Source organism: Amphibalanus amphitrite, unplaced genomic scaffold (genome assembly GCF_019059575.1).
Source record: "Amphibalanus amphitrite isolate SeventyFive unplaced genomic scaffold, NRLGWU_Aamphi_draft 001372F_arrow, whole genome shotgun sequence".
Taxonomy (NCBI): Eukaryota; Metazoa; Arthropoda; class Thecostraca; order Balanomorpha; family Balanidae; genus Amphibalanus; species Amphibalanus amphitrite.
The window spans coordinates 35471-106561 of NW_024882865.1; the positions used below are offsets into that span (position 1 = coordinate 35471).

At 50.8% G+C, this 71091-nt stretch overlaps 3 protein-coding genes across 12 annotated transcripts; all 3 read right to left on the bottom strand.

Annotated features, from left to right (window-relative positions):
* Nucleotides 1-4868: 4868 nt before the first annotated feature.
* LOC122372555 (tubulin alpha-1 chain-like) lies at nt 4869-8318 on the bottom strand. Its single transcript, XM_043349858.1, has 6 exons — nt 8201-8318; nt 7493-7712; nt 7016-7120; nt 6595-6791; nt 5909-6436; nt 4869-5695 (listed from the first exon to the last, which is right to left on the bottom strand). The coding sequence occupies exons 1-6, from the start codon at nt 8201-8203 to the stop codon at nt 5402-5404; spliced, it is 1347 nt and encodes a 448-aa protein (XP_043205793.1). The 5' UTR covers nt 8204-8318; the 3' UTR covers nt 4869-5401.
* A 7240-nt stretch (nt 8319-15558) lies between these two features.
* Nucleotides 15559-53916, bottom strand: LOC122372553 (mucin-19-like). 7 transcript variants are annotated; one of them, XR_006254889.1, is made up of 13 exons: nt 53831-53849; nt 52447-52488; nt 51991-52103; nt 51544-51720; nt 50419-50562; nt 50031-50124; nt 48064-48228; nt 47236-47667; nt 46889-46954; nt 21335-21474; nt 18067-19992; nt 17070-17996; nt 15559-16766 (listed from the first exon to the last, which is right to left on the bottom strand). XR_006254889.1 is itself a non-coding variant. In XM_043349852.1 (12 exons), exons 2-12 carry the CDS (start codon nt 52475-52477, stop codon nt 16408-16410), a joined length of 4644 nt encoding a protein of 1547 aa, XP_043205787.1. In that variant the 5' UTR covers nt 52478-52488; nt 53831-53916; the 3' UTR covers nt 15559-16407. The 7 variants fall into 7 exon arrangements, 6 of the variants coding, with proteins under 6 accessions (XP_043205787.1, XP_043205789.1, XP_043205788.1 ...); XM_043349852.1 differs by having other exon boundaries at nt 17070-19992; nt 53831-53916; XM_043349854.1 differs by having other exon boundaries at nt 17070-19992; nt 53791-53839.
* Nucleotides 53917-56830: 2914 nt separating this feature from the next.
* Nucleotides 56831-66349, bottom strand: LOC122372558 (post-GPI attachment to proteins factor 3-like). 4 transcript variants are annotated; one of them, XM_043349866.1, is made up of 7 exons: nt 66308-66349; nt 60167-60276; nt 59286-59438; nt 58933-59057; nt 58592-58728; nt 57989-58193; nt 56831-57850 (listed from the first exon to the last, which is right to left on the bottom strand). In XM_043349866.1, exons 2-7 carry the CDS (start codon nt 60227-60229, stop codon nt 57790-57792), a joined length of 744 nt encoding a protein of 247 aa, XP_043205801.1. In that variant the 5' UTR covers nt 60230-60276; nt 66308-66349; the 3' UTR covers nt 56831-57789. The 4 variants fall into 4 exon arrangements, with proteins under 4 accessions (XP_043205801.1, XP_043205800.1, XP_043205798.1 ...); XM_043349865.1 differs by lacking the exon at nt 66308-66349 and adding an exon at nt 66024-66280; XM_043349863.1 differs by lacking the exon at nt 66308-66349 and adding an exon at nt 66207-66239.
* Between the last annotated feature and the right edge of the window lie 4742 nt (nt 66350-71091).

A 71091-nucleotide genomic window follows, 5' to 3' on the forward strand; every position in this document is an offset into this window, starting at 1 on the left:
GTCTGCTGGTACCGATTGTCTGGTGATGAATAGTGTGCCTCTGACGCCACTGCTGTTAGCGTGAGCTGCGCGGTGTTCACAAGGTGCTTGAGCGTGGGTGATACGGCAGCTGGTGCCGTGCCTTTTCCGGGGTGGCTGCTAATTATTAGCGGCAACACAATCCCCATAATTTTCTTTCAATGCTTTTGATTGAATGGAGACATCATCACCAAACTTTTAGCATTTTTTCCTCAGCAATTTGACTTAAGGTGACAAAATGATGCTTCAAAATCGTGAAAGATCGAAAGCCAAAAAGAAAGAGAAAGAGGGCTACCCGGTAAAAGGGGATTTTGCAACACGTTCTGTCGAGTCTACAATTTTAGGAACGAGACATTATCTTGTACCAAACGCCGCCGTAAAATGAGCAGTGCTTGGAAACTTTCTCTTATCATTTTCGCCACTGTTCGGTAGATTGCCAGCGCGTGAGTAAAGTGGATCGAAAGCTAGTCTCCACTCGCTATAGTCTGTGAAGCCTCCACGCTAAACCATGGGTGGAGAATTGTGCTGGACTGGGGGTGCTCGAGCTCTCCCAATTCCACGCCGGCCACGCCGGCTTGGCTTTGGAGCCGCGGCCGGGCGGCGCGGGTCAAGGTCACCGCTAGGCGGCGGCGGATTTGCTGCGCCCGAGCACCCCCAGCTGGTCACAATTCTCCACCTATGCGCTAAACTGAGATCTAAGAAGGTAAATATTAGTCTGAGAGAGCTCAGTCCCAACCACAGTTCTGGTACCCATGGTAAGCAAATGGCCCGGATGCTGGTGTGGTGTTGCACGGAACGTTTTATTCAGCAAAAGGCCCAATTCGTGACCAAAATGACATGAGATGGGGGTTGAGTTGTCAATTTGTTGAAGGTTCACTTACCCTGTTGAGAAGTAGGGTGATTGACGTTGTTTGAAACCACACCAAGCTGGTTAAAAGGGGCCTTTTGGCGTCCAGAAGTGACCCTACTTATTAAAGTGTCTCAACCATCAACCCAGCGGGCCCAAATGTCAGCCATAGCCATACAGGCGTATGTGTGCCCATTCTCCTCACCCAAAGTATATACCTACTTTATACGTTTTATTTTGGCATAACGAGGCTTGGTTTATAAGCCTGGCGCCGCTTGCTACCTTCTCAATCACCCATTTCACATAAAAGCATGCATACCATCTAACCTTGCGTGCGCCCGCGGGGTAAAGGTCGTGACCCGCTTGGGGCGGCGTTACTGAGCCCTCACTGCCACTGCGGGTCGATCGGGTGGCCGCTTGTTGCCCAGCGCACGGCATAACAAGCAGCGAACAAAGCGAGCGTTCGCTGTGGCCACTGCCCCTGTGCGATGATCTTTAGCGGCGCTGAGGAGGTCAGTCTCATGGAACAGGCCGCGGCCATGGACACGCTCCCAACAGAATCACGTCATTCTGTAGGGGGGGGGGGGGTGTCAACGCCGCTGGCCTGGAGCTTTTTGATGGAGTCAGTCTCGCGTGCGTGTGGTGGTTTTGTGGGTTGTTATGTGTGCTTGCTGCAGAGGTTAGTAAATTTAAATTAATTAAGTGGGTACATGCAGGCGACACGTTCAGAACACCATAAACGTCTTTGTTATTTGTGCTTGTCGTAGTAAGAGTTCGCGGCCCGTCCCAGCTCCCTGATGCATCGGATAAATTCAACATTGCCTTTGCTAACTGGAAACTCACCCTTCAAATGTGACTAAAACGTAGGCTTAGCCGCTGCAAATATCTAATATATGTATAGTTTTATATGCTCCTACTATTCGCGGAAAGTTTCAAAGCAATCGAGATCGGTAAAGCTATGGACGAGTACCTAATCCCATATGATATGCTTAGATGGCTTAGATTATGTCTTGACATACGACCGTCTTATGTAACTCGAAGTTATTATGTGAGCCTGGTCTCGCATTTGCATATCATATTCCTGGACATATGTGCAACAAAATGTACGGAAGCAGCAGGACATTGTTCTCGTGTCATTTTAGACAATAGTGAAAACTCAAGACACGTTGGAAAACCATCCCCGCCAAGAATCATATAACCATAACCGCGGTTCTTCATCAACGTCATTTCCGTTCCGTTCCGTTCCGTTTATTGATTATAATTTGGGATCACACATTGAACAATTCATAATTTATGGCACTGTCAAACGGGATTGGTCGGAAAGGATTCACATGTTAGTTTTGTTAGAATACGGACAGTTAGTGTTAAAGGTTATATTGGGGAGTTTGACAGTGCCTAACCAGACGGTAACACAAAGACGAGATCAAAAAGACGAGTCAGCGGCCGTTCCAGAGAGCGGCGACCCAGCACCGCCGCCGAGCGCAGCGGCCATCCGGCACCCGGCGCCAAGCACCAGCCGGGCCTTGGTCGATGGGGATGGTGCCCGGAGAGCGGCGACTCAGTATCGCCGTCCAGCACACAGTCATCGGGCGTTCGACGCCGCCATCCCGCCGGTCCGAGGTCGGCAGTAGCGCCACAGAGGTGGCGCCTGCTCCACCAGTGGCGCTCGTCCCACCAGTGGCGCCACCCCATGGCAGCACGAAGATGTAGTCCGTTGTCAAGTCAGGAGAGGGGGCACCGCTGCCGGTCACCGCAGCGGTCGCAAGGTGCCGGTCGTCGCACATCCAACGGGCCGCGTCCCGAGAATGAAGCCATCGGGCTGCAACCGTGGGTAGCCGCCCTGTGCGCCACAAGGACGGCACCTCCTCAGGGAGCGGAAGCAACAGCCGCCATCCGTCGCAGGCCGCAGCAGCCCCCAGCAGCATGGCACCGCGGTGCCATGCTGAAGCCCGCGCCATCGAAGCCCGCGGGCTTCGACCGGACCCTGTCCAGCCGTGTAGCTCAGCTGTAGGGGCAGATGGTCGGAGAGGAACGTTAGGCCGGGGTCAATCACATTATCGTTCAGGGGTCGGGAACGTAGGCAGGTACAAACTGGTACGATGCTGGGGTATTTAAAGAATTGGAAAGAAAACTTGAGTAGCGTAGTGTTGAATGGCCATTGTAAATCTGTATATGAATTCATGTATGAATAAATATGAATAAATATTCATTCCCACCTATAAGTTCAATATTTGCTCACCAGCTTATATCATCAAATGATGTTGCCTTTTACAGATTCCTTTAAGGCTAATTACCAACCCGTGTCACTATGGCTGATCAAAAACAGGCGTTCAATACGCACATTCCAAGAATGTTTTGACCTGCTGTTTGTCCAACGGTAGCGACGGGAAGGCAGGCACCGCCTGTCTGCTCCTCGATCCACACAATGTTTTTACTGCTAGTTATTATCCAGCGCCTATAAACGGCTGTCTGAATTCGGTCTGGGGGTAAAGTGGGTCCGATCCGTTCTGCAGAAATGATGATTTTCTACTGACATCACACAAATGTTTCGTTGCACGAGCAATTAGTTTAACCTTTTGATGAATAAGACCTTCTCTATCGGTTCAGAACATTTCCCAGAACCGAAATTAACACGTTTCTGCCGTGCGATGCCATTACTGCCTATTTTAGCCATTCCGTAACTGGAGGAAACGTCCATTTCCTCGATAGTCGATATAATGCCGTCGGTCGGTGTGGCTATCGGTGTGGTCGGTCGGTGTGCACTATGCAGTTGCACATTCATTGCACATTGCACAACTGTGATTAGTGATCGGAGCGTCCTCTGTAGAAGGTATCTGCCACCTAGCGGCCAACGTCGCAAATGTCAGGGCCCAGGTGCGAAACGACAAAGATAAAGGCTGATGATGTTGGTATCGAGGAGGGACGAAGGGGATATCAAGAGAGACTACTTGAATACCTATAAGAAGCAGAAGTATGCCTTAGGTATTCAAATTGTGATTGGGGTCGATTTTGTGACCTCTAGATATTAACTATTAAGTCACCTAGAAATAGCCAAACTGCATCGTCTTCTGACGGAACCGTAAGAAGCACTCCTAAATAGATTTGGAAAATAGCTACAGTGCATATTTAATGAATGGGTCTTTTGAAAATAAATTTGAATGTCGTATCCACAATCTCATGTTTTGACAACTTCTACAGGGACATATTCAAACGATTTAAAAAAGAGACTTCTTATGTTCAGCTCAACAGTATTTATTAATTAATCGACTGAAATGCAACGTGATCATCTCTGGTCAGGTCATGGGCTGACCTAAGGTCAACTTTCAAAGTGGACCAATTAAGATCAGATTTTAATAAAGTACATTTAATGTGTCCGGCGAGAGAAACGCAGCATAAGTAAAAAAGCGTTGTTGTCGAAGCAAGCGTTGGGTGAATTAAAGTTTAAATTTACCCGAAACAAATTAATTTATTTTCTGTCATCTCGATTTCACAGCATTCAACATGGTTCAAATATAAGTAGATATCAGCCGATAAGCGAAAAAAGCAGATAACATTCGAATGTTTTCATTGATTTATAGCTTTGTAGCAGTTTACTGATTAGGAACAAACTTGTCGAAAAACGTTGAGATCGTCGAGCTTCGACCTTTGATGACATCTGAACTTTGATGGCATTACCGAAAAACACCGAAACATTCACTTGTGACTTTTTCATTTTTGACTACCCATCCTACCTCCCCTACCCTTGTCTCTTCATGGCCCATGAGCCGTGTAGAAAAGGGAGAAGACGCAGCATATGTGTCGTGATCGGACCATCGTTCTAGAATGGAGATTTGACCGATGATCACATTGTTCAATCCGAATCCCGCCGAGTTGCGTCATTATCGAGCGAAGTCTGTGCAGTATGCAATCTACATTCTACAACGGTTAGAAAGCAGGTAGTCATCACTTGCTCCTAAGATGGTAGGTTTCTAAGCACCTAACTAATTGCTGAGAAAAGGCCAGCTGCAGGGTACATAATGTGTATTCGTCACTGCCACACTTAGCATACACGTAGTGACGATTGGTAAGGTAATCGTCGAACTTGCGATCATTTGCATTATGGTGCATGTAGAATTAGATGATACGTCAGCCATCGCAGAGAAAAGCATCACACAAACCTTCGAGAAAACTACTCATCTACGAAATCCTACCTGAGATATGGCAAGTGGAGCATTGTCCTAATTAGCTATGCAAGTGAGATCGCTAGTATAATACTGATTATAGTATATTCAACAAAAATAATGACGCCATGAATATTACGAATGAAATGAATGAAACAACGTTATGAACCATACGAAAACACAAGCGACATCTGTTTCTGTACAGCTAGTACAAATAGAGCTGCAATGCCTCAGACTTTCAGAAATACGGCTTGTTAAGAGTGCACTTTGTGTGACGAAGACTTCAAATATCCTCTCTTCTAATACCCGTCGTTCGTTGATTTCATTCCGTTTCCCGTCATCATGATGCCGACGCTTTTGACGTCATTTCCTCCAGCTAATATTCATCGTCTCCCTCCTCATACTCATCACCCCCAGCCTCCACCTCTTCGTAATCCTTCTCCAGCGCGGCCAGGTCCTCACGGGCCTCAGCGAACTCGCCCTCCTCCATGCCCTCGCCGACGTACCAGTGCACGAAGGCGCGCTTGGCGAACATCAAGTCGAACTTGTGGTTGAGCCGAGCCCAAGCGGCGCGAATGGCAGTCGTGTTGGCCAGCATGCAGATGGCGCGCTGCACCTTGGCCAGGTCTCCGCCGGGCACCACGGTCGGCGGCTGATAGTTGACGCCCACCTGGAGAAAAGTTTGGTCAAGTCAGCACACCGCTGATATGATGCTATGCTAATATATATGCTGGCACTGGACAGCGTTTCAGGTAAGGAATGATTGAAGGTGAACGATGGCAAGCCCTTTACGTACAGAGCCTTTACGATGCTTAATTAGCAGAAAAAGGTGGATGGCAACGAGAAAATAAGAACGGTCAGCAGCAAACGTCAAAGCACTTACCTTGAATCCCGTCGGGCACCATTCCACGAACTCGATGCTCCTCTTTGCCTTCATGGCTGCGATGGCGGCGTTGACGTCCTTGGGGACAACGTCACCGCGGTAGAGCAGGCAGCAGGCCATGTACTTGCCCTCGCGCGGATCACACTTGACCATCTGGTTGGACGGCTCGAAACAGGCCTGAGTGATCTCCGAGACGGAAAGGCTCTCGTGCTGCGCCTTTTCGGCCGAGATGACCGGAGCGTAGGTGACCAGCGGGAAGTGGATGCGAGGGTACGGCACCAGGTTGGTCTGGAACTCGGTCAGGTCAACATTCAACGCTCCCTCGAAGCGCAGCGAGGCCGTGATGGAGGAGACGATCTGGCCTATCAGACGGTTCAGGTTGGTGTAGGTCGGACGCTCGATGTCCAGGTTCTTCTGGCAGAGCTGGTAGATGGCCTGGTTGTCGACCATGAACTCGACGTCAGTATGCTCCAGAGTGGTGTGGGTAAACAGGTCTGCGTTGTAAGGCTCCACGACGGCAGTGGCAACCTGAAAAAGACAGACGTTTCAGGTATCGTTGAAGCTTGGTAAGGGCCAGTGATGGCGAAAGAATCGATCGATGATAGGACGATAGCATATTTAATTCAGCACGTCCTTTGGCAGAATTACCTGTCATGTTCCTTCGAAAAAGTCGGCCAAATAGTTACCTCCGGTGCAGGGTAGATGGAGAAGCTCAGTTTTGACTTCTTGCCGTAGTCGATGGAAAGTCTCTCCATCAGCAGCGAGGTGAAGCCGGAGCCGGTGCCGCCGCCGAACGAGTGGAAGATCAGGAATCCCTGCAGACCGGTACACTGGTCGGCCAGCTTTCTGATGCGGTCCAGTGACTGATCAATAACCTCCTTACCTGTGTGGAAATCAGGCCAAGTTAGGCATTACAAAATTGTCAATTTAAATGAGATTCGTCAAGGCGTAAACATAACCAGAGTGAGACAATGTGTTCGGATAGATGAGCGACTTTGTTTCTATCCCTATATACGGCCTTAGTTTCTATAAAACAAAAATCCAGCTCCTCTGCATGTTCGACTAGATATAACGGCTTGCAAGAGTTGTATGTAGGTATGTACCCACCAATAGTGTAATGCCCCCTCGCGTAGTTGTTGGCAGCATCCTCTTTGCCCGAGAGCAGTTGAGATGGATGGAAAAGCTGCCGGTAAGTTCCCGTGCGGACTTCGTCTGAAAAGAAGATAACAATTTTGATTGAGGATACACTCGAAGGAACCCATTATAGCTGCAGACGGCTATATCGGTTAAACCAATATCACTCTAGCATCTCGGCATTTATGAAACGCAACGAAACGATTGTAGCTCGGGAAACATTTCGAAAAAAAGAAATATTGTGATTGGTGTATGTACATACCTACTCGTAAAGCCAACATGCTATCGGATGGTAATCCCTGACGCTCCACAGAAAGCTGAACTTGCTGTGAGTAACTATTACTGACTCATACAGACGGATTTAATTCGATAGGTATACTCATAAACTACGCAAACAGCTGCCTGTAACTCACACGGCTCATCAGCATATGATTCAGACGGTATCCTCACCAACAACAGTGGGTTCCAGATCGACAAAGATAGCTCGCGGCACGTGCTTCCCGGAGCCGGTCTCGGAGAAGAACGTGTTGAAGCTGTCGTCATTGGCAGCGTTGGTGTCGGATGGCATCTGTCCGTCGGGCTGGACGCCGTGCTCGAGGCAGTAGAGCTCCCAGCAGGCGTTGCCCATCTGGACGCCGGCCTGGCCCACGTGCACACTGATCACCTCCCTCTGGAAAGAGACGTTTGAAGTGATCGATCAGATGGTCCGTTGAATAAGGGTGAATCTACTGGAATGAAGTCTCATAAGAAGAAATCGGTGATTTGCTTTTTGGCCTATTGACCTATTTATTGTATCAACATACTGATTGCAGCTGGCTGCAGCTGCATCATACGATAGAGAAATGAGGATAGACGGAACATTTTCAAGCCTTTGCAACGTATTCATCGTTCAGAAAGGATAATGCGAGGAGAGCAAAAGAACACCAAACGTAAGCCTCATCAGGCATCGGTATTCGGTTGTGTCTTGTTATGGTAATATTTTGGAACAGCAAGCAATAATTAAATAATCCGCACTTTTTAGATAGGTGGATGAGCATTAATTATCACAGTAAAAAAAGCTATTGTAATGCCTAATTACATCATGCATGTAATTTACATCAATGCTTAGTTAAAAGTAATTTAAAGCAGCACCTTATGCATACGTATTACGCAACTTACCATGTTTTCAAGCAGGGCGAAAGTACGATCAAAGCTAAATCACGGCCGTGCCGTCACTCTTGATGAAGCGGTCCGCCCAAACACATGGACTTGTATGAACCTCCTACGGGCGTGTCTTGAGTCGGGGGGATTCGGTCCCACCTCCGACATGTATCGCACACGCCTTCCCACCCATCAACCTCGATCGGGCGGTCCGGGTATCGATTTCAGAGAGTGTACATCCGCCCCGGGCCTGTGTTTTGGAATGTCGTTGCCAGGTTACCCGATTGCTATCGGCTGCCACTGGGGTTCCTGGCACCCCAAATTGCTCGCCGACGGGGCAGGTCGTCGGCAGCTCCATGCATGATTCATGGTGGTCGCCTGTGCTCGGAGGGTGTCAGACACCACGGGGTCACTCATGAGTCAAGTGCCAGACGCTTAACAGACCCTGAAACAACAAAAGGAATGCTAATAATCGTGATATTAAATGTGTCTGAAATATGGCAGCTGTGACATGACATGCATTCTCAAAAAAGCAACAAATGAGTACCTAAAACAGCATGGTATTTAGGCTTGTGCGTCATCTGATAGTGCTTTGTTGAAGCCTTTATTTTTAGTAATTTTAGTAGGTATGTACTTGATCCGATTACGACGGGACTTTATTAGTCCACGGACGTTAGCCTTCCAAGCGGTGGGGGGGGGGGCATTTTTTGCAATCCCCCTTTAGTTTTTTCGATGTATCTCCAGAACCGCTGCGCCGGTCGTCACCAAACTCTCAGTACCCTCCCGGCAAAAGCTTTTACACGTTGTGACCAAAAATTTTTCCAAAGGCTATGATAGGTTGGCCGCTGTGACGTCGGAGTGACGTCATTTCTGCCATTTTCGACCCAAAAAAGGGTTTCGCGGGAAGAGCTGTTAGGCCTACAGCTTTACAGATACAGACAAATGTTGGGAACGTGATAAGGTTGAATCGATTCAATGCTTGGATGCACCGCCTACATCACACAAAGACGATCGTTGATCGATCGTAGCTTCGTAGATCGTAAATCGTTCATCGTAGATCGTAGATCGATCGTTCATCGATTGATAGATCGTATAAATGATAGATATACTGGTGCTTTTGTGTTTGCTCTGTCTTAATTAGATCAAAAGTTATAAGCGAAAAACTTTTCTCCTGTGTAGCGAAATTTTTACATTTAGGTACACACCCCCCCCCCCCAAAAAAAAACTTAACCCGCGCCCCAGTGGCGGTCTCAGCCAACTTCGCCCTAGTGGGGGGGGGGCATATGTTACCACCCACCTCTAACTTAAAAACTAAGAGGGCTAGAAAGACGCGGTAAAAAGCAGTCAATAGCTCTCAATGCGTACTTTTGAAAGTATTTCAGTCATTTTTCATCTTAGAGCAATATTGGGGTCACCAGAGGTCATCAAAGGTCAAAATTTGCCAATTGTCATTATATTTTTCAGAAAACATGCCGTTATCTCAGGAATTATGGTAGCTAGAAAAACGCATGGAACAGCAATCGATAGCTGTTGAACTCTTCTTTTGATAAGGTCATTATCAAAATTGACCTCAGGTCAACGGTTTAGCCTCCAGAGGGCAAAAACTCCAAAAATAGCTGTTTTTACGAAGTGTTTTTTGACAATAACTTTCGACTACAAAAAGCCACGACATTTCTATAGCCAGAATCGTGTTCCTCTTGCCGAGACGCGTCGAATGAACTATAATTTTGACTTTGAAAGGTCAACTTGAAAATTTGAACTCAGGTCAAGGTCCTGACCGGAAAAGGTCGTGTTGCATATCAGTCGATGCGTCACAACAAGACAAACACAATGAGACCATCCCCAGCGTTCTATCTCTTTCCAATCGCGAGTTATTGGCAAAAATCTGTTAGTAGCCTCAAATGACCTCGGATGACCTTTCTAGAGGCTATCAGCAAAAATGACACCTAGGTCATCATGGTTGGTCCAAATCATTGTGATTCTGAAATATTTGGACTGTTCCTATGCGTACATACACACGGGTCTAGAGGCATTTTCATTTTTCTCCATTGACTTGTAATGGAAAGGTCACGCCACTGACCTGACCTTAGGTCACCGATATAAAAAAATCCGAGATATAAAAATTGTAGGCGCCCATAACAGCATGCAATCCACCAAGTTTAAAACCTTTCTGATAAACACTGCAGGCTGGGCATGATTGCAAACTTTTTTAGGCTTGGTCAGTTAACTTGACCTGGTGACCTGACCTGACATGACCTGGGTCAAAAATTTCACACATTGTCCAAAATTGATGAACCAAAAGCTACCGCAAGCGGCGCGGCGCTACGCGCCGCGGTTTTTTATTCACACGCAAAAAACGCGACAGGGTGGTAACATATGCCCCCCCCCCCCCACTGGGGCGAAGGTTAAATATTGACCTAGAGTAACCAAATTTGCACAGGGGCGAGACCTCCAGGGGGGGGCCACCTACCCACCAAATTTGGTATTTCTAAGTGCCATAGGAGCCAATCGCGAGGGGGGTCGCATCGCCCCCCCCCCCCCCCCCAGGCTGCGTTATGAAAAATGCCCTGCCAGGGTGAGGGTTAACCCTCGCCGGACCTATTGGTTTTCTACATACGCGCCGGCCGAGGGGGGGGGGGCGGGTACGACCAGAGGTCGATAAAATGCTTGGAGTTGCTCCAACGAACATCTTAGTCCCACCACTGTCTCCAACTTAGCCCTCGCCTGGCGGGGGGGGGGAGCAGCCTCCCTAAGTTTTTTTCGCGAATAGCGTAAAAGTTGGTGTCGCGTAGCGCCGCAAAATTTGGCACAACGTCTGGGAATGAGCCTTTTGCTACCTATCCTGAAAATTCACTGCCATCCGCCGCGTCGGCACACCGGTATCTCCTCACCTTCTCCCCACACGGCCTCGACTCCCCAACTCACACCATCACACTGATCACACTACTGCATACGGTGACCGGTCGCACGGTGGATCTGAATGCCTACGTTTGCGCGCCAAAGTCTGAAACAACTAACGATTATCATCAGCTTAGAGATGTTGAAATTTAGCATTTTAAAGCTTCTATATTGTATTTGTATTTGACAATAGCAGACACTCTACAGCAACGCGTAGCTTTTACGTGTCCTTAGTCAGAGATGAATAAAAGAGCAAGGCAATGATGTCGCATAAACACACACACAATGACACACACGCACACACAGTACACACAGTCACGCATACAAGTCATCGCCGAGTAAAAATACGTTTCACAGCTCGTTTAAATGCCGCGGGGTCTAGATTTCTCGCGTCTCCCGGCATGGAGTTGAGGAGACTAGCAGCGCGGTACTGAAAACAGCGCTGCCCCGTCGCTGTGCGCACGGCTGAGAGGCGCAAACAGTTGTCCTGTCTAGTCGAACGCTCATCATTCCTAGTGTCAGCATGGGTATGTAAAAGCATGGCAAGCTCGGCGGGTTCTTGATATAAAATGGCTTTGTGAGCAGCAATCGCTGTCTGCATATCACACATTTGCCGAGGCGTGTGCAGGTGCAGGTCATCCCGCGCGCGAGACACATGGTCGAACTTCTTTAGCCCCGTTACCACTCTCGCGGCAAAATTGACTACTTTAAGCAGTCTAGTATCGTTTTTAGACGAGCCGTTGCCATACACCGAGATACAATATCTCACGCGCGAGATGACCAGCCCCTGCACAATGGTTAACATCACATGCCGCGGGAGGAAGTGTCTCAGGTGGCGGAGACCTATCAGGAGGCCGACGCACTTTTGAACCACGTCACTGACGTGAACGTCCCAGCTGAGGTGACGGTCAAACGTCACACCGAGGTTTTTAACGCTAGGGCTCTCCTGAATGGTCTCGCCACCGACCCGTACGCTGACAGGTGGTAGGTTACGGGTGTTCTGGCGGGTGCCAAGGAGAAGGATTTCCGTTTTGGATTCGTTGAGCTTAAGGCCGTGGGCATGGAACCACGATGCTAAAGAAGACAGGGTGGACTCCATGCGCAGGATGAGATCAGGAAGGTTGCGTTTGACATCGGATAGGAGGATTTGGGTGTCGTCAGCGTACTGGGTCACATGAGCGTCCGGCGCGTGCAAGCTGAGATCATTGGAGAAGATTGTGAACAACAAAGGACCAAGGGCGGATCCCTGGAAGACTCCCATGGTGTTGGGAAGAGGCTTGGAAACTACTCTGTCACCGGTAGAGGAAGAGATGCAGACAGACTGAGTATGACCACTGAGATAAGATGAAAACCATGAAGGATCGATACCATAAAGCTGAAGTTTGGTTAGGAGTTGGTCGTGAGGGATAACATCGAAACATTTACTGAGGTCGAGGAGGCACAACAGTGAGACATGACCGTGGTCCATGTTCGAAAAGATACGGTTCGTGACGGAAAGGAGTGCGGTTTCAGTGGAATGGTGGCGGCGGAAACCATGCTGGGACGGGGAGAGGAGATGGTTATCGGACATGAAGGCAAACAGCTGCCGCTGTACCAGCCGTTCAACTGTTTTTGCCATGATGGGAACAATGGATATAGGACGGTAGTTTGAGACAAGGGTAGGATCACCGGATTTGTAGATAGGATGAACCAGGGAGTGCTTCCAGGAATCGGGAAAGTCACAGGAGGTAAGGCAGGTATTGACAATATGGAGTAGGATGGGACCTATGGCATCAAAACAAAGGAGAAGGATGCGAATACATATACCATCAGGCCCGCACGCACCAGAACGCTTCATGGAGAACACTACCTCCCGCAGCTCGGCCAGCGTGACAGCAGCGACACGAAAGCCGCAGGCACCAACTCGCGGTAGGCGACAAGGTACATCGGGAGGCACCCCGCGGCTAGAAAGATCGGCAGCAAATTCAATTCAAAAGTTTATATCTGTGCTTTAACGCACTTGTCCGTATTGATTGAGAAAAGAGCGGACTTTTTATCGTATTACCTAATGCGAAGTAACGCAATCGAAGTGTGATTTCGGTCCACTGTGCGTTTTCAGGCGCGCTCGATAAAACGCCCAGGCCTGGAGAAAGTTGGAAGGGTGATTTTCTGATCCTCCTTACCACAAAATGACCCTAAGCGAAAAAATGCCCGCAGGGCGCTGCCAACGCGTGCCAGCGGCCCTGCTAGTAAGGGCGAAAATCAATGTATGTGTATGCGGAGCACACCCTTAGCGCTATGATGGCTCCTTGGAGACACCTGGAGAAACCTGTCCCGGCAGAAGGGTCAGGTCCCTCGCAGACGGCGCGGCACGGCGAGAGCTCAGCGGGTGGCCTAGCCGGAAAGAGGATAAAAATAGCCGACTGGCCCGACCCAGCGAGGGGTGACCGAAGGGTGACCAGGAGTGAATGAGGGAACATACACGCGGTACTTACCGAGCAGCCGATAACAGCACCGGACGATTAGAAAGTCATAAGTCAATGCTGTATTTTAGGCGTAAGGAAGCATCCATGTAGACGGGCGGACTGTCTCCAGCTCTTCGAAGCATTGCTAATATCTTGCTCCAACGGGCGTTGGCACGTTGGAAGTTTTATCGACCACTGGGTACGACCCCCCCCTCGCCGTTTCGCCCCTGGTGGAGCTAGCGCGTCGCGGAAAAAACGAGCGTGTGCGCCGTTACGAGACGCAGAGATTGGTACCCGATTTTAAGGTCCTAGGTCAACCGGTGACCTCTGAGGTCAGGTCAAGTGCCCCAAGGTACGGTTCAGTTTTTGGTGAATAACTTCGCAAAAAACGGCCGCAAAGCGCCGATTTTGGCAGCATCGTGTTCGCCTCGACCAGGCGCGTCGAATGATATACTTTTTGTCCGGGTCAGGTCAACTTGGGGTGTTGGCCTCAGGTCAAGGTCAGGTCAGCACCCCCAGGTCACGAAGTTGGTCGAAAGAGGTCATGTCGCATGTCATTCGATTCGGCAGGCCTTCCTGAGTCCATTGGTGCCTTCCCCGACTCGCTAGCTCAATTTGATCAAGAGTTATTGACGAAAAACTAATTTGACCTTGATGACGTCATAAATGACGTCACGCAAGGTCAACATTGCAAAAGTGACGCATCTAACCTTGCAAGGAGTGCATCAAATCACGATTCTGTGTGCTTGAGATAGTTGGAGATCGTTCCCGGCGCCAGAATAGCAGTTTTCATTTTTCCCCATTGACTTATAATGGTGAGGTCACGAAAATGACCTGACCTCATATGACCTTTAGGAAAAATCCGAGATATACAAGTTGTGGGACTCATAATGGATACTAGATCCTGCAAGTTTCATTTCCCTGTGACATCTCCTCTGGCAGTGAGGGCGTTGCGAAGTTGCGACATCTGAAGACCGTGCAGAGGTTCACTTATGACGTCATAGGTCAGTGACCTGACCTGACCCAAAAATGCGGTTGGTGTCAAAAGATGCGGCTTGGATCAAAGGTCAGGTATGCCAAGTTTCAGCTCTCTATCGCCAGCGTGTTCGGAGCTATCGCGAAAAAAACCCTATGGGGGGGGGGCGGCACCCGCCCCCCCCCCCCTCGGCCGGCGAGGGTTAAGAGGTAGTGGCAAAATTCTGTATCTTACGATCTTACTGACGGTGATGGCCAACGCCTTTGTCGAATGTGTCCCTGGTGCGGTCGTGCATCTGCTCCAGCTAAATTTCTCTCGCTAGATGTCACTACAAACGAACGCCTGAAAGATGCTGTGCCGCAAGACAGTGATAGTTTAGCTCCTCAAAAGATGGCGCTAGCTGTACCACTACGCTGTGTAATAGCCTTTCCCCGCACTGGCGTATTTCCTGTTTCTTCACTTGGATCTCTGAAATCTGAATCGATTTCAGATTTGAACTAATCGATGTGCATGTCTGATGCCGGGAGGATCTGCATTGACTGTTACAACCCAGCACCAAACTATTCACGTCATAGCCTGGGCGGTTTCGGTAAGTACTTACTTGTTGTACATACAGGTTCCTTTATTTTTAAGTCCACAGAGACGTTTCAGTGACGTAACCAGCGCATTTCATAAGGCATTATTCATCATTGGCTTTAATTCAAACTTCCCAAACTTTTGATTCTTTTCACCGCCCGAGTTGATTGAAGCTTAGCAATCATGGGGGGGGGGGGGATACATACCAAGCTATCAGTTTGAGTATTTGCATTCTGTGTTGCTCTATTGTAACACTGTCTTTAAAGTGGCCTAATTTATTTGATGCCCCTTCCCCATCCAGCACTTATTCCGAAAAGAAGTTATTCGCTCAATGTCCTCCCGAAACGTCATCAACGTAGCTCAAATACCAAACCAGTCATTGTTGGAACATGAGATATCGGCAACAGTCTTGCTTGGAGCCATGCATGTCAAAATGCATCACCAGAAAACAGACGTTTTCTTCGAATGCAGCAGAAAACAGCTCAAAAACTAGTTCTGTATATTGGGCTTTGCTGAAATATAATAGTAGTAAAACACATAACACGATTTGTGGGGCGGCGTCGGGCCGCGAGCAGCCTTCATTGCGGACGGTTCCTTGCCGATGGAAGACCGAACGAAGCGAAAAATCTAGCCGACGCGACACGACAGACTGTGTGACCAGCAGAGGCGGTTGAAAACGGTGCGGACGCGGCACAGAAGGCACAAGCCCCACGTGAGACGCCCGGACGGAAACAGCGAACAGTAGCGTGCACACAGCGCCAGAGCGCGCAAAGACCGCGCCGGTGACGATAAAACGGGCGTGCGGCGGTCCAGCGGACGCTGCAGACGCTTCACACCTGGCGAGCACAGCATGAACTAGAGCTTCTTCACCTCGCCGCTGGCGCGCAAGCCGACACATCCAGACGCCAACATTGCAGCAGACTTCAGTAAAATACGTTTTACAACACATGTGAAAATAGCGGGCTTCCAACGGCAGCGCCCCAAAGCGGCGCACCTGCCCGACAGCCGCCTCCGCGCTCCGCAGAGCGGCCGGCAGCGCAGGCACAACACTCATAGGAACTCGCATTCATTCTTTCACAATCACGCTTCGATTCACGCACTCATCGCACAATCACTCACGCACTATTCGCACACTTCCTTGGGCGCACGCGCACCACAGTGCAGGGCCAGCGCCCGAGCCCAGCAGTTCTTCGCAGCAATTCACTGCTTCGATGCGACCACGTATCACAAGCGTTTGTGTGTTGACGCGCCTTGCAGGCCATTGTTCGTCACTAGCGCAAATTCGGTGTCAGCGAGCACCAAACGGGGTTCGTGTTTTTCTCCTCGGGAGCTCATATGGCCTCGGAGGCAGCCGCTGGCTCGAGGCCCGACCCCAGCAGGTCTCCCGTTTCCACGTGCGCCGCGGGCTCGTCCACGTGGTCGCCGTTCTCGTGCGGGGCCCCGTTCTCGGTCGGTGAGCCGTTCACGTTGGCCGGTGCGTCTCCAGCGCCATCGGACGGCAGTTTGTCGGACTCCGACACACAGTCGGCCACGGGTGGCAGCTCCGACTCCGCGGCCTTTGCAGGCTCCTTGGTGGGTGATTTGGCCTTGCCTGTTTTGCTGGCGGCGGCGCCCGGCTTGGTGCGGCCGATCGAGAGTCGGTGGCCGGCCGGTTTCGCCGCCGTGGTGGTTGGCTTCTTGGCTCCGGCGGCTGCGAAAACATAGATGATAGAGTCAGCTAAACGGATTTAGACATTACCAATTTGCCACACCAATGACAATATTTTTTTTTCATTTCTAGCCATTCGGAATGCCTCACGATCGTAACAAGCAAACGTAAATAGCACCTCAACGGTTGATGGATATGTTCTGGTAGTGACTGACATGCAGCTGAAGTATTAACACATTTTACAGGAATATATATTTCGATAAAGTGTGCGAATGAAGCAAAACGAAACAAGAAATCAAGGGACTAGCACCGCTCACTCCCAAAACTACCAGCCGTATCACTCACCGTTCGCCGGCGCCGCTGTCGAAGCCGCAGCCGCCCGGGCCGCCGCGCGGGACGCCATGGTTCCCGTCACCTTGCTGGCCGCCGCAGTCATCTTCACCTCCGCCGGCTTCTTCGGGCCCGCCCCGTTAGTAGTGGCTGCGCGCGGGGTCGGCGCCACTCGTCCCGGGGTGGTCTTAGTGGCCGCGCCCGGCGCTGGGCGAGCGGGCTTTGGTGCAGCGGTCCTCGCCGAGGTGGGTTTCGGCGCGGCGGGTTTGGCTGCGGCCGGTTTGGTGGGGGATTTGTGTGCAGTGGTGGCCGTGGTGCGTGCCGCGGTGGTAGCGGGACGGGTGGTGCCCGAGGCTGACCGGGCAGTGGGGGCCTTGGGAGCGCCGCTGGCGGCAGGGCGGGCGGCCGTCGTCCGCGCCGTGGAGGGAGCCGCGCCCACCCGACTGGCAGCCGTCTTTGTAGGAGAGGTGGTCGCCCTCGCAGCACCCACTACCGGCTTGGCGGCGGCTGTGGTCGTTTTGGTCCCCGTGCCAGAGGCCGTTTTCGACAAAGCCGGTCGGGCGGCGGTCGTCTTGGCCGCGGCCGGTCGCGGAGCTGCGGTCGAAGCAGCCGGCTTGGGCGCAGGTTTCGAAGCGGCGGTGCGAGCCGCCGTTGTCGCCGTCGGCTTGGGACTCGCCTTGGCAGCAGCCGGAGCCTTCGCCGCCAGCGTCTTTGTAGGAGAGGTCCGCGCGGCCGCTCCCACCTTAGCGGCAGTGCGAGCAGTGGCAGGAGACGCGGGTTTCGCCGCCGTGCCAGTCGTCGGCCGGGTAGACTTGGTCGCAGTCGGCTTGGCCTTGCTGGCGGTGGCACCGGGTTTGGTTTTGGTCGCAGCGGCGGCAGATTTGGGCTTGTCGGCGGGTTTCTTCTCCGCAGTGTCTCCTGTTGAGCCGGTGACTGTGGCAGCCACAGCAGCAGCGGCGCCGGCGGCGGAGGCCAGGACGGCGCCCACAGTAGCGGCGGCCGCCTCACGCAGACCGGCTGTTTCCTCGGCTGCCGTCTCCGCGGCACTCTCTAGCTGCTCGGACCCGGACTGAGCCGTCTCCTCCGCCTTCTTAACCGCCTGTTCAGCCATATCCTCAGCCTTCCCAGTCGCCTGCTCCGTCATGTCCTCGGCCTTCTCAACAGCGTTTTCAACCTTCTCCGCCGCTTGTTCGGACAAGGTGTCTGCCTTCTCAGCCACCTGTTCTGCCTTCTCCGCCGCCTGTTCCGCTACGTCCTCCGCCTGGCCAGACGACTGTTCCAGCAGGTTCTCCGCCTTTCCTGCAGCCTGTTCCAAGAAGTCCTCCGCCTTCCCTGCAGTCTGCTCCGCAGATTCCGCTGCCTGCTCTGCCATGTCGTTTGCCTGCCCCGCCGCCTGTTCCAAGAAGTCCTCCGCCTTCCCTGCAGCCTGTTTCGCAGATTCCGCTGCCTGCTCTGCCATGACGTTCGCCTGTCCCGCCGCCTGTTCCAAGAAGTTATCCGCCTTCCCTGCAGCCTGTTCCGCAGATTCCGCTGCCTGTTCCGTCATATCGTTTGCCTGCCCCGCCGCCTGTTCCAAGAAGGTCTCCGCCTTCCCCGCCGCTTCTTCCACAGTGTCGTTTGCCTCCCCCGCCGCCTGCTGCAAGAAGTCCTCCGCCTGTCCAGCAGAGTGCTCCGCAGAGTCTGCGGCTGAAGAAGTGACGCGCTCCGCCTGATCAGCGGCTGACTGTAGCGTCTCCTCCAGTCCTCGCGCGGCGGAGTCTGCCGCACCCTCCACCTTCGCCAGTCCAGCGTTGGCCGCATCGCCAGCCGCATTGAGCGCATCATTTGTCGCCTCCTGCGCCTCCTCAGCGCCTTCCTGCACTGCCGAGTCGGCTTCGGCCGCTTTGGCGGCGGCCGCCTCCTGCGCGGATGTCAGACTTTCCTCGATCTGGTGGACCAGCGCAGACGCTCCCTCGCTCAGCTGGGAGAGGAGGCCGGGCTGTTCAGACGGCGGCTGGGGTGCTGCGTCTCCAGCCTTCTCCTCTCCAGCGTCCGCCGAGGGCTCAGCCGCGGAGACGCGCGCCATGCCCTCCTGGATGCCCTCCTGAATGCCCTCCTGGATCTGATGCGCCAGAGAAGACACACCGCCAGACAGCTGTGAGAAAAAGTCGCCGCCCTCTCCGGCAGATGGCTCCTTTGTAGGCTCCGCCACCGCGTCCGTCGCTGCGTCCCCGGCCTTCTCAGGCTCGCCAGACGTGTACGCAGCAGTGACCGAGTCCTGAACCTGGTGGACAAAGTCCGTGACGCCGGCGCTGAACTGAGACAGCAGGTCCACGCCCTGGTCCTGCTTCCCCTCGGTGTTCTCGGAAGTCTGCTCGGACACCGGCGCCGCGTCCTGAGTCTCACCGGTAGGTTGTTCGGCAGCCGGATTGGCGGCGTGGTCCATACCCTCCTGAATGCCCTCCTGAATGCCCCTCTGGATTTGTTGTGTCAGTGACGAGACGCCTTCTCCGAGCTGGGAGAAGAAGTCGGTATCCTGGCCCTCAGCCGGTTGCTCCGTCGCCTCTCCTGCGGGTGGCTTAGACGACTCCTCAGTCCGCAGCTCAGCCTGCTGTTCAGCCATCTTCTCCGCCGACCTCTCGGCGACAGCAGCGATACTCTCCTCCAGCTGCTCCGCGAACGCAGAGATCCCGCCACTCAGACGAGCCAGGATCTCATCCGTCGACGACGTCCCGCCAGCCTCGGCCACGCCCTCCTGGCCGTACTCGTACTCCTCTGCCGGGACGGCAGCGGCGGCGGGCGGCTGGCCGGGCACGAACTCTGCCGCGCCGGGGTTCAGGTCGTGTCCGGCGGGCGTGAACTCGGCAGCAGCGGGGTTCAGGGGCGAGCCGGGCTCGGCACCTCCTCCGGACTCCATGGCGCAGGCTCCGGAGGCCACAGGCGTCACCGACACGGGCGTCTGTGGACAGAGAGACAGAGATCAGTACCGACTCCAGAGGTTTCTGTCATCGTCACAGGCGTCTAGCGAAGGGTCAGCGGGGAACGGATAGTTATGTGTTTGACAGTCAGCCACACACATCAGTCTGTAATCCACTCAATATCATGGACTTCACAGAAGCATATATCACCGCTGAGACTCAGCGATAAAGGGAACATCTATCTCGATTGGCGATACTGTTCGACAGGGGATTACCATTTAAATTGGGTGGTCTCAAGGCCATTGACATCGAAGTTGTAAATGACCTGATACAATCAGATTATCTGACAATGACTGTTTCACTGGGCCACCAATATCGAACAAAAATACTTTATTTGAAGAGCCCATTATCGATTTTCACACTTCACATAACTACAAACAATACAATACCCTATAACACAAATCACCACACCCTTCATATCACCGCCCCTACCAAAAAAGCCCCGTCACCCACTCCCCCCTCTCTCACACACACAACAGAACATCTGTGACCAATCACAAAAAAAGCGACACCGTCCACCGCAAAAACCACCCTCCTATGTTCACAGGCAGGGTGCAGGCCTGCAGAGAGAAGCGGGTCGACCCCACCCGGGCCCGAGCGGGGGCGGGCGCGCTCTAGCTAGACACGGACAAAGCAGCGACATGTCTGACCGAGCCGCGGCGCACCGCGGGGGTGGCGAATGCGGCGCACGAGCGCCAAAAAAGGCGCGTCTCTCGGGACGAGCAGCGCGATAGAATACGGAGAGCGTGATGCCGGGATGGGGAGCGACCGAGAGACGTAAACGGAGCGAAGCCATAGACCGGCCACCAAAACGGGTGGAGATTTATCGTGACAGGGTGACTCAGAGGTAGACAGGTTACCAGCAGAATAGACAGGTTACTTGCAGAATTAGATGCGGGCAAGCGTGGCGGTTACCTGTGGTAGGGGTCGGTGTTTTGTTGTAAGCCAACTAGATAGCACAACAGCAACAAGTAGGTAGGAAATGAGCATTACCCTTTCACTTGACATCTTTCTCTGACTGACCCCTTCTGCAGCTCGAACATCTCTGACCCAAACTGTCCTCTCTTACCCACACACCCTCTCTGACCCCACAGCCTCCCTCCCTGGCCCCACAGCCTCCCTCCCTGACCCCACGGCCGCCCTCACTGATCCCACACCCGCCCTCCCTGACCCCACAGCCACCCCCCTCTGACCCCACAGCCAATCTCCCTGTCCAACAGCCGACCTCCCTGACCCCACAGCCCACAGGAGACCTCCCTAACCCAACACCCTCCTTGCCTCCACACACCCGCCCTCCCTGACCCCACGGCCGCCCTCTCTGACCTTGGTCACCGCTCCGCTGGGACTGACGTCGACGTAGCTCCACTGGGCGTCCTCCTCGCTGCTCGAGTCGTCGTCGTCGTCTTCCACTACGTCACTGTCCACCTCCTGGAGACCGTCGATCTCGGATAGCACGTTATCCACTGAAACACAAAAGAAAAAGTCAGCTCATGGTGCGACAGGGAAGAAGCTTTTAAGCGAGTGACGACCAGCGTCTGGAATCCATGACACACAGTGTTAGGATACGTCAATGTATATGGGTCAGGGAACATCATTCAAGCCGTAGTCCCTCTTGTTGCGGAGCATTTTAAATAAGAGGGTTCATGAGCTGCGCGAATACATCAGGCCGCTCATACGTGATACAGAAGTCAAACATGCTCAATAATTAACGTGGGTGGGGTTAGGGGGGGGGGGGAAGCAATCCTTTTCCAGGGCATAAACGCTCGACGACAACAGTGAACAGTGGCCTTGCTGTGATATGAAGCGACGCTGTTCCTCGCCAGCCAAGATCTGGTCCCTGTTGCTCGATATGACAGCACCTGGTTATTCCACCTCATCCTACTTGCTACATACATAATTCCACAGACGCATTGTGCAAACGTCAGGTCCTATTCTGCGCAGCACTGCAGTTTAATATATTCACCACACGATTCCCAAACCTGACCGAAACCGCAAAGGATCCACAATCCAATCCTCCATCTCTCCAAGCGCACTTACTTTTTGATTAAATTTGCCTCCCCACATCAACCAAAAGCAGCGAGAAAGGTCCAGCCTCCTTCCACTACAAATCTGCATTGTCCTACCATCATTTCCAACTCCCACGTCAAAATATCTGCGTTCTGAGGTCAGCCTCCGTCCTGCCCCACTAGCTGAGCTCCGACATCAAACGGCGACCGACGGGCCGGTAACGTACCGACATTCACCCCACATCCGCCGGGGAGGGGGAGGGGAGGGGGGCGGAGAGGTGACCTTCACAACTCGGCTCACCTGTGGTCAGCACGGGGGCGTGGGGAGGGGGAGGGAGAGGGGGAGCGGCGGAGAGATGGGGCTGCACGACCGCTGCACACTGGGCCGGGGGTCCGGAAAAGTGCTAGAAATTATTTGTGATTGAGTTGTTGATCTCAGTGACAAGCAAACATGCTAAAAACGAAGTGGGGCTGCTCAACCCTCGCCGGACCTATTGTCGGACCCCCCACCCCCTCGGCCGGCCGAGGGGGGAGGGTTGGTACGACCCCTTTTTGCCGTTTCGCCCCTAATGGAGTTAGAGCCTCGCGGAAAAAACAAGCGTGTGCGCCGTTTCAAGGCGGAACGATTGATACCCGATTTTAAGGTCCCAGGTCAACCGGTAACCTCTGAGGTGAAGTCAAAAAGCCCAAGGTAGGGTTTGGTTTTTGGCAAATAATTTCGCATGACCGGTGTGACGTCATAAATGACGTCACGGAAGGTCAAAAATGCAAAAGTAAAGCATCGGATCTTGCAAGGAATGCACGAAATCACGATTCCGTGTGCTTGAGATAGTTTGAAATCATTCCATGCGCAAAAACAACAGTTTCCTTATTTCCCCATCCACTTTTAATGGTGAGGTCACGTGACCTCGAAGAGTAGCAGGCATTAGCAAAAATTGCGAGTAGGGCATGACAGAAAGATGATTGGTGGTTTGTATGGCATGGCCATTTTTAACGGCTCGAAATAACATTTCTCAAAAAGTCTAACTAAAGAGCAAGTTGTTGTTGATTATCACTGACTTGTGTTTAGGGGTTAATAATGACTGAATTTTTTAGTTTGGCCCAGAAATGTTGACAGCATTGTGTGCGTTGATCAATTCTGAGCTCAGGGACATATATTTCATTTAGATCAAAAGCGTTTGTTTTTCACAACTTCCAGCGTTTTAAAGAGCGCCGGGCCTTCAGTAGAGCGGCGAGGTGACAATTGCCCCTACATCATGTGGTTTACTGGCGCATATCTCGAAAAGTAGCAGCGAAAAGCAGCAAAGCACCTATATGGAACAAAAGATGAGTAATCATAGGCTAGTATGAAATGTTCATTTTTAGCCGCTCGAAATAACGTTTTTATAAAAGTCTAATAAAAAAATTGGATATGATTTTAAATTGCGTCTTGCAGCTGCTTGCAAACAGCTAGCTTATCTTGCAGAAAAGCGATGCAATATGTCAGAATGATGTTGGCACAGTGAACAACAGTGCCCTGAACTAGTCTGACAGGAAATTTCGTTCAAAACGACGATTGGTCAACTAATAAATTACCACTAAAGTTCATCATTAAAATCGGTAAATGTGGTGGCCTATAGAGAGTCTAAATTGTCTTGTGTTTGGTGACAACTGACAACCTCAATTTTGACCTTAGGGCAAAACTAGCATCGGAATCGTATTCTTCGATCAATTTGGGATTAAATGATACCTATTTTGTTCATATTGCGGACAGTCAGTTTGGGGGGAATTTCTAGCGCTTTTTCAGGCTGCCGGCCTACAGTGCGCTGCTTGCCGTACAATACCGTATAGAAGGCAGCCGCGCAGGCGGCAAGCGAAGGCATAAAATAGAATCAGGCTTGGCCGAGAAACGCCAAAATAATGACCATAGATAAGACGGAAGTCGAATGGTGGTCGGGTTGACATATGTAAATAAGCACTGAGACGAGAAGCGATGATAAATTTCCCAGCCATTGATGATAAAAGAGGAAACGCATCACAATACACATGACTTGGAACTTACTTAGAACAAACTCGCCTTCCTTTTGCCCTAGTCTAAGATCAGAGCAGACCCTACTCCCTCAGTACAGTCCCGTTCACGTCTCATCAAATCCGATCACACGCTCCCCTAGCTCAGCAGGAGCACCAATAATTCAAACCCCAACCGTTCTGGTCCCCTCCCTAGTCCATCTACCCAGTGAACCGGAAGCCTCGCCGAGACGCCGAGAGGGCACCGGGCCGCCGGGTTCGCTCCTCGGCTGTCCCCAGCACAATCCAACCATCCATCGTGCTGCTAACGTGCCCCGTCGCTAGTCGGCAAAATCCGAGACAAAAACGACACGCGTGGTGGGCAAAACCGGCGCAAGGCGCACGACTGGGCTGTGTAGAGAGTGGAGGGAGGGGAGAGAGGGATTAACGGGAGCAGGCCGAGGCATGGAGGGGATTATAAGACGCTGAGAGGGGTTTGGCGGTGCTGAGTAGGTTCAGCCCGCGGCTGAGCTGAACTTGCTAGCGGTACACAGTGGGTGAAACAGTTACCTTGACAACAGACGGAAAACATTACAGGAACAATGTCGCTCGCCGTCACGCAGGCATTGACGTGCATAGCATGGCGAGGAGCGTACAAAACAAAACAGAGGGCCTGTCTAGACGGCATTCCGTTGGCGGTTCGCAGTTCATTCGCCCTTACAGACACTGACCTGTGACCTTTACCCCGCCTCCAGACCAGACCGTGACCCGTGCCACATTTGGCGGAGGGTCACAGAGGCCAGACCGCCCACGCTATTCGCTGTCTGGATGCTCCGACACCGCACCCGAGCGGTGCACACTGGTCGGAAACGCCCTCACGAGAGGCCACGGGCGATTCCGGAGTTTCGGATTATTTTTATATAGATCGATTTGAAATTGATCAAATTATTATACTTAGGCCAAAAAAACTAATCCGGGTGACCAAAAATAACTGTAATCAGCCCCCGAAGATGGGGTATCCCAGAACTCGGAAACTGACGCGGAGCAAGAGGTTTCTTGAGCCGGATATTCAGAGTCTTATTGCTGATAGACACCATATTGAAATCCCACATATTATGCATCAAAATGTTCGTTATGAAGTTGCCGACTGGTCAGTGCAAAATTTTTGGCATACTAAATCCCTAACTAAGATGCACTATAGCTTTTTATGAAGGCTCTCCTACAGTGATTCTGGAATATAACTGCAAAGTTTAGGTAAGGAAACAACAGGTAGTCCCATCTAGTTCCACTCTGATTTTTTGTGAGATGAAGTAGGATTTAAATTTACACCAGGGCAACATAAAAGCTAACTGCGCATATTTGCGCAAAATTTGCAGGAGCCGCTCTTCCTACCCAACTACCGCCCGCCCCGCCCCAGTTTCGGCTCGGCCGCCGCGCCCGGCTTACGCTGACCTGTGTGGCCTGCACGCATCCATGCGTAGTTGACTGGTCATTAAAAACAGATGCGCTTGAGTTTATGAATTTTGTGAAAAGCGCGTGTTATGTATGCATTTATGTATGTATTGACATCAAAAGCCTTCCACACATTGCGTGGCGATTACGGCTTGCATTTAGAGAGCCTTGCTATTGACAACCATCACTCGGCTGAAGAAAGTGGAAATTGAAACTTTCGTGAATATAAGACGCTGCAAATATAGGACACCTGTCACTGACGTCGGGTTACCTTGGGCCGTCTTTTGACATTAGATCACAATTCCGGTATTCAACCCTGGCCGGACCGATTGGTTTTCTATATTGACCGGGGAGGGTCGGTACAACTCCCTCGCCGTTTCGCCTCTAATTGAGCTAGAGCCTCGCGGAAAAAAACAAGCTTGTGTGCCGTTATAAGACGCAAAAATTAGGTAGGGTGAATAGGTCAAAAACGCCCCCATTAAGCGCGAAACCTTCTGACACTCAACCCAACACAGATTACTCAAACCTTTGGGCACCATCATGTAGCTCATTCTTTTTACTACGCTTTGAGACCAAGAAAAGACACCTGCGTGTGGTATTTAACCCCCCAAAAAGGTTTTCGCATACCCTTACAAAAGGGCGTTTTGCCCCACACCCTGGGTAATACGCCCACACCCATGTGCAAAGCGCCCCCACCCCATCCAGCAACAGAAAATGATGAACATGGCAGAACTTGACGTCATTCTGAAGTCATTTGTGATCAACCTATCAGTATCATAGCCTTTGGAATACAATTTTGTTGCAATGTGTAAAATAGATGCCCAGAGGAGTCCTGAAAGTTTGGTGACGATATCTGCAGTCGTTTAGGATATATCAACAAAAAAGGAAGGGGAGGCCTTTTCGGCACCCACCTACAGGGCGCTACCCTGCACTCTCACCACCGTGCAAAACGCCCCCCTTTCAGAAAACTGGGGGCGTCTTGCCCCATGCATCGAGTAGGCGTCTTTCCCCATCCACTCCATTTCCGGTCAACAAAATATTGACAAAAAACGCGCCACTAACGCCGTAGCATAATAAATTCAACAGAATGGCAATAAAGCGCAGTTTTTAGTGATGTGCACAATAGCAAATTTTGTGATATAAAGAGGGCATCAAAATCTTAGGAATCTTCTGTAAAAACAACAAAAACAACACCCAAAACCAACATCAGCACCTACCCACGCTGCTCCTCAAGACGCAGAACCGGAAATAGAGACCTACGTAAACAAGCAGCTGACTGTTCTGAAAGACAGGATAAAACACCTATCCGTCGATAAGAAATACGATTTTTTTAGGGGAGGCGTTTAACCCAGGGGTGCGTTTTCCCCACAGTTACCCTACTACCCGATTTTAAGGTCTTAGGTCAGCCAGTGACCTCTTAGGTCAGGTAAGTGCCACAAGGCACGGGCTCGGTTTTAGGTTAATTACTTTGCCAAAAATGGTCGCACTGCCGCGATTTTGGCATCATCGTGTTTGTCTAGCTCAGGCGCATTGAATGCTATACTTGGTGTTCGGGTGAAGTCAACTTAAGGTGTTAACCTCGGGTCAAGGTCAGGTCGGAGCCCCTCAGGTCACGAAAATGGTTGAAGGAGGTCATATTGCATATCATTCTATTCGGCAGGTCTTCCTGAGTCCAATGGTGGCTTTCCCGACTCTCTAGCTCCATCTGATCAGGAGTTATTGACGAAAAACTTATATGGTCTTAGTGACGTCATAAATGACGTCACGCAAAGTCAACAATGCTAAAGTCAAGCATTGGACCTTGCAAGGAGTGCATTAACCCTTCCCGGTGCCCGAATAGCAGCTCCCAATTTCCCTTGTTGACTTAAAGTGGTGCTAGATCCTGTATTATACTCAATTATGACGTCATAACTTAACAGATTCACGTCATATATTTAGTGCTTGACATCCAAATGATAGCTTACATATGACAGAGAAGGTATGCAAAGTTTTATGAAGTTTGCTTCACTAGTTGTGGAATAGCAAGCAAAAAACTTTTGCGGAAAGGCCGCTGGCCTCTCGCTGGAGCGTTTCCGACCAGTGTGCGGTGGAGCGGTGGAACGCCAAAGGAATCCGAATGTAACCAGCACCGTTTGAGCAGAAGACTTTTAATAAAAGCTCGCCAGCCACAGTAAAACAACAAGGAGCCCAATAACTGCTAGCTGCATCAATTCATAGAAAGCACTTGGACACTGCATTCCGCCTAGCCGTAACCACATACCACCAAGGAAGCAACACACAGACCGCCGCCGTCAGGGAAGCGGCGCCACCGTCGCCACTGCCACGTCCGCTCCGCCTGGGGGTCACCCGGGTCATGTGACATTCCGTGACCCCAGCGACCCCGCCCAGCTGACCTGACCGAGCCCACCACAGGAACGGCCGGACCGATAACCCGTCCGGGTCATATGCCAACATGGCCAGCCCGTCGAAGACCACGTCATAGCGGTCGTGGTGATGGAAGCGGGAGGGGGCGCATCTGCACGCGTTTAAAAGTCCGCTCAGCAACGCGACGGTACCAGAGGTCAGCGTCTCGGCAGGCCGGTCATGGTATTCATGAGGGGCTCGGCCGGCACAGGCGCGGCGGGGACGGTATGGGGCGCTCCACCGCCACGCCGCCGCGGCAGAAAAGAGTGCATTGTCTGTCGCCCGTCTGGGTGCGTGTCCTTGGAGCCCGTGAATGGCGGACCGCCGCGACACGGTCGGGCAGCGGTACGGCGCAGGTTTGTCCTCGGCCATTGGAGGAACGCCGAACGTCTCTTCCTCAGAACCGGCCGCCTTTTTAACGGCGGTCCCCGCCACGGGCTGGGATTTCCTGGCGCTGATATCACGGCGCATGGTGGCTGATGGAGTTTGAGAACGACAGAGACATGTCTTCTGCAGCAAGCTGTGTTCAGTGGACCCCAGAGGGTGCCTACCCCAGAGGGTGCCTGTGACGAGTCTGAGGGCGATTTGTGAGATCGTCATAACAGTGTCCTTTTCGTGTGCTTTACTGAGTAACGCTCTCGATATGAATACGATGAGCCTCACCGCCAAACTTTCCCGATGGTTTCGCCATCGTCCGTTGCAGGACTCGAATAATCTACCGCGGAAAGGATAACACTGACAATATCCGCTATAACTCGATCCGACAACTCCTTCATAGAATAAAAACCTACAACCGAGCGACCCCGATCGAGGAAGATTAGCACCTAATCCTTTCACTCGGAGTGGACTGGAAACACGGTCGAGTGTCCACAATGTCTGCTGACGCGTCATTCCATGTTGGACAATGTACGACATGGATCATTCCGCCACTAACCGTGGCTGAACCCGTGTCCCGGGACAGTGCAGCTCGGGGCCCGTCTGGTGCCATCAGCGCGTCCCACCGACCACCAGAGTCAACACCAGAATCACCAGGTCACCAGAACCTACAGCAATAACCCAGACTGTTTGCGCGACTAACACGTGGAATGCGGGCTATCGGGTGTCCTGCCGACATTCTGTGATGCCTCCCCAACGCGATATTCCAGAAAGAATGCAATTATCGTCCGAAGAATGGTATGCCAGATTACAAAAGTGGCGTTCCAGGCTACAGGCCGCATATTACGGACCCCATGCTGGACAGAAGACATTCCAACTGGCAGTGCTACAGTCCAGAGTCATATGATGACCAGCTGTAATTGTCGCACAATCCTGGGCCCTGTTTCACTGCACGGCGCTATCAAGCATCAATACCGGTGGCGCCATGTAGCGGCATCCACTGAAACAGGGTCCTGGATGTCCCGGACGCAGGTCAGTCCTGGTACGGCACACAGTGCGCTGTGAGGTCAGACCGCGCCCCGGTACGTACCGCCTGCGGTCACTCACCCCGATCACCTGGGCAGGGCAGGACCGGTCTGACCAGCCGGTCGGCTGGCTGGCCGCTCCACCCACGCGGCGCGGCGGGGTGGACTCGCCTACTCTGCCCAAACGCACGGCGGGGGTGAGCTTGGTTACACTAGGCCAGTCGGACCTTCCACCCACACAGCGGAGCGACTTCTGCCGTCTGGCCAGTAATAGCCAGCTTAAAACGCCGGTGGGACACGGCAGTCTCCTATCCTTCGAACAGTTACAAAGTATCCCGTCAACACCCACACCGCATAAAATGCGGTGGCCGCATAAAATGCGGTGGCCACTCCTGTCTGACCAATAGACAATCTATCAGAACTTAGCCCACCCTTCAACACCCAAGGTCAGGAATAGCCCACCCTTCAACACCCAAGGTCAGGAAACTTTCGTCCATTTACGCAATAACATAACCATTGTTTCCTTCAAACAGAATGGTCTCCTTTCCTACCCATACATAACCACCATCAACAACCTCTCAATCAACACGCACCAGACAACGCACAGCTTTGCCACCCCGCCCGGCCAGTCATGATTAGGCCAGCAAAGGCACGGGCCACACAAATGTTAGGATATCAGATTCCTTTCTCTGTGGTCGTGGCCGACGAATCCACAAACAGCGCCGTCAATTATATAAGAGATCTACTATCGTGTGCCTCCAAGTTGATGCAGTCACTTTTCATTCATGAACTACGCGAGATACGTAATTCGTGTGCGCACTAATAAACGTGTCCTTCAATTGAAGAATATATGACCACGATAGCAATGCAAAACACTGCCATTTTGTTGACGAGAGGACCGCTTTCCCTTGAGCTAAACCAAACCCGTAGATAAGTATTGTACTGTAACCTCGCACCGACACATGATTCCTGCGAGGCTGAGTTCCACGTGTCTTCCTCCCTCCTCCTCAAACCTGACGAACCTCAAACAGACCTCAGCGAGCCGCGGAAGGCAAACAGTCCGCTCACACAGCTCCGTCTAGGTAAACGTGCGAACAGCGTACACCAGCGGTCAGGGTGGGAGCTCCCTGCATTCCACCGGCCCTGCCACCACCGCCGACCGCCACCACCGCCGCCCCCAGCCGGGCGAGCATCAGTGCGGGCTTCCGATCCATCATCGGAGCCCACTTGGGCGGGGGCGTATAGGCGAGAGCGGCGAGCGTTCGGACGCCACTCCGCGGAGGTCAGAGAACTTCGAAATTCAAATTCAGAAGGGCAGCTGGACGATGCTACGGTATGTTCGAAACAATACTCAACTAGCAGGTCTTTAACCAAGAGCCAAACAGGCAGAAGTCAGGAGCGCTCATCCTCACGGACCGTACCAGTTATCTCGTGATCTAGGAGGAACCTACAAAACAAACCAAACACATCGCCTGCACCGCTCTCAATTTACCAGTCTCTGCTGTCTGTCAGCATTCCGCTCGAATCTCACTACATCCGACCCAACATCCGACTCAACGATGTCACCGCTAAAACACACGCCGCTTTCCTGTTCCGCACTGTAGCTTTACACCAGTCAGCGCGGGACCGGGTCGGAAGCGTCGTCGGTATCCGAGGCGGCTATGGTATGTCGTCTAACCACTAACCGGTCCACATGTCATCGATGTCACAGCCCGACACACTACTCTACGGTGGTGCAAAATTGCAGGAACGCTGTAACGTCAATGTGGGTTTTGCAGCGTACAGCATCGCCGCTCGCATTGCAATGGTAAGGTGAGGACGACCACAGTGATAGATGTGAAATGCATGAATCAAAAACGAGGAATGAAACAGATGTGGACACCGATCATGACATTTTCAGAATTCACGTAACCGATATGGTTGAGAAACACGGGACTTCATAATTCGTAACTTCATAATTCATAATTCGGGACTTCATAAAACAACTAGATGAACAAAAGCTAGTCTCGGGAAGGACGAAAAAAGAAGTGTAAGAGGGTAATATCTTCCAGATCCGAGTTCCGATTCCCAAAAGATATTGGACAATAGTGTAGTGCTTGCTAAAACTACATGATATCTGCAATCTGCATATACTCGTCCCATTTCTTTGCAGTTTCGCAACTCTTCAAACACAAGGAGTATAGACCTTCAAACCAAAGGATCAATGATGTTCTTTAGCCACAGCTGATCCCAAATATAATGAGCCTCGCCCGATCGCCAGACCCCCTGACGGTGCGCACTGCGCATTGTGAGAGCAGCAGGGGCCGGGTGGGCGTTACACCTGGGCGGCCCAAACAATACCACCTGCAAACAGGAGTCACAGGTGGGGAACGATAGTGGGGGCGGCCGCGGGAACACTTGGCAGTGGTGAACAGAGGACCACCCGACGTCGCTCGATGCAGTGAACCGCACGCAGATGCCGCCTAGCCCTGCCTCCGCCCTCGCGTGACATACTAAAATTAGCCGAGCCGATAGCGTGTAAGGCCCTCTCCATTGTCCGCATGGTAAACTGAATTTTCCCTTTTCGCCCCAGTTGTCGGACACAATATACAGGTTTGAGCGGAATCCAGAGCGGCATAATCTTCTGGCGAATACAATGCATAAATGCATAATCCCAAAGTGAGGAATAACATCCGGACTCAGGTCAATACATCTCCACTGTCCACAAACGCCTGAATACATCCACGTGAGTATATACGGTCCACACTGTGTCCCCAGGTGTATGGGAAGAACGTTAAACGGTCAGTAGGTCCGCGAGGATGTGCTTAACGTAACATAGATACCAGAACCGGTATCAGACTCACTCAAGGGAACAAGAACACATGTCGCGTTCCGCATGATCGGCCACACAGGGTAGATAATTAAGGCGTATCCCGGTTGGTTAATTAATTCCGACCCCCACCACAGAGCCGTGTGACCCTAGCCCGTGTCGGACAAATCACGACCCAGCCCATCTCATTAAACCAGCTGTCAGTTCCGGTTCGGCAGTCATCAGTCGCCCGGGCGGGTATCAGTCAATTCAGTGCAGTCGCCCGGCAGATCCACGATACCCCACGCTGGGTAAAGGCGAAAAGGTGAAGGTTGCCGGTATGGGTACGCCATGTTGAGATGGATGGACGGGCACGATATCCAGGTACGGACTCACCGGCCGTGACTACACCAGCTCTGGATTGTGTTGCGTGACAACGAGGTGGACAGATAGCGTGGTAAAGAAGACATGCACGAATGGACGAACCCTCACGAAACGAAATAGCACGAAATCACGACAGAGACTTACGGCAAACATCCGAAATTCGAGCAAACGAACGCATACCGAACAAGATGGGTGATTTAGCATTACTCCCCAGTACGAGCCAACCAGAAACAACAGAAATTAAACAACGTCACAATGCACGCCGCCGTAACAACATATTTCGAAATACGTCCAACAGACCACGCGCGTAATTTCTGAACCATGCTACTGCGAAACCGACATATCCACGAGCTTTAGCTACTACAATAGATAGCGTGCATGCAGCTAGCATCAAAACACAGCGCAATGCTGATGATGATGCAAACGGGTTGAGAGCCACGCGAATGTGGAAACGACGAATCCATTTGCAGCGGACTCGCGCAGACAAGGCTGGCATGGAACTGTTTTACTGAAACCCGTTTAAGCCACTTCAGCAGCAACATTCCTACTACTTACGTCAATTCTCTCCCTTCTCCACACATACCAAGCGTGCAAGCATAACAGCGAGACCAGACAGATCCTCTCAGCCTACCAGAGTGGATCGACCACCATCCAGTTATACCGAACGCGGCCTTGGCGGGGCGATATATCACTTCTGTAGGTAGTTTCAGCCGCCCATCCAACAGTTCAGCCAATGGATTTGACCGTCCGAACCGTCGGACCTTCTACTCTCTCGCTGCTAGATCCTCTGGTAATAAGGGTAGGCGCGGCCGAATTGCCCCTCAACCCAGTTCGAGACGCAGCATGTTGTGGGCTCGATAATCAGTGCAGAAAACATTTTGTGCTATGAAGTATGAGAGGAAGTGTTTCTAGACTCATTTAGTGACAAAAATAACAGCTGAAGTTAAAGCATTTTAAACTCTTCACAAAACGTAAGAATCCAATATTTGCAGCATGCATTTTTGATATACAAAGCAATGGCTCAAACTTTGATAAGATGTCCGTTGAAAGACGGAGATAATATCACGAGTAGGTACACTCCTCCCCACAAGTTCCATCTCCCTCACCAGGTCACGTCAGGCGGCTGTCTACGACTCCACCGTCATCCGGACCTGACGTTAGGCCAGAGACTCGGGACATCGCGTCACCTGGCATTCAATCTAACAAGCAAGATAAGCGAGCTGTCCCCTGACCTAAGCTCAGCTGCAGCCAGTGGTAGAGCGAGTTAATGCCAGCGCTGGTAAAACATACACTAGGGGTGACATGAAACATAGCTCCAGGCGGTGCAATGCAAGCACGTTGCCAGCTCTACACAGCAACAGCCAAGTGCACAGTGCGCCTACCCCTCCCCGTCTGCTCTCAAACATTTCCAACGGAGAGCAGACAGCCCAGCAGCCAGCACAAATGACGTCACCGCTGTCGGCGGGGCGCGGTGCTTTACGACCACTTCAAATTGGGTGTGGAGCTCGGCCGGGCGGTCATAATTTGCCGACTGGCGGGCAACACAGGCAGCCGCTCCTGATACACTCAGCAGCCAGGTCGTTCAGCGTTAGCGAGAATCGACGCCTGAGGCAAGATCTGATTGAATCGCCATACCCTGAGGGAGTCGTAACCATAGATCAATGCAGAACTTCCCCGGAAGGGGAGTAGCAGCGATGCGAGACATCAAGGCGGTTAAGGAGCGGCTTAACGGCATTAATTTCCATGCTGCTTTGTGGAGCGTGTCTGGAGGCACGTGCGCCTTCCGCTGTATTATGCGGGTTCGGGTGGAGACGGATCAGATAGCCGAGGGAGCGTTCCACACCGGTGGAGAGGAGACCTTTCAAAGACGGAACGAGACGCTCCACCCGCCCCGCCCCGTTCAATCAACTAACAACGCCCCAGTCCCGTTTTTGTTAGATCTGATCCGACCGTAAAAACAGAAGCCGCTTCAGAAAGTTGGGGAGTTGACGGGCATGCGTCGGCATTCTTCGGTAGCTTCAAAGACGAAGCGCGAAAGTAAAGTGTGCGTTGTACAAAAACAACACTTTAATCCAACACCACTCGCAAAACAGTCCGATCAATACCAACTGCATTGAATTCGGACCACACAACCGCGAACCCTGCCAGGCCCATACGAGTAACGGCTAATCCATCTAGCTCACGCCCACTCCTCTGACATGCATAACACGCCGTGTGGCCTGTCGCAAAGGGTGGTCGCATCAGCCGTCCGATCTGGGGACGGGGGCGGGACGGGACGGGGAGGACCGACCACACCACACGGCACCCGCCCTACTCAGCGTGACAGAAAGCCGTGTAGAACAGCCCCTAAGGCGTCCCCATTACAGCAAGGCAGCCCAGACGACTCAGGACAGAGAGCGGGACAGAGCGAGGACCAGGTGGCCAGGTCAGGACAGAGGGCCAGGTGGCGGATAACCGGACACGCTCGCGCGCGTGAGCTGCGACCCCGCCCCCTCTCCCTGGTAGTGGAGAAAAAGGTGAACGGGGAGGGAAGGAGGGATTGGGAAGGGGAGAGAGAGAACGTAGGTAGACAGTGGGGTCAGTTGCGGTGCAATGCCTGTAATCGTAGGACCATTACTGGTAATACATTGTGACTTTACCAAAGATATCGGAAACAATATAGCAAATCTACCAGACCGGAGTGACATTCGTCTAAAAATGTCAGAGTAAACCAAACTGCGCTACATTTCATTTCAACTGGCTAGCTGGAATTTAATCAAGCGCAACCCAAAAATCACCGGTCACTGTCACACTGAGTCGGCGCAGCAGTCAGCCGAGAGACACAGGACCGTCGACGGCACCGACCTGACGCCGTCGCCACCGACACTTGACAGACCAACGCCGTCGCCACCGACATACCAAGTAATTCGCCGCCGACGAGCACATTCCTTCACCGCCGGACCGACGCCGCCCCAACACAACGGCGTGCAGTGTCGCCCGGTCAACGGGCGCAAAAACCGCCCAGTGCCGCGTCCCACGGCCCGGCTAAAGCGGCCGCTCGATACGGCCGGGCACGCCACGCCCGCGCACGGCGACCGGCCGGGCGTGGCGGCCGAACCACCGCCGGGCGTGGCCGGGCTGACCCGCCACTGATGGCCTGAGTTCCGGACCCGCCCGTCAGGGGACACGGTGATAACGGGTGGTTTTCATGGCCCATAAAATGGTTATCCAAAGTCAGCAAGCTATTAGTTGAAGAGGCTCGAATGTTTTAACACCTGGAATAGCTAAGGCGTCAATCCCCTTCAGGCTTAATTGCTCTAATACGACGAAAACGGGCTTCCGAGTGACCTTCAAACTAGGGGTCCAGCCGCATCAGAAGCCCCACATTTTCCCCGGTCACCTGGCGATGGCGGTCGGCGGCGGGGCGTCGCTAAGAGCTCCCGTACACCAGTGACCACGGGTAACAAACAACCCATTACTATCGACAGATCGGCACGCTCCACGGGCCGCGCGGTAGGCGCTCCTAGAAACCGACCGACACAACGCCCCGGGGCGGAGAGCTACAATAACACCGCCAACCGCTGGGCACCCTTGGTGCTCCATTGCCCCAGACGCTTCCCTGGGCCTGCAATCATCAGTTGATCGGAGCTGAAGCTTTACATCCATGGGGATTTTGCATGAATCCCCAACTCCAGGGCTATTCATAACTGCAACTGAACCGGTTGGGGCATGTGTGGCACTATAGTGCTAGTTCCGACAGACGAGAAACGAGGCCCCGTGCGTCACGTCACGGAGTATTATCTCGCCTGCGCAAAGCGCCCTTTCAAGAGTCACCAACAAAGCCCATTTGTCAACAACGGTTCGCTGCAACGCCAGCGAACGGGCTGAATTAATGCAACGATGCAAATGGGCAGCCGGGTGAGGGAGAACCGCAAAGTCGCCGACTGTTTGTCACTGAACAATGCCCCGGTCACGGGCAGCGGTACAGTGCCGGTTGGTGCCGGAACTGCGGGGCACCAAGCGTAGCTGAAAACGACCTTAGCCATGACCCCGAAGGGTACGAAGAGCTGAGAAACAGAAGGAGTATGCTGCCAGCATAAGACTCGTTCCACTCGTTTAACGCGCAGTCTAAAAGACGGGCTCCAGGATCGACGAACAAGAAATCACCAGCATTGAGACATGCACGAGTCAAGTCCTCCGCTCAGGTGTGTGCGGTTTATAAATCCCTCCACAACTGGACGCAAGTTCTTCACACTCGCGCGAATGATTCAGTCACACTTCAGTGACCAACACTGAGCGATACTGCCCAGTGTTTCTCATTAGCATATGGCAGTCCCAGACCAGTCGGGAGACCGGTACAGCCGCCGCCCCTCCCTCCTCGGCCGGGGCCGCTCCCCCTCACCGGCCGCACCTCCATCTGTCCTCCTGCCCACTCCCAAGGCAGCCCTCTGTCCTCCGCCACTTCCAAAACATCCCTCTCTCCTCAAGCCGCCCATAGACATCGCTCTGTCCTCATAACTGTCCAAGACACCACTCTGCCCTTCCAGACACCTCCATATAGCTTTATCCTCCCTGATCCACCCACAGACAAACCTCTCCCCTCCCTACCGCTCCCCAGACATCCCTCTGTCCTATACCTGTCTAGACATCCCCTAATAAACGTTATCCAGATCCACCCCGTTGCTAGGCAGAAATCGCACGCCCGTCGACCGCCCCTCACCCACCGCGACCTACCCTTTCTGGAGGACCCCTCCCACCACCCTCTGAGCCTACCTCAGTCTCCTTACGACAGTCACTCCCCTCGAGTCTCCGCTCGCCGACCTCAGGGCTCAAGGCACCACGTCCTCCGGCCGTCCGTCCCTGTCCGATCCCCGGGTCTGGAGACCTCCGACACCAGCGCGGTCGAACACACACCGTCGCGCGCCGATCCCTCGCAACACTGGCGCGCGCCGCCGCGGCGTGGCGCGATGGGCGGCGCTCGCCAGTCGCGACGCACCGGCAGCGAGCGACCGGCCGGTGCCGTCAGCTGGCGCACGGACAGCTGACTGGGCGCGGCCGACGCCAGCGCCGCCCTGGTGGCCGCCAGGGGCAGCACGAGCCGCGCCCGGCAGAGCGGCACGGGAGGACCTCGGCTGGGCAGACTGAACCGGAGAGATCAGGAAACCTGGGGCGAGGGAATGGTCCTCGGCGGGCTTTCCGACATCCTGAGAACAGATAGGAGCGTGAGGACTCGGCGTTTACAAGGACGCCATGCGAAGTGGGATGGGTAACTCTTGCGTCATTGTTCTCCGTTTACGTTTCGATGATTGCCTGGGCAGAGATGGCACAGCTGGACTTCCGGGGGATCGATGACAGAGACAAATCGATTCAAAACAAGTTGAATGGCCCTCGATCGGGCGAAATCGGGGCGGCATGCGCGACCTCAATGCGCCCCACTGATATCTCGATCTAAGCATGCCGCTCTTGTGGAATGGAAATGTGACTCCATGAACGCGAGCGCGTATAGAATGACCACCAGCGTGCACAGCACAGATGTCAATTAGTTAGGTAGCAGAGTGCAAATTTCCTTTTAAAAAAATCGCCGACCAGCAAGAGCAGACACTACTCGAAACCATTCACCACCAACTTTGTCGGGTTCTCTCTGATTGACAGTGCGCTTGCGCTAGCATTTAGCACTCGCAAGCAGTTAGTGCGTAAAGTTAGCGTTCCCCGAGATATTCCTCAGATAAGAGCTACTTCCGTCACAGGAGCTCAATTTGGGACTCAGCCTGGTAGCTTACCATAGTGGTAGCTCACCAGTTACCACTATCGTTAACCAGCCGGTTACCAACTCAGCTATGAAAGCGGGGCGTCAATCATGTTTCGGTACCGCTGACTGAAGGGGCGTGTGGATCAGATGTTTTGCGGAGAATGCACACACGTTTCTGTATCGTGTTTTGTGGAGCCGATAGGCTGACGGTTGAATGGGCGATAATTCTTCGACGGGAGGTGGAGGAGCTTGATATTGATAGCATCCTGGGTTCCCAGCGATTCCGAGAGTTTTTATTCGACCTCCATCGTCTGCTAACTTTCTCAGCCTGGCTTCAATCACTCTGTCCAGGACCAGCCCTAGGTCCTGCTTGCCGTGAAAGCACATTAACATTTATCTTAATACCACACCTGACGTTTTGGCTTCCTGACAAGGGTATGTAACAACCAAGACTGATTCAAATTCACTATGTCCATTGTCCAAAGCAGCCAGAGTCGCTTTTTCAGACTTCCTAATTTCAATGCCTCTCAATACCTAATGCACCACTTTCGTCTCCAACCACCTCTCCTCCGCCCGGTTCACGTCCGGCCGTCCGCCCGCTCCGCACCGCCCCAGGGCCGTGCACGCGTCTCGGCCGTCGCCGGTCGTGTTGTGTTTACGTTTCGCTGCAGTGAGCAGCCGTCCGAACGCACGGGCGCCGATTTCCGCTCCTCAGCGCCCCTCCTCCTCCCTTCCTCCCCTCCCCCGGGTACGATCTGCACCTGACGTCCGATTACCGGCCTCGGGCACGAGCGCTGACAGGCCGGCCGCCGCTTCCGGTGAGCCCCGCAGGCGGGATCGGTGTCCCTGGAAACGGGATCGGTGATCCTGGAAACAGGATTTGCGTCCGTGGAAACGGAATATGGGTCGCTAGGAACGAGGAAAAGGGTCAGTGAGCAGCGTCCGTGGTGGACACATGAAAAGTTATGATGTTTCTGGAAATGGAACAGATACTCCTTGGGGTCGGATAGGGGCACTTAAAACAAAATCAAACGAATAATTATAACAAAACTTTCTTATTAATGAGTCTTTAAAGGAATCATCCATGGCCGGGCCAGTGAAAACACAGTAGGCTCAGGGGGGCGACACGGCTATTCGCGCAATGTATTCAGTTATGGGCCGCGCGGGGCCTCGGGATGACGCGGCTGGAGGCAACTGCTCAGCGCTAGGACACACCGTTCAGCGCCCTGGCGGGGCCGGGCGCTGAACGGTGTGCAATGAATGGGTTATGGGCGGGCAGACAGAGATGAGGTATTGAATTTTAATTGACATCAGCAATCGGGTGGGGAAGGAGAACGTTTCTAATCGAGCTTGGGCCGGGAAAGCCGAAAATGTCACGATCGGCTCAAAGCTGCGTCAGGGCCGAGTGCCGTACCATGTGTAGTATATTTAGGCTGGCAGACAAAGATGAGTTATTGGATTTGAATTCACCTTACCATCGGTTTCTGGTGGGGTTTGAAGACGTTTTTAGTTAAGCTCGGGGTGTGGCAACCCACTGGCGGATCCAGGGGAAGGCATTTGGGGCAAATGTCTTCCCCCACAACCGGGGCAGTGCCCGAAATCGCTTTTCGAAAATTAAAGAAAACTTCACAGCTTTTCTTAGGAAATGTTGGTTATTCACAGTACGCAAGCAGTACGGAAGGAATCGAAATCCGAATTTTTAAATTAATTCGGAGAAACCTTTTTGGGGTAAGCCTCCGCAGTGTCCAAGACCGCTTCCTGGATCCGCCAGTTATGAATAAGTCACGGTCGATACCGAGCTTCGGCGGGACCAGGCGCTGCATTACGTTGTACCTAAAAGGAAGAGGTGGACAGACACCTAACCCCACATCCTACTGCTATACCCGTGCTTCTGTGGGTGAAGCACTGAAGCATCACGGAATCCCACAGGACCTGCGAGTCGACGAGGTGGCCGCTTTGGCCGCCGGGTACTGCAGCTCCCTGGAGTTGCCTGGGACCGATGGTAAAACAACAGCTCCGGCGGTGCCCCTATGGGCCGTAGTAATTAGTGAATTCCCGTAATGCAGAGATCATATCCTCAATAATCGCCATTAAGATTTTATATTCCTAAGCAATATGACAGACCAATTATGCTTACCTACGTTCAGGCATTACCTCTGATGGTTATACGCCCATGAGTACCTACAACATGTGTTCGGACGGGGTGATCTTTCTACAATGTGCGCACCATCCATGGGCCTAGGATGCATCGAGGTTTAAAAGAATGCAGTCTGTAGATCAATCAACATAACAATGGTGGTATGCAACCACATTATTAAAATATCTCCCCCGCTCCCGCCGCGTTCCAACGCCCCTCCGTTATGCATTCGCCCTATGTGTCCGCCGAGCCGGCTTGCCTCCAATGACGTCATCGGCCGGCCGGCGGCGTTCAAGGTCAAACGGCTGGTGTCCTTGCCTGGAGTTCTATAGCCTTGAGTAGGCTATAGAAACGGAGGCGGTGACCTGTGGCGACCAATCAGCAATCAGAATTGGCAACATCCTTGGAAACAGATCTTCCCATCCATCAGATCCAAGATAATAGGACTGGAGCTTCTGACACGATCAAGCTGACGTTTATGACATCTCGATCGGCGTTCCTAACCTGATAACCAGTGGCGCGGGAACCGGGGGGGCTAGTGGGGGCTGAGCCCCCCAGCTTTTCGGCTGGGGGGGCTCGTAATGTATTTGAGCCCCCCAGCTGGAGGAATCGAAATCGGAAATCTACCAACATAATTTCATAGATTCATACATAGGCGCGGGAACTGGGGGAGGGGGCAGTGGGGGAAGCTTGTCCCCACAACTCTGCGGCCGTGGGGGCGGTGCCCCACAACGTTTCATGAGGCCAGGAACCGTTGGGCAGCTTGTCCTCCCCAAATTAGGGGTTGTGGGTCGCAATGGAAAAAAGCATGTAAGTGAAAAATCCACCTATTTCACTGGCTCGGCAACTCATTTGGCAGATTAAAACCTTTACTCCAGGTTGCCAAAACGGTAGTTTCTTCACTCAGCTGAGACGGAATACCTCACTTTTTGAAAATATTTTCGTGTTTTTTTTTTTGTTGAAAAGGCCAAGGCCTGAAAAATAAGTGGCCTAAACCGGTGAGAAAACTAGATTTGGGGGTACCCTAGGTTGATTTCTATTATGGTTCAGCCCCCCCCCCCCCCAGTCTGGAAGAAGTTCCCGCGCCACTGCTGATAACCTCTCGTGGCAGTCGCCCTATCGACGACTCAGTGTCGCCAGGACACCCTCGTCGCAGAGCGTAGGACTGTTGGAAGGGAGCCAAGTTCAACTTCGCGTCATTGTCTGCAGAGAGGACAACAACAGGGAGCTTATAATAGAATGAGTGAATACTATCTACAAATATCTTATTCATACAATCAATATGAAGGACGTGGTTCTAGAGCTAGAAACAGACCAAAAAGTATCAACATGGACGAGATCAAGCCACAGCTATGCGTGGGTGAAGGACAATGTTTGTTCGTCAGTTGCCAAGTTGCCTTATCGCATGCGGACACAAGTCCTTTGCAGACCGTACGAGAACAGCAACGCCCGCCGCTTCCGTTATGCCTAACGAGCGCCTAACGAGCTCAAGCTGTCACAGTGGCGGATCCAGGGGGGGGGGGGCAAAATGGGCATTTCCCCCCCCCCCCCAAACGGCATAATTTTAACATTCCGCCTATGGACGATGCATGGAAAGAATCGATAAATTTTTATGGTTTGCCCCCCCCCCCCCAAAAAAAAACTCTGAGCTGGATCCGCCTCTGAGCTGTCAATGAGCATAGTCCCAGCAGTCTGCATAGCTGTCTATATGCCCGCGTGCCATGCAATGCATTCAACAAAAGTGGGCGAAAGAGATGTCCCAACTGCCAGCTAACCACACCGGCACGACTGAGACCCATCAAAAAGACTGCCCGTTCCGGACGGTGACGCAGTCCACTAGGAATAATGCAGCCATTTCCAGTGAAGAGTTGGAACTCCTCACTCGCTTGCATCATTCAAAAACACGGCGAGTGGAGCTGAAGGTCACAGCCGTCACGAGCCCGGCGCGTGACGACAGAGTCACGAACCGTCACGGAGGAGGAGCGGTGACGTGAACAGTCACGAACTCGTTACGGTCAGAAAGCGTGACACGTGCGAGCGTCGCCTGGTCCGCCGCTTTAGTCAGTCTGAAGAGTAGTGTTGTTGTTTTGTTTAGACCAAGGGCCAGCGTATAGCTGACAAATAAAGGTTGCAGAAAGCAAAGTACGCTCCCACGTTTGACATGTTGTCTGCAGAAGGCGCAGTTTTTGGCCACGGCATCATCAAATAGATCGTCCAAACCAATCCTTAACGCCAGAGGCCAATCAGCCCATGACTATGAAATCGGCCTCACCCTAAGCCGTCGCCTCAGGTATGAAAATATCGCGTCTTTGAAGACATCGCGCCACTCGTCTGCAGCCAGACAACAGATACACTGCTATTACAGGGCTGATTAGGGTGTGGTTAGTCAATAAAGACCGACTTTCTCACGGCCGTGGGATAATCTATGCGAGCTGGGACCGGGTTGCATGCATTAGCTGCATGAGCCGACGGGGCGTGTACCCTGAAATATTCAGTGACCACAGCGCACAGACCTCCACCTGAAGACGTGGCATGCGGACGATGGGCTAGACGTCTCTCCAGCTGTATAAATACTTCATAGTTCGCATAATGTGACAAGGTTTACACAAATGGCACAAATTAATGCCTTTCCTAAGCAGCGTGACGCGGCTGTGCGAGACGCCTAAAAACGAATATTCAATGTCAGTCATATAAGTTCACCAGAGTGTCAAAAAAAGTCACTGTCAAGTGTCATCCCAGAGTGCGAATGCCATCTCACGAAACCGCGACGTCTCGAAATGAACACCAAACCTGCAAGCAAGCACCCAACGTGACCACGACCACCACACTAACCCCAGTTGCAGCCACTCAAGCGGAGAGATCACTCTCACAGAGAAGCCTAAACTCCTCCCAACCGCTGCCGACTTCCATAGCAACACCAAGCAGACTCAGCCGCATGGCCAAGCGACGGTGCCGCCGCTTTGTGAAATCCATAGCCATGTAGCCTGACACCCGGGTGGTGTGTGGCGTGGGTGTTTAGCGCCGTGTAGACATGCGGAGAAGCGTGGGCGGGTGACTGAGAGACTAAGGAAGAGACCGGAGAAGAGACAGAGACACCGCTAGCTCCGACCGGCAGACGGACGAGGTGTGGGCGGGAGTGGCGGGAGAGAGACGGGGAGGGAGGGAGGGAGGGGGAGGGAGAGGGAGAGGGAGAGGGAGAGGGAGAGGGAGAGGGAGAGGGAGAGGGAGAGGGAGAGGGAGAGGGAGAGGGAGAGGGAGAGGGAGAGGGAGAGGGAGAGGGAGAGGGAGAGGGAGAGGGAGAGGGAGAGGGAGAGGGAGAGGGAGAGGGAGAGAGGGAGAGGCGGGAGGGGAGGGAAAGGGAGAGAGAGAGAGAGAGAGAGAAAGAGAGAGGGAGGGAGAGAGAGGGAGAGAGAGAGTGGAAGATCAACAGACACAGAGGAAGAGAGAGAGAGAGAGAGAGAGAGAGAGAGAGAGAGAGGGAGGGGGAGAGAGAGAGAGAGAGAGAGAGAGAGAGAGAGAGAGAGAGAGAGAGAGAAAGAGAGAGAGAGAGTGAGAGAGAGAGAGAGGATAGGGTGACTCGACCGACATCTGGGTCAGTGTTGGCAAAAACGGGGGTGTGGGCGGGTGATTTAGCACCTCAGACATCACACACCCATCACTGGAAGGTATCATAGGCGGACACTGGCTATCAGTCTCCGTTATCACAAACGAGCCTTTATTGATCGACAGGAAATCAATCAACTGTCCGGGAGGCATCAACGATTTATAAAATGACCTATGGCGGATCTGTCATGTGATTAAAGCAAATACTGGCATTTAATATTTGAACGTCTATGCGAACAGCACACAACAAGCAAATCTAAATATACACTGAGACGTCAGCAGAAGAAAGTCGAGCGAAATGTCAGCAAGCAGTGTTCACCTGCGTCCTGCAACACCCACTGTCTGGAATTCAGCACAAGAGGTCTAGGAGACCAATACAGTTGGACACTCATGTCAACCATAGTTAGCCTGATCAAAGCCTCGAGGCCCAGCTTCTACTCCGGCATGCCGACAGCCGCCGCCATAACAATAGGCTGAAATGCAGTCGCCTCCACAGCAGCTGGCCTCGTCACTGATTGAGAAGGACAGCGTCTGCAAGTCACACCACACGACCGGGGCTGCCCAGCCTGAGCATCACTCATATCTGCTGGACAGACAGGGCTAGTTGAGAAGGTAATGGCCAGACGGCGCTAGTTTAGGCAGTATGGGGAAGGGAGGGAGCCGACAGCGTCGTCGTAAGTCCTATAGAGACCGCCAAGAATAGCGTGGAAAAGGTTGTTTGAAAAGATAACAATGACTTTCAAAATGCGCGTGGTGAAGATGTCGCATGAATGGAACGGACTTTCGACGCGGTTAGCTCAAGTTTTTTGCTGAACATGCGAGACACCCATTATGCGCTGTTTTTGAAGCTTAAATCCAAACACTGTAATCGCTTACCGGTTGGATATGACAAATGGTATGGTAAACCATGTAACAACAGAGCACCGGCTCGCTTCGTCACCACTACGGCAGTCCTCCAGGCTAAGGTAGTGCGCCCCCGTCTGGGTTACCATAGCAACAAGATGACGCAGTGCTATGCCCGGCAGTAACCAAGGAGGTGGCTATTCGCTGCACCAAACAACGGAGGGTGCAAGGGGCGAGCCTCTGTGAGCTTTTAACACGAACAAACACAATACTTCAGCATGGCGCCACACATAGCTTGTAGCTGGAATGGCTCTGGCCTTGAACCTCAATCGTTTGTGTTGTTAGGGGGCAGACGGTTTGTTCGGCGCCACGACAGGGGAATAGGTATGTGTCGTCTAGGGAAGGTGACAAGTGAAACATTCCAAGTGAGATATGTCAACGGTGTACAGAAATAATGGCTATTTAACGCCAAAAAAATGTGAATAACAGAACAGCCATTGTAAAAGGTTCATGTAAATCAACGTCAGGGAGAGGATTTATCCGATATGTTTAATTCCTCACTTTCACTGGACCCGCGACACCACCCTACCGAAGCGTAGCTCAACACCGGCATACTTTCAGGCGCCTGGCCGGCGCCGGCAGAACCTTGACAAACTTTTTTTCGGCCAGTCCGGAGACGCATCTCCCGTTGGTATGGCCACCGACCGCTCAATACTTACCGAGCTGAGATACGCTTTATTGCCTCTGACCGCTCAATACTGAGCTGAAATAGGCTATGGTCACCAACGGTTCAATCAGAGCCGAGACACCGTATCGATCTGGTGAATCAGCAGCTGACAGGCATCTGACCGGGCGGGCCCGCTGACCGGGGACCAGACGCCAGCGGGGGTGCCAGGTCACCAGCTTAGGCCACCAGGGGGCGGGCGGCGCAGTCGCTGGCCAGGCATGACATCATAGACCGACCATTGTTAGTATGGGTGAAAGCTTTTAGCTAAATACTCTCGGGAAGAAACGATATAAACCCCTGGTTAAAAGTACGGGGCAACAGCATCCCACACATCACTAAGGACATTTTCTCTAATCACGCCATCAGAACACGTGGGCGGGATATCTGGCAGTCCGGAGTGGTTATCTCTAGATTGAGGCTATCACGGGCCAAAACAAACGAGTTGTGTTGCAAACATGCGGCTGGCGGAGAGCGGTGGACATCACCGGATCTGGGGTCGGTGTGGCCCCGCCATGAAGGGGACCGTCTGGTTTACAATGGTAATGAATAACAAACAGCACAATGACTGTCTAACATTAATTGTCTGCGAGGCATAAATGGAGAATATAAGAGCAATTGTGCCAACAGCAACGATATTATGAGGAAATCCCGGCATTCGTATACATACAGGCAAAGCTATCGAGAGTTACGTTCAAATGAGTGAGACAGCGCCATCCGAATTACAATTAGAACGAAACTGTTCCCAAATGTCGATTTGTCCCATACATCAATTAGAAGTTGTAAAAATTAGCTGCACGGGCAGGCTCCAAGCTGTAAAAACCAGCCATCCGCAGTTCGTTATCACCCAATAGCCACAAAAAGCATAGAAACTGCTAATAAATATGCCACTACAAACAAAGTTATACAATCTAAGACCTTTACTCGATGGCTCAAACAGCTGCGCCAAGTGCAAGCTGGCCTGAAGTTTGCTAGGCCAATGCGCTTTTAGCTGTGACAGCGACCCGGCGAAAAATAATGTAACAAAACAAACAACGATACACCTGTCATCTTCCCTGAAGAGTGGGATTGTGGAATAGATATACTCCTTGAGCAAGCGACTAAGCGGCCAAAGCGCCGTCAAAATGTCTATGACGGGCACTTTGCTAGTGGCAGATAGTAGCGGATCAACATACGCTGACAACTAGGTAGGACAACCGGACAAATAATTTTCTAGCTCTTCGAAATGAAAGGAGTGGTCATAAACGTAACCAAGAGTTCTATCAACCGATCAATGGTTCCCATCGACCGCCAATGTCCTGGGACACCAACCACATGCAATAAGTCTTCCACCATAGCCCAGTCAGGGAAAGCAGCTTCTCAGTACCATCTGAGGCGACAACTATGGGAAGCATTGCTAGTACAAGCCCGAGAAGTCGCTCACCATTTTGAGGAGCTTCCGCAGGCTCGCCTGAACCTCCAGGCGCCACATGGGGCGGCTCAGTGTTCGCTGAAGAGTACGCCGTGGACCATGGCGCTTGTCAGTTGTGATGAAATTTCCAAATGTCACCAAATTCGTTATTCATACTTTAACTTTTCCTCAATAGATAGCAGGTATCTTTCCCAAAGCGACTTTACGAAGTCCCGATATGAGGTCTGTACCTGTTTCTGTGACCAACACAGTACAAGCACAGACACTGGACCTCACTCCCCTCACGTGAGTCCCCACCCCACCCATCACCTCCACCACCAGCCCGCAACCCTCTCTCCACATGCAGCGTCTGTACTCACATGTCTGTGTCGTCGGCGACGGCGTGTCTCTCTCCACGCGTCCTCCTCCCGTCAGCATCCGGTTCACCTCTCGCTCAATGTCGAACCCGGAGTCCGACGGCTCGACGGCGCCTCCAGACGCCGCCGAGACGTTGAACATGTCCGGTGTTATCTGACCCTGACTCGGACTGTCAAAGTCCACCCGCGGCACGTCTCCTCCCAGACTCTCGTCCACGAGCAGCGAGGCGCTGGCGCTGGCACAGCCACCGCCGGCCGCGATGGAAGGGTCCGTGCTACGGATGGAGCCCGGCGCGCGGCCGCTGGGGGTGGCCGCCGCAGCGTCTGTGGTGTCGACTGGACCTCCCAGACGCAGCACTACCACAGAGATGTTGTCGGAGGAGCGCAGGTCGACGGCCGTGCGCACCAGACGCTCGGCCAGACCGGCGAAATCGTCTGACGGGGAGGGAGCAATAAGGTCAGAAGAATGGTGTAGCGTGTCTAACTAAGCAGGCATGGAGAGTTGACAGGCTGACTGTAAGGTATGGCAAGAAGTGTGAAGTGGCGAGTGTGGCGTGGCGTAAAGATGACTCCTAAGCTTAATTTATGTTACTCAGCTGATTGCGCCATTAGCCATCCGATAAAAAAGTGAAACGCAATAATTTTCTTCTCGTTATGTTCTCACCACATGCACTCAGTTCTTCCCCTCCCTAACCTTACACCTCGTCCCATTACGCCCGCGCCCTTTTCTTCCTTCCCCCATCCCTCTCATTCTCCATCCTCCTCTTCCTCAGCAACCCCCTCCTTCCCCCATCCATCCCTCTTTTTCTCCCCTCCTCTCCCCGTTCGTACTTGGGTTCTCCTCCATGTCGTTCATGACCATCCGCACCGTCTGCTCAGCATCGATCACGTCGAAGAAACCGTCGCAGGCCAGCAATAGGAAGTCCTCGGTGCCATCCAGCTCCACAGTCGTTACGTCCGGCCGGTCGCTCACGAACGGACGAAAGTTTTCGTCACCTGACGACGGATAGAAGAGATGATTATGGAGATGACGAACACTGAATACGATGTCGAACGGCAGGTGAGAAGCGAATGGCAGGGACGGAATGGAACGCGAATATGTAAAGGAGGCAAGAGAGAAAGAGAGAAAGACAAAGATTGCTGGAAAAGAGAGTGATGAGAGGGAGAAGAAAAGGGAGAGTGAGAGAAAGAGGGAGAGACAAAAGGAGCGGGAGAGGAAATGAGGAAAAGAGACAAAACAAGATGGAAGACACGAAATTATTTCCACTGATGAAAAAACAATGAACGGAACGCATTCATAACATTGGGTTGGTCGCAAGGCAGGAGGAAGGATTAACCGCCCAACAAAAAGGTCCGCACGTAAAATACATGCCGCTCAAAGTACTTTTTAATCACCAGACGTCAATCGATAATGGCATGATGTTGACACCCCCAACACGCCGCCACATCGCATTCCTGTCCATCACGTCTGGCACCCGCGGGCCGGATCTCCCGCGACAGACAGAGGCGGTAGCAGCCGCCCGGTGACCGCATATAAACAAACAAAACGCCTACTAATGCCGGCGCGGCCGCCGCAGCTATCCGCCACTGAACTCATGTGTGCTGACGGGGATGATTGCAACTCGGCCGGCCGCAAAGGCGGCGAATACCGTGCCAGTCATGAGCTGAGGCTGGAGTCAATGGATGATGTGGCATGGTGGTGTAACCGAGTGGCTGTTGAGGGGACCTTGGAAGAAGATTGATGAATATAATCGTCAGGGGCTGTTTGCACTATCTCCGGTGTGCCGGAGGTGAAGGAATGTCCACCCCCTTCCCATTCCCACACTTGGAGTTCGGTAGCAGACCGTTCATTCCTTTATCAATGAACTATCAAACGTAAGACATCCGACCTTATCCAGTGAGCGGCAAAGCCAAAACTCTCGACATGGCCGTTTGAATAGCAGCCGCGGAGCCATGACCAGAACCAAAGCTGACTAAAATTCCAGCACTGGTTTACATCAGCAAACAGTTCATTTCTACTACCTCACAGACGCGTCCCAAGCCGGTAAATTACGTAATGCCACGCTCAGTTGATTTTCCGGCGTGATTCACTTGCCCACTTCACGGAGGACTGCCAGCGTGGCCACGGGAGCCGTGCAGCCTTCGGCGCCGCTTGCATCGACGCCGGTCACCGCCCTTTGTGTCGCAACACTCCAACGAGGCATTCGTTCTTATATGGGGCGTATGCTCCAAATTGCATCCGTAAGCTATGTCTTTGCCGTAGTGTGGTATTCGCCATTACGGTAAAATGGAAATGGAAACGGAAGTGGAGGAAAAAGCAACATAAAGTGACGTAAAAAATTGTTGTGAATCGTTACTGCATGCTGTCCCCAATAAGGTATAACGCATCTTTTCCGTCACACAAGTTGTTTATTAGGACTTTAGGGCGCGTCGACTGCGGTGGTCATTTTGCGCCCATTGTTGAACATGTGGCACAACATCCGTAAGAGTTGAGCGCGACATCACGACACTATAAAGCCGTTACAATCGATAAGTGCAATAATTGAACTAACTTAATTTATCATTCGCCAAAGTAAGCCATTGTCAGTTATTAACGACATATAACTGGAAAATGCATTAGGCATCACCAATAATTGACAAAACCGAGAAAAAAATGAACAGAGCAACCAACACACATCAAGCCGAAATGTTGCGTATCAACTACCTACGATATGTTATATTATGTCAGATACATACGGCTATACATCTTTAGCAGCAAAGCGTCGACTACCGACATGAATTACAGATGTTAAACTCACCGAGGGCTCGTGACACCGACAGAACGCCGTTGACCCGATAGGAACCGTAAAAATTGACAAAGCCGCCCAGCTGCTCAATGCGCGCCTTTTCGTCCTGAAAAAGGGAAAGCAGTTGTAGATGGACTGTCAGAGAGAAACAGGGAACGCATGGGTGGAAAACTACCTATAACTGATCAAAGTGCAGGCAAGAAGAAAGTCAAAAATTCAAATACACGCAATAAAAAATCCTAGCAAAGAAAAAAAATGTCTTCACAATTAAAAAAGACGCAAAAAGAACAGCCTAGCATGAGAATGAAGTCAAACAGTGATACCTACGAGACTTCTTAGTGAACACACGTCTGCCCGCATCCCCCAGCTCCAGCCCTACTCCCGGCCCCATCCCACTCACCGGCCGCTCGGGTTTGTGCGGGTTGACGACGCGCACGGGCAGACCGGCCCTGCTGAGTACCGCCTGGCAGTCACCGATCCATGCCACGTGCAGGTGTGTACTGGAGATGAGCGCGGCCACAACCGCAGCGCCCGCGTTACTGCCCTGCACGCCGGCACACAGCGTCACACACCGTCACACTGGGGTCACCTGGGGTCACACCGGGTCACGGGAGGGGTCCCATGGGGTCACGGGAGCGGCCGCGCGGGGTGGACGGTCGTAGCGGTCAGTCACCAACGGTGGGAATGTTGCAGGTGCTGGGTTCAACGGACATGAGGTGCAATAATAGGCAGATGGTAGTTGAGGCTGATGCGAAATGAGCTCGGAAACGGCGTGAATGAGGCGGCTGTGAAGTAACGGTGACGCATTTGAGGCAAGATGCGCGGAAAACACTGGTCAAGCTATAATATCCGTTAGCATTATAAAAACTAAGTTTCAATACTCCTTTGTGCTCACATAACGAGACAATCACGATACCTACTCTACATGACCCAGATATTCTGCCCCCGGTAACAAACATGATGTCATGTAATACCTTCCCATAACACTTTCTGGTCATGTAACACCTCGCATGGCTGACCCGCCCCTCCCCTCGCTACACCCTCTCAGTCACCGCCGGGAGGGGCCAATACAGGTAGGCGCCATGACTCCGTGAGCCACTCCTGGCTAGACAGCGGGGGTGCAGGCCGCTCCCCGAAGGCGGAGCGATTTGCATCTCTGACCGCCGCTGGCCAGAAGAGCCGGTGTGGCGCGGCACTGGCCCGCACCCACTGATGACTCATGGTCAGGGACCGACACCGGCCCACGCAGGCCATGACCCCGGGACCCGGCGTGCCACCGTGACTGTACGTATCGTCTTACAAACTAGCCTGCAAACTCGGCACTGGATATGCTAAATGACCTCGATCCATAACCGTTTGAAGCACAAAATCCATGACTAGTGATATCGTCAAAATCAAATTTCAAATCTCGAATGCCATGCATCACCATTAAAAATCAGATGAGCAAATAGGCACTCTATAAATCATACCGCTGAAGCATTTCCCAATCCAGCTCACGCTCGCGCGTCGCGCGTCACCCACGTACCGTCGCGTTGAAGCCCTTGTCGGTGGTGGAGAACGCGTCGATAAAGGCCAGGTGCGGCTTGTCGGGGAACTGCGGCGATTCGGCCAGATTGCGAGCCATGTGCTGGGTGCAGTACGCAGCTGCGTCGTAGCCGATATGGCCGTCGAAGACGCCGTAAAAGCCGTAATGGTCCGGAAGCTGAAATGAAGTCGCAGAAAACAATTAAATGAATATTTTGAATCAACTGTGTTAATAAGATGCTATACCGCTAGGTAAAGCCATGCATGATTTCAGAGCCTTTTGTTAGGTATGAACATAAATGTGTAACACATTTATTGTTTATCTATAAATGAGGGGAAAATGAAACAACTGAGCACCATAACTATATACTTATGACTAAGTTTGGAGCTGCTCCTACAAATATTCAGAAAAACTATTAATGTCTGAATTTTTAGCGAGCAGCCTTACCTTTTTGTCCGTTACCCCTCTGAGGTCGTGGACTAGCACCGTTCGGTCCTCCATCTTCCTTCTCTTGTTCTTTACTGCCTTGTTGCTGATGGCCAGCACCGGAGTGGCCATCGCTGAAAATAAGGGTAGAGCACTGATATCTGTCTCTGAGCTCAGTTGGTAAAATATTTTACACCCCTGCGGCAACTGCCAGAGGTTGGGCCCACTCATTATGCAAGAAGCTCTACTTGGCGCAGGCTATATTCATTCAATCTAAATGTCAGCTTAGCTTGTATCTAAATAACAATAAATGAAACTGACATGAATCACTCATGCAGAATTTCAACAAAAAACATAGAGTGAATGATGAAAACATCATGGCAAACATGTCTTCTATTTGATATATAATCATGAATGGCTTAGAATGGTTTCGCTTTTCCACTGCTTACTGCAAATAATAACATATAAAAATCTTACCAATGTTCTCTTCTGGCTCCATCACTGACATCTGAAGTTAACCTGAAACAGATAACAGGCCCAGGGTCATGCCATGTCAGCCTTGATGATATTTACAAACAAGACTGATGATGACATGATGACATTAATAATCCTAGATTGCAAATCCTGATAATTGTAAGTAACTATATTTGGTTGGAGACCAAGCCCAAACTGCAAAGACATGGCAACTGTGAAAAGGTATTGTTCTTGCAGAGGCACTCAGCCAGTTTACAGTGTGATCAGTGATGCCAATTTAACATGGTGTGGTGCAGATTTTGAGTGGTGGAGTGTGGGGTGTGGGCCTGTGGTATGGTATTGTACCGTGCTGCTATGCTGATTGCTGGTGCATCACTGTCCAAGAAAATTATGAGAGACAATATGTGGTTCGCACATTTGCCCACCAAAGTTACCCAAGTTGGTTCTGTAAGTTACCTGAATGGTGCCAAACCAATTTTCAGACTGATTGACTTGAGCTGATGCAGATTTGTCACCCTGGATGGTGTGATCTATTGACCTTGTTGCCAGATGCTGCAGTCTGAGTGGGGGGCTGGGTGCTGCCAGCTCAGACACTCAGCCAGCAAACCGTGTGGTGCAGACAAATAAATGTGTTGATTTAGCATGGAGCAAAGCAGTGTAGAACCTATCATAGCACCATGCCCATTGCCCAGCCAATGTCAAATTGGTTGAATCCAGGGCTCTGTTCAGTCGCTATTTTTATATCAGCGTGCTGTGGGTTGTCCCCACATAAGGAAGTTATTGCTGGTGATTCTTGGCCTCTCATTGGTCTAACGAATAGACCACTTGAATTTGACCAGCGAGGAGCCAAAAAGTAGCAGCATGCTCGCAGCCTGCTGATAAATAAAAGGGGGCAAACAGAGCTCAGGTTGAATGTCAACATAACATTGAGGAGCACCTGACTTTCGACATCAATTCAACATTGATATCATGTTGATTTTGCATTGCATTTGATTATTTCATCAAGATCAGGTCAATTGTGCCTAACAGAACTACGTTGATGGCGGTTGATACAACATTTACATCAATGTTGATCCTAATTCCTATGTTGAATCAACGCTATTGTGCTACTAGGGTTCACCTCCAGCAATTATAAATAAAAAGATTGAAAACATGTGTTCAAATAACAAAGCACCCCAGAAAAAAGGTCAAATTAAATTGAATTGAAACCTACCAAAGCAAAACTTATTCTCCGGGAGAAAATAAAAACAAACCTTTCAGCCGAACTCAAAATGATTCAAAACTTCCAACTACGTGTATAAAAAGCACAGTAATGACTAATCGAACACATCCAAGATGTAAACTCACAACTAAATTAAATAAAAAATAACTGCCCCCGTCCACTCACCTTCCTCAAGCGTGGCGACGAAGTCGATAACGAAGGAAATACGATAAGAGTCACTTTGCAATAGCTAAGATAGGGAGACCCGCCCCTATCCGTCATCGCCGTCACAAACTTGTGTTCCGAATTGAAAATCATGTTCTTGGAATATCACAGCAGCGAACGTAAGCGAAGCTTATTACGTCAGGACATAAAGAGAAGCAACCATTAAATTATAACTATTCCCATTTCTCATCTACTTCGACCAGGATTACCGTTTATACCTTTTACCGCAGACCGCTTTTACCTACTTACAGTTTCTTTGAAGTGCTTATAGAATTTGGTGCTGCTGAAAAAGCCAGGAAGTTTCTGTAACTGCAATGAAGCAAACACATGATAAACGATTTACACACGAAGAAGATTATCTTCAATTTTGCACCTATATATTGCGCTACCTATATATTCTGCAAAATATTATCATTGGCCATTGTGGTGTGGTGGCATGCAGTCTGAAGACACAAAGGCATCCAGAAATGTGATAAGGATTGCTGCGAATCCCACAAGGTTCTTCGAGTTCCAAAAAATCGTAGAAAGAGACAAGAGAAAAACGCCTCGTTTTGATTCGCCACTCAAACACGTCAATACATTGCTCAGGGAGTATGCAAAGAAGGCAGGAAAAATTATAAAAAAAGTCAAATGCAATTCAGCGCTAGTTCCCTCACGGATCCGATAACAGTAAAATGGAAACAGTGAATGCGTTCTCAGGCTTTCCATGAGCGGGTTTCTGCATAAGCGTAACTTTATATCTCTTTGTGGGTGCTCAAGCACCCCCAATCCTGAGCTCAGCACCCCCTGCCTTCTTAAAGCACCCCCAGCCTCCTCAAAACATTCCCAGCTGACTCAAGGCCCTCAATAATCAGAATGTCCATCTCCTAGTACTGTAATGAGCCCAGTGAATCATGCAAATACTATGCTTACTCAATTCAGTGACTAAGAGAATATACATTGAATAAATCACCACAAATTAAGATGCATGATATTTGTGTTAACATTACATCTGATATTATCAGGGGCCCGGGAACGATTTTCAAGTTGGGGGGGGGGGGGGGCGAGCCTAAAATACCTGACATAATGCATATAAAACAGTGGCATAGCTAGGGGTGTAAGGGGACACGTTTCCCCTCCCCCATCGGGTTCAAAGGGACCCTTGGGTCCGAGAGGCCTTGCGGCGCCATTTGACCGCTGAGGGTTAACGATGGCCATATTTCTACTCAGAAGGGCCCCGTGAGGCTCTTTAGAGCACCTCATGGGCCCTAAATAGCCACACTAAGGTCTCCATAAGGGCCCCACGCCGACTTCTGAGGGCCTCTTGCAGCTTTTAAGGACACCTCGGTGGTCTCCAAAGGCCCGTTAAGCCTGAAACAGACTCTCCGCAGTCAGGAAATCGCATGCGAGAGCCTATTCAAATACATGGAAGCACGCTCGCATCAATCGCACGCACCTCCCGCGAGCGATTGATGCGAGAGGAATTACAATGTTTTTGAATAGGCTCTCGCATGCGATTTCCTGAACGCGGAAAGAGTCTGCTTCAGCCTTTACTGGCCTCTGAGAGGTCTTACCGGCCAATGAGGGAAAGTTCTAGGGGCATTTCCCACCTGTGATGGTCCCACACTTATTTTTCTGAGGGCCCCATAACGGCAACTATGGGGCCCTCGTCGGTGCCTATGAGGGCCCACACCGGTGTCTCTGAGGGTTTCACACCCCCAACTCCGAGTGCCTACACCAGTGCCTATTAAAGCCCTATATCGGCGGCTCTGAGGACCCACCCAACACCTGCGTATCTAAAGGCCACCCACTGATGACTTGAGGGCCCCACAACGGTGACCCTGAGGGCCCCACCGGCGTCTGACAGTACCATGCCGGTCTCTTAGGACCCCGCAGGACTTCTTCTGCCGGCCTAATAAGGACCCCATGCCGGTCACTGAGACCCCCTGCCGGCTTGTAGAGAGTTCGCGTCAGCAGCTCTAAAGGCCCCACACCCGTCTGTAACGGCTCTACACCAGCGTCTATGAGGGCCCGGAGCAACGCCTGTAAGGACCCTCATCGGCGCCTCTGAGAGAATCACACTAGCACCTCTGACCGCCCACACCGGCACCTGCATGGCGGCCCCACACCGGTGCCTCCCTTACCGGCGGCTCTGAGGGCCCTACGCCGGTGATTCTGAGGGTGCCACCGATAACTGAAGGCACCACACAAGCCCTTAGTGTAGCTGAGCTTTAATCCCATACCGGCCCTCCGAGGGCGCCACGTCAGTGCACTCATTGCCCCACACCCCTACCTCACACCCGGAGCGGGTAAACTGTGTTATACCTATAGCAACGATTTTACCACCGTTGTACGTTATGTATTTCTCAAAGTTGACTCAAAATGGTCCAGTACAAAATCTGGCCTGCCAAACTTATGGCCAACGTCAGGCCCAAACACGTTTTGGGCAATCAGTCTCAGTCCATGACTCTATTCTTCGGCAACTACGGTGCAAGGCCGATACTGTAGAAACTTGCAATTTGTACCCTTGACCTGACCTTGACCTTGACCTCAAACTTTAAATTAAGTGCATGTTTTTAGTTATTCGTGATGAGATCTTTCGATTGGCGTTTGAATTTTCCAAATCGGACCAATAGTTCGGGAGATAACAGGGGGGTAAAATTTATCCCCCCAGCCCCGCGCGTTCGGCTGGAGAGTGGAGACCCCAGCCCCGCGCGGGTTAATGCATTGGGTGAGCCAAAATTGTTTTACAGTGGCGCTATTAAAACAAGCTCTCGAACCGATTTAACATCATTTCTTGCATGATGCCTGATGGTTACAGTAAAAAAGAACAGCTAAAAAAAACTACAAAAACTATGGAATGCCTTTTTGAAAGCTATTGAGCACCCCCAATGATTTTTGGAAAACTACACCCATGGGTTTCTGTGATAATTGAATCATTGCTTCAGCCAGCTTCACCTGCCGCCGTGCAAAACATTAAAATAGTTTGGTTATTTTATTTATTGCTTGTAACAAAACCACTCGCTATCAGCGACGAGAAAGGATTGAGGAATGAAACAGGATGTATGCTTACATTTAGGGCAGCACCAAACCACGAACGTTAAACAATCACCAATCTTGTAAACCACTAGGAGCTTGAAAAAAAAACAAAAGCATTAAGTAAGTGAAATCGTCTCATGCTCATTTGTAATTTGGTCGTAACCTTTGGCGGATTCAGAAAGCCGGTGTTTGACGCTGCAGACTGTAGAAGCATAGGTACGTACTCCTACAAGTATGTATGATATTCAGTCTGAGAACTCATCAGATTTCGCTGACAAGTTCATCGGTCATTTGTCCCATCCTCGTCGGACCAAACAACAAAATCAATCGACGATGAAACCAATAAAATTATCACAGCAGAAAGCACATGCGTACGACTACGGCTTTCTCCAATATGATAGCAAATGATAGCGCCATATATCGATATGAATGATTCATAATAAAGCCTCACACGGAAAACCAGCAATCCTTTATAGTCGTGCTGATCACCGAACAATAATGGGTATGGAATCACGATACAATTACTAACTAGTACCTATACCTACACCAGCTGAGCAACAACAGTCATGTAACAATCAACATCGTAGGGTAACATTGGCGAGTCAATCATCCGACGCTCTCTATACATGACCTTATTTTGAAGTCCCTGATCACTCATCATTGATACATTTCCCTACTGAACACAAGTGGGCACCACCGGCACGACATGCCATGCAAGCATCGCAACGGCCAGCGGAGCAGCTATAACTATAACAGCTATAAATACGATGCAGAGACTAGCGGATGTGGAAATTTGTCCCGTCCTCTTCAGGAATCCAGAAATGATGGCTTGCAATTTGTTCACACAGCGCCAAACCCTTAGCAGTTGCGGTGTACGATCAAGGCACGAGCTATCTCCGGTATCACACCGACTTTTCCAGCTTCTTCACTCCTAACTGGTGTCGGCAGTCATCGATGAGGAAACTGGAAACAATGGCGAACAGTTAGGTCAGTGTTTCACCTGCGCTAGAATGACCACTAAACACACATCAAACAACTGCTCCTCGATTCCGAAGTCATAACACTTCCTCGCGCTAATTTCAATGTTCATAGAAAGCTCACCTGTACCAGAGCAAAGGCAGCGGTGACGTGCTCAGATGCCAGAGCGCATGCGCGTCTAGTGTCCACGCTATGGGCGGGAAGTCGGCAGTCTCCAGTAGGATGGAGACGGACACAAGCGTCACGGTAAGGGCGCATTTCCACACGTAGGGCAGCGTCCTCCGCTTCAGACCGCACCATACCAGCCAAGTGATCACGTTCAGGGCGCCTGTCGGTGTGCGGACGGGTCATATTAACTGGTGTGTTCGGGGTAGCCGCGACTGTGTTTTATTAGCGAGCTGAGCACACGATAGCGAGGAGATAAGCGATGAAAAAAAAAAACGATCCGGACTGTAAAACTAATTATCCAGTGACAAATTCAATGATTTTACCAATGAAACCGACTCTGTAAGCATTCGCTGTAGCTAAGAGCTAAATGAAATTTATCGTAAGAACTGCTTTACGATTAATGCAAAAATGATAGCATTGTGACTTGTAAAATTTTCTCTGACTCTGCCTGGTACCAATGATATTTTTACAAAACATTTTGCCTTTTTGTTGACTTTTACTTGACGTAGGTAGCTTGTGTTGAGAAATAATTTAAGCAACGGAAGAATAATTACTTACCTACAAAGATGTTGGCTTTCATGTTGTAGCCATAGTCAAATCTGACCAGAGACAAGTACGACAGGTGGTATATCAAGAAGCCCATGCAGAGAAGAGAGACCGCAATCGAAGGAAGGCTCATTTGGGAGCCTAGTAGCCTGTAATTAAAACGCGCTCGTTGTAAAAAAAAAAACGGATTCTTGTATGCTCAGTTTGCTCACTGCTCAGTCGCCTGATATAGTCAAGGAAAAAAGAACTTCATTGTGAGTAAAACGTGACTTAACTGCACACCCAATGTATTATGTGTGCCGTGAGTGTCGTTTCTATCGTGAACTGATGCCCGATGCCGCTGCAGAAGTTACCTGATGCAGGCCGAATAAAAGGAGAAGAGAACCATGGAGAAGGCAGAGAAATAGTCCAGCTTCTCTGTGGAGTCAGTGTCTTTGGTGTGGAACACAAAGGACCAGAACCAGCCATTCATACACACCTGAGGAGCAGTGAAAACATGGTCAAAACGGCACAAACGGCGGCATCTGAGAGGGTAGGCTATTGTGCTGTTGTGACAGCACACACAAGTGACCCTAGTTCGCTAAGAAGGTACAAACTTCTCAGAGGGATGCCTGACAGACCAACTACAACCATCAGGCACTTTTGTCAGACATTAGAGTGGGTGAATCAGCAGTTAGCACAACTATTTTTGGGAAAAGTGACTTACCAGTGCGTATGTGATCCACAGCCAATAAAGTGGTGCATGCTGAGGCACAAGTGTCCTGAAATGCCTCAGCATTACTACATGACACATCAGGTTCATGAGTGAAAAGATGGCACTGGCTGGCTCTTGCATTCCCAACCAGCACACAAATGGCCACTGAAAATAAACAGATGAAGATGAAAGGCATGACACTGTTGAACTAATAAACAATGGCAGAATGAAACAATATTTAAATTCAATACCTCCATTCTAAAAAAAACTGTTAAAGGAAAAGGGCCACCTTCGTGAAATATGAAGATATCGTTGTTTTTCATTTTGACATTATTATTTTTCATTTTCTTTTTAAAACTGGTGCCAGAAGTGCACAATTTGCGAAAAATTATTTAAAACTATTTAACATATTGGTACTATGTTGATACTCTCTACGGCACCTACTGTATGATGGCATAGCGATGACGTCACACTCAAGCCAATCAGCGTTCAGAAGACAGACTCGTCGAATTGTGTCAGATAAGCTGATTGGTTAAAGCTGAGCTGGTTGGAGCTGATTGGTAAAAAACCAAAGCCTCGCCGCGGGTGGCTGTATTGTCGGATAAGAACGCATTCCTGGGATAAGGACGCATTCCTGGCGTATTTTCTTTTAAAATTGCCGATAACTACGAATGGAGGCCGAAATCGGCCGTAAGGAGGTAGACAGACAGGTTTTCGGACACGGGCTACAAGATGGCTATCTCAGTTTCAATCCCCATGTTAAAGGTGGCCCTTTTCCTTTAAGTAAACAATAAATACCTAGTCATCCAATAACTTGTCCAAATGTTCTGGTATGATAAATATGACAAAGAGACATTGACATTGGAACACATAACAGGAACAAAATGATTCACCTTGCCATGGAACTGAGGTGTGGTTCTCCCATTTTTCACAAATTCATCAACTGTATTCCACATGCAGTCATACTTGCATTCATCCGGACATTTCCAAATGAAGCCATCACCTGGAAATTGAAATGTGAAAAGATTTTATCATAGACCTCTGTATACATGGACTGGACACAGAAAATCCGGCCATGACCACAACGGCCCTAAAAGTAAATGCTTATAACTCGAGAGCCAGTTCACCTACGACATCCATTTCTTCACCGCCGCATAGCCCCATTCATTGAAAATGATGGGGATCATCCGCCGAACCGATGCGGTGTAACGGGGGAGCACCAGCACGTGGCGCGTGAGAGATGTTTATGAAAATGGCGTGACAGTATCTCGGGAACGGCTGGACCGAATGAGTTCAGATTTGGCACCCAGCTAGGTATAACACACCTGCCAATAACGCATGTCCCAATTTTGAGGTGCCGATGCACGTGCGCACGTGCACACCCCTTTTTTGTATCTCAGAAACTACTCGTCCGATTTCGCTGAAATTTTGTATACAGGCAACAGCCTAACAACCATTGCTGGTTCCCACCTCAAGCAAGGGGTGCGACTGCACGTGCGCACGTGCACACCCCTTGTTCATATCTTGGAAACTAGCCGCCCGATTTAGCTGAAATTTTGCATATACCCAAGTGTCTTATAACCATTGCTGGTGTTTGTCTCAATGTTGAGGTGCCGCTGCACGTGCGCACGTGCGCACCCTTCCAGTATATCTCGGAAATAAACAGTCCCATTTCGTTGAAACTTTGAATACAACCATGGTCCCCACAACTACCGCTTATTCACACCTGAATAGTTGATATCATAACTAAAAATAACAACAAACGACTCAAAACTGTTGATCGTGTAATCCAACAGATTCTGATCGTTGTAATTGTATGCGGATAAATATCCGGTAGTTGGTGAGCATTTGAGCTAATTTCCTATGCTGTTGTATTCAAGGATACTTGTTCTCAAAAACAGTATTAAGAGAAAAAACGTTAAATCGCTTTTATTGCTCTGAAAGGGGATAAAAGTGCAACGCTCATGACGGACCGTCTTAAATAAATTCGTCCTAATGACGGCGACGGAAAAGAGCACGTGACTTTCTGTAAAGTATCATTAGCATTATTCCCAGACCTACGTGTTTTGTCATAAAATAGGTATGAAACTGGAATTGTACATTTAAGTTTCACTTTTAAGTGTTTCATATTGAGGACTTATCATTAGTTTCGGTTGAATAATTGGTGTCGGTGTGCTTACAAACTGATACGTTATTAGATGTCACAAGTAGAAGATTATTTGTTAAACAATTGTTCGTTTTTTAGCTGCATTTTGGAGAAGACCATTTACCTACAAGATCCCACAGGAAGTGCAAGCAAACGTTCCTGATTGACGCATCGTTACATCTATACACTGTGGTTCCATCCACTCTTAGCCAGATCTTTCCCAGCGTGAGTAATGCTTTATAGCTTGCTTCATTTTTATTTGTCTTTGCTGCTTTTTCTCTGGTATGTTTGCTCGCCAAAGTCGGTATTCAATAAACCAGATTAGTTACTGCACTGCCTACCATGCTTGGAAGGCATGCTCGTAGACAAGATAATCAATGTCATCGAATTCGAATCAATCTATTTGTGAGTGTCATTGATCAAACTATAAAATAGCAATCTTGACGCATTTACATTCATTATTACTTTTAAGTCGTTTGCTTCTCAATGCAGGTGTGCTTGTAGGACGTAGGTTAATATCAAGTATCACTGTGTAAAGGCAGTTTTGCAATACATAAATCTATCCGAAACCTTACTTTTGCAAACACATTTACTTGTTCTTGTCATGCTATCGTAATGACTTTGCGGATCATGCTTGGCGAGGGCCGCTTGTTCTTAAATGTAAAAAATTACCGCTAAGCACACATTATCCTATAAAGTGTGACCGACATACTTCTTTCTCTATTTCTTTCAGTGACGCCACTCACAGAGATAGTCAACGAGCCGCTAACGAACAATGCCCCCAGGATAGCACATCATCGAAATGCCAACTCCAGGAGCAGCAGCAGTCGCCGACATGATGTAGGAGGAAAATTTATCAGCAGTGTTCGGTGCTTGCTGAAGAGTACAGTGACCTTAAGCACCATTTGGCACAGTAAGGCTGATACAGCCTTTCCTCCCGAGTGTAGCCCACGATGCAGCTCCACAGGCTGACCGGATGCGGAGAATCATTGCCTACAGCGTCGTTCATCGGGATGCGTGGACGGAACACTGGAGCACGCAGCCGCTGTCCTAACGATCCCGTTCTCCGCCATCTGGCTGGTCCAGCGGTAGCTGCGTGCGACTGTCAGGTGACCGCTGCATAGCCCCACACAGGCCGTAGTAGCAGGGATCGAGCCGGCTCCGGTCGCCGCCCAGCAAACTATTCTGCCGGCCAAGGTCCTCACCGAGTTGTACGGCGCACGCTCTCTAAAAGAGTGGCCCATTTAGGAGACTGATAGAAAAGGAGCGACAAGATCGGCCGCAGTGCCGGTACATCGGCGAGGCCGAGTCGCTCCGCCGATCGAGCAACTGCTGACGCCTTTGAGTCGAGGCAGCTCCTGGCTGGAAGCGCTGCGGCCCAAGTGTAGCGCCTGACGGCTGACGGCAGTACAATACAGCTGCAATAGGCCCCAGCCCACTGTGGACTCGCCGACAACGAGAGGGCGGACGCCCTGGCCAAGGAAGCGGCCGGGCTGTCCCAGCAGATGACCCCGGTTGACGTCCGCACCCTCACACGGGTTGTTGCGCGGTCCACCAAGAAGAGGTGGCAGGCGGACTGGCCAGCTGGCTGGTATCGCACCGTCATGGGGGACCGCGCCCCCGCCCCGGGACGAGCCGCCACCAGGTAGGAGGCTGTTGATATCCGCCAGCTCCGGTCGGGTCACTGGAGACGATCAGAGCAGTAACTCCACCGGATTGGACGAAGATTAACGACCGAGTGCGCCCAATGCGAAGACAAAGAGTGTCCAGCGGGCCGCTGCCTGGTCTGCGGTGAACCAGCGGACACCCCGGCGCACGTGCTGCTCGAGTGCCCGTGCTTGTACATACGTCCCCGGCTCCGTGCGCTGGGAAATATCATCGGCGCGACCCACGACATCCAATGCGACGATGTGGTGGCGGCCTTGGCCACCGGCTACATGGCCCACAAGGGCCGTGTATCGGCTAAACTCTACCGCGTGTACTTTTCTGTCATCATTTTGACGAACACCCAGACCGCACAAGGGACACTGCATGATGATCCAGTTAAGCATCCAAGAGCTCAGTAGCCGTCAGCGCCATATGAATGGAGTGCCATCCCACTCCATCCTTCTTCTCATTTTCAATTTCATCCCACCGCCACCGGTGGTGGAACAGAAAGACTATGAGTGGCATGCACCAGCACTTATCCGCGGACATCCAACAGCTCTGTGTAAGCCATTACATTGTTGGGCATAGCCACTGTTGGGCTCTTGCTATTATTACAGCGGATTTCAAGGAACCTTTTCGAGAAGTGCAATAAGTGCTCGACCATTGGCGGGTCGGTGAGCCGTGTGACGCGGGAAAGCATGTACTCTCTAGCACATCTTTTTCGAGTGCCCTTTCTTCATGGGTGACTGATTGGGGGAAAAACGGCACCTCTTCCACCCGAACAAGTACCCAACAGCTCGTCCCGGGATTGGGCGGTTCAACAGTGAGCCAGTTTTCTCGAAAAAAAAAATCGCACAGCTAATTGATAAAGCGTCCGCGAGTGAATCCTGCATTGTTGTTAGCTCTTTTGTTTGCTTTGCTGTTTGTCATGTAGTAAAAATGCTACATCGTGCAGCTGACCGATGAGTGGGTATGTACCTACTGGTTTAATATGAGCTGGATTTTTTTTTCGGTGCTGAAGAACTATCAGCTATGTATACCTAAGTGTGCTCAGTCTGATCTGCAATACATATGTTTTACAATGCATGTGCTTTTACTTTTTTTTTTATAAATTTAGCTCGAATGTTTGAATGGACGGATTGACAGAGCCGGAGCCCACGCTAAGCGGAGCTTGTTGCGTAGACCCCGACCCCTACCGTCCGATCGCGCAATTCCGGGTAACGGGAGAATTTAGATGCCAAAGTTTAACGTGCCCTTCAAAGCCGGACACGGCCTGTCCCACTCAACTGACTTCAACTGGGTGCGGATGCTCCCACCAACCGCAGACCATCCCCGTCAGGAGTCTCAAATAACGAGCGCCGGAGCGTCTCGAACCCGGGCTCTCACTACCGGGAGTCCGATGCTCTACCAACTGAGCTACGGGACAGGCATTACTTTTACTACCAATTAACTTCATCGTTATACAGAAGTTCAGTCTCGTTCGAAAGCAAATTTCTAGGATACCAAGTGCATGAGTCGCATGTGATTAAGCTATGGAGTACATTGCTGCGTAGAAGATCTCAGCAGAACGGAACTGCTAGTTTCCGAGCTACCAATTAGGGGTGCGCACGTGGCGCGTGCGCACGTGCAGCGGCACTTCGAGCTTGTGACGAGAATCAGAAACAGTTAGCTTTGCTCTTGGGGAGGCATAGACAAAATTCAAGCTTAATCGGGCGGATACTTTCCAAGATATAAACAAGGGGTGTGTACGTGCGCACGTGCAGCCGCACCTGATAATGCAGAAGTTCAGTCCCGTTGGGAAATACGTTTCTAAGATACGCAAATGTATGTCGCCAGTGGTTATGGAGTACATTGCTGCATAGAAGATCTCAGCAAAACAAGACGGAACCGCTAGTTTCCGAGCCACGAATTGGGGTGCGCGCGTGGCGCGTGCGCACGTGCAGCGGCAATTCAAGCTTGCGATGAGCATATCAGGAACGTTTAGCTTGGCTCTTAGGGAGGCAGATACAAAGTTTCAGCTAAATCGGGCGGCTAGTTTCCAAGATATGACCAAGGGGTGTGCACGTGCGCACGTGCAGTCGCACCCCTTGCTTGAGGTGTGAACCAGCAATGGTTGTTAGGCTGTTGCCTGTATACAAAATTTCAGCGAAATCGGACGAGTAGTTTCTGAGATACAAAAAAGGGGTGTGCACGTGCGCACGTGCATCGGCACCTCAAAATTGGGACATGCGTTATTGGCAGGTGTGTTATACCTAGCTGGGTGCCAAATCTGAACTCATTCGGTCCAGCCGTTCCCGAGATACTGTCACGCCATTTTCATAAACATCTCTCACGCGCCACGTGCTGGTGCTCCCCCGTTACACCGCATCAGTTCGGCGGATGATCCCCATCATTTTCAATGAATGGGGCTATGCGGCGGTGAAGAAATGGATGTCGTAGGTGAACTGGCTCTCGAGTTATAAGCATTTACTTTTAGGGCCGTTGTGGTCATGGCCGGATTTTCTGTGTCCAGTCCATGTATACAGAGGTCTATGATTTTATGAAATACAAGAATCAAAAGAAATAAGCAATAAAGAAAACCTTTCTTAAAATAAAGCTTTATTTATTTTCAGTCAACACACGCTAACTAAATTGTCAATAATTTGCAATCCGAGTTCTTCAGGCTCCGAAGATTTAAGAACTAAATGGCCTGATCACAAAAACCTCTTCTTGAATTTCATCCTGACTTTATGTCAAGTTGCTGGTCTTCTCTTTTATTAAATGAGAGTAATGTGCAATATTTATGATAAAAAAGCTGATAACACTAAATATTGACCATTTATGAACATACATATGTATCATTATTTGCAACTGTTGGCCACATCACAACTACCAGACCTGATATTATAATTTAATTCCATCAGATTTCAAAGGACCTTCCTCAATCAATGCCTAGGCTAAAAATCAAACTGACAAACCTTGCTGTGCTCGACATTTCTCTTTGTAGCACTTTGCCACACAGGTTCGATAAAACTCAGACCTATCACCAGAAGAACACCATGCAACAGAAGTGCAGGTGAATATAACAAGCAATATATGATTGTTCATTTCTTTTTTAATCTTTGGTCTCGGCCTATATCCAGCAATATTGATATTCGCACAAGCATAGCGATGAAAATGAAATTAAAAATGCTTTTTTTTTGTCCGAAGCCAAACAAGGGGGACATTCAAATGTGCAACAATTCAAATTTGCGACACGCACGCAGGTGCTACAAATCCAAAAGTGCATCAACGACGAAAGTGCGATTCGACGGAGGACCTAATCGACAAAAGTTCTACAAAGTGCTACACTTTCATTGGCTGGCGCAAGGCTGGAGCTGGGCGGAGGCGAGCGAAGCGCTGGCCAATAGGAGGGAGTGTCACAGCCACAGCTACCTCGGTACTCTCTCTAGCGGCCGGCCGGGACGGCCACGCCGGAGCGCGGCAACGGAGCTCGGACGGAGGGGAGGGAGATCCGCCGCGCACAAAAATAGCCGCACCTGGCCGGTCCGCGCGCATACCTGGGACGGGGACGCCGGCGTGGACAATACACATTCCAGACGCCGCCGTCAAAACAGGGGGCCGGTCTCGGCCCTCCCCAGGCTGCGCGGCGGAAGGGTCAGGCGGCGCGGCCCGGTCAGGCCGGACGCGCCCGGGCGGCCGGCGTCCTCGCGGCCGGCCGGTCTCGGCGGTCTACCTGGCCGGCTACGAGCCACAGCCGGTGAACACCTACATAACTCATAAGCATTCATACATGCGGCGGTCACATGCTGATTTGGACAAACGATTTCAGCGAAGGAAACAGAAGACGGTGAATTCCCCAGAACCTGCTTTTTAATTCTGCATGTTATTTTTAATGCAAATTTGCAACGAAACACCTTGGAAAGCACAAGAGATCGTTTCAGCCAAGATAAAAACATCCCCATTATGAACTTCAATATCATGATATGTATTTTAACCCACGCACCGACAGGGGTCTGTCTGCGCCAACTTCTTACCGACGGGGGGGATGACCGCCCCCTGAGATCTCGAGAACGAAGTCAGATAGCGACAAGCGGTAAACGGCATGGGATACGCACGGACAAGGTCTACAATTTTTACAAAGGTCATTTTCAGGTCAGGTCAAAGATGACGTCACAGGGGTCAAAAAAGTCAAAATGGCGACGCTAGATATGGATAGTTTTTTTTTCTCGAATCACTTTCGAACTACAGGGTGATTTTTTTTACTTGTTAAAAAGTAATGAGGTTAAGTGGCGTTAAAATGCAAATATATATGGTAAAATTATATACCAGCATGACGAGCATTCTGGGACATTTTGATTTCATGCAGACACGATGTGAAGGAACGTCCATCGTGTATTTTACTTGTGCTTGAAGTTACCCCCTCTCTCACCGACACGAATCAGCCCGCCTGAGCACGTGTTGAACAGTACCATGGACTCCCATGCTCATTAGGCGGACTGAAAAGGCTCCTATCACCCATTTTCAGCTCTGCCAGATATTTCCAATGTTTTCTTGTTATATCTGCCATACCTGGGTCCAAAAACTAGAAGTCTAGAAAAGGCAGGTCGAGGATTTTGCTACTGGCGGCCCTGGTGGTGTCTGATTCGCTGTTTTTTGTTTCTCCCTGAAGACTGATTCTTCAGAGGTTGCACATACGCCAGATGGACCGTTTGAAGGTCATTTATGACTACAAGCTTGTTCCTGCATTATTTAACGTCTTTCCGAGGTATCTCCTTGATGATCGTATGCTTCGAACTGCCTCAATGCTTCAAAATCATCATTTTGTGTCGTTCCTTGCTGAACGGCGGTGGACCATGCGTGCCCGATTGGTGGGACATTTTCAGGCTCCATTGGGGCCGAGGCCTTCGGTTAAAAGGGACAAATCATGACACCATACAAAATGTCCCAGATTTATCTATCACGTGCATTGCTTTTTTGCACAAAATTTTTTGATTTAGGGACCACCATTGACGTTTACTTTTTAACAGTTAAAAAAAATCACCCTGTACATAGTCAAGATAGGAACAAACTAAGGGCATCATCGTGATCCTCTCGTCAATCCGCATCGATTGATATATATGTTGACCTCGAAAGGTCAAGGTCAAAGGTTGACCTCAGGTCACGTGACCTCGAGGTCGTCATGTATATCATTTGATGCGCCTTGACGAGCTGAACTCAATTGCCGGGGTTACATGAGCAAGTAAATGCGTATCAGGAACGGATTTTCATATTCGCTCACCATTGTAGTCCGTTTGTAATGCGTATTAACTCTGCTCATGTAACCCCGAGCAATGAGACCATCCGTGCGGCTGTATCTTGTTCCTGTACGGAGTTATTGGTAAAAAATCTTTGGTGACCTTTGATGACGTCACATGACCTTACAGCTGTCCAACAGCAAAACAGACCTCAAGGTAGTGAAGGTTGATCGTATATGAATTCATGTATGGTTTATGGGGCCATTCCGACCCGTTTTAGTGGTAAAAACAGGGAGTTGCTTTTTCCCCCATTGACTTATAATGGGGAGGTCGAGAAATTGACCTGACCTTAGGTCATCGATATCAAAATTCCGAGATACAAAAATTGTAGCTACTCATGAGTTTAAAACATCCAGCGACTTTCAAAGGCCTCCGACATCTACTGTAGCTGTGGCACGGTGTCAAAGTTGCAAAAAGTGACTTGAGGCTAAGTCATTCAAATTGACCTGATGACCTGACCTTAAAAGTTAGGAGGTTCAAACTTGCACACCATGTGTAAAATTGATGAGAAAATAGTCGTGCCAAATTTCGCGCGGTTTTCCCGCTATCTACGAAAAACCTAAGGGGGCGGATATCCGCCCCCCGTCGGTGCACGGATTAACCCGCGCCCTGCTGTGCAAAAATGGCGGCGCGGAGCGCCTCCGTTTTTGGTACACCTTATCATACATCAATTCTACACATGTTGTGAAACTCTAAGGCCAAGGTCATTCAAGGTCAGGTCACCAGGTCACTTGAAGTGACCTCACCTCATAAAAAGTTTCAATGTCTGTCATAGCTACACCGAGTGACCGATCGCTTTGAAACTTTCAGCGATTGCTAAGAGCAATAGCATGTACAAAATGCTTATATCAGAATTTTGATATCGATGACCTGAGGTCAGGTCAATTTTGCGACCTCCCCATTATAAGTCAATGGGAGAAAATTGAAATGCGGCTCTTTTGGACGAAAGACATTACAAACACTCCCAAACACCGAATTTACAAGTGGTTTAGACACACTGAACATGAAAATGGTGCCCGTGGCCCTTGTTTATGCCCTGAGGTCATCTTAGGTCACGAATGGTAGGTATCTAACAGTTTTTCGCAAATAACTTTTGATAGAGGCATGCTAGAGAGATGAAAACGCCTTAGATGTGTTCAGCTCGACGATATCGATATGGATCGACTGATATGCAACATGACCCTTTCCGGTCAGGTCATGACCTTGAACTGAGGTCAAATTTTCAAGTTGACCTTTCAAGGTCAAGTTATAGTTCATTCGTTGCGTCTTGACAAGAGGAACACGATGCCGGTGAAAGTAAGCTCGTACAAGGCTTGGGTCAAAAGTTATTGCAGAAAAACTGTTTCCGAAAAAATCGGCTATTTTTGCAGTTTTTGCCCCCTGCAGGCAAAACCGTTGAAGTTAGTTCAACTCTGAGCGAATCACTCAGAAAGGGCGTTAATAGGGCTATCGAATGCGCTTTTCCGCGGCGCTGTAGCTCTACCTATTGGTTCCCGAGGTATGCGTTGGCTTCTTGGAAATTTTCGACATTCGACCTGGAAATCGGCGAAATTTTGCCTTCAATGACCTCTGGTGACCTGACCTTTGACCTGACCAAAAAATTGACCGCAGTGATTTCGTCATTATTTTTGACGCTCTTTCGAACGCCGCCTTCTGCGTATCGCTACGTGGCCCAGGAGCCGAGTTACAAGGGGGGTGTTCAAACACCCCCCCTCCCCCCAGCAGGGCGTGGAAATCCAGGACCCCCAGCCGGGCGCGGGTTAACCCTCGCCCGTATTGGTGTTTTTCCAACCGTGAACGTATAAGGGGGGTCCGTTGGACCCCCCCCCCCCTTGCCGTTTCGCCCCTGATCGAGCTAGAGCTTCGCGGAAAAAACGAGCGTGTTGCCCGTGACGAGAGGAAGCCGATGATACCTAATTTTAAGGTCCTAGGTCATTGGTTGACCTTGCAGGTCAGGTCAATGACCCAAAAGTCGGGAAAATCGGGACCTGTTAGAACGTCGTAAAGTGTGGCTGCTATGGGTTTTTTTGGGGCGCTGATCACGAATATCATGTTAGTTTTGATCACAGATGATGTCTTTATGCATTTAGTCAAGGTCGGGTCAGGTCAGGTCAGGTCAACCAGTAGGGGTCCTGCCGGGTATTCCTAGTAGGTGTCAACCGCCTCTGACAGCTTCGTAACATGTTACGAAGGCACCAAAACTACTTCGTAAATCTTCATATGGTTGTTAAATTCGAATTCAGCTCCAAAAACTGGCCTAGAAACATGTAAAACTCGAAAAAGTGAACCGAGGTCACCAAAGGTCAGTGACCTGACCTGACCTTCAGGTGTCCTTGACACCCACCCTAATGCATGGGGGCAACGTCATATCACATGTTTGAACGCTTGAAACCACGAAAAGACTGCAAACGCGCGGCTAATGCGAGCCGACATACGCCGAATCGCGATTCCGGCCAAACATGGTCTCAAAAGTAGGTCACAGGTCAAAGGTCATTGGGGTCAGGGTCATGAAATTTTCAGGGTAGGTGTAAAATTGATTAACGCGAGGGTACTTAAAGTTTCGTCGCGATCGGCCGCTTTTTACGCGAGTTATTCGCGAAAAACCATGGGGGGTCCGTTCGACCCCCCCTATACGGGCGAGGGTTAATAGAAACGTTCGGAGTTGGAGTCGGAGTCGATTTTTGAAGCCGGAGTCGGAGTCGGAGTCACCCTAAAATCCATCGACTCCGCAGCCCTGAGGCAAACAACT

Bases quoted from the DNA above. Each gene is read 5' to 3' on its own strand.
- LOC122372553 (XM_043349852.1), bottom strand. From the start codon at position 52,477: ATGTCAGTGATGGAGCCAGAAGAGAACATTG. The intron at 50,125-50,418 runs GTGAGTGGGATG...TCCCTTTTTCAG, and splicing joins CGCACAAACCCGAGCGGCCG to GACGAAAAGGCGCGCATTGA. The intron at 46,955-47,235 runs GTGAGTACAGAC...CGTACTCTTCAG, and splicing joins GTCGCCGACGACACAGACAT to CGAACACTGAGCCGCCCCAT.
- LOC122372558 (XM_043349865.1), bottom strand. From the start codon at position 66,153: ATGAACAATCATATATTGCTTGTTATATTCACCTGCACTTCTGTTGCA. The intron at 60,277-66,023 runs GTTTGTCAGTTT...TTCAATTTCCAG, and splicing joins GAAATGTCGAGCACAGCAAG to GTGATGGCTTCATTTGGAAA. The intron at 57,851-57,988 runs GTGAGCTTTCTA...CATTGTTTCCAG, and splicing joins CTGCCTTTGCTCTGGTACAG to TTTCCTCATCGATGACTGCC.
- LOC122372555 (XM_043349858.1), bottom strand. The intron at 6,792-7,015 runs GTGGGTACATAC...ATTTCCACACAG, and splicing joins GAGGGGGCATTACACTATTG to GTAAGGAGGTTATTGATCAG. The intron at 5,696-5,908 runs GTAAGTGCTTTG...ACTTTTCTCCAG, and splicing joins GGTGCCCGACGGGATTCAAG to GTGGGCGTCAACTATCAGCC.